The sequence below is a fragment of the Zingiber officinale genome, chromosome 1A, assembly GCF_018446385.1.
Source record: "Zingiber officinale cultivar Zhangliang chromosome 1A, Zo_v1.1, whole genome shotgun sequence".
Lineage (NCBI taxonomy): Eukaryota > Viridiplantae > Streptophyta > Magnoliopsida > Zingiberales > Zingiberaceae > Zingiber > Zingiber officinale.
In genome coordinates, this window is record NC_055987.1 from 1,243,194 (window position 1) to 1,315,282 (window position 72,089).

Consider the following 72,089-nt stretch of genomic DNA (forward strand, 5'->3'; position numbering starts at 1 on the left):
AAAATTTACTAGAATTCATAATAAAAATAATCTTTAAAATTTTACAGCTCAGTGATAAAAAAAAATAATTTCTTTGTTATTTCTAGTAGCATTTTGGCAAACAATGAAAGCATTATAATTAAATGTTTAATAGTTAGTTAATTAAATATTCATTCTAGTAATTACCTTTCAGGCTGTGATAAGACACTAAATCTTCTTGATTATTGGAATAATAATCACTTTCTAGACAAAGTCTCTTAAAGAAATTAAACATTTAATTTTCTTTCTGAAAGCCCTAATTTTAAATTTAATCCAAATATGATTTTAGCACGCAATATAGGTTCCTTCCTACTGGGTTAATTAAAATTTCTTAGATATATATTTCTTTGATAATTTTCTAATTTGACACTTGTGATATAAGTGTCAATTTAAACTATTATATCTTGTAATATGTGAGCAATGAGCATGCACGATTTTTTAAATTTTCTATTTCTATTTTTAATTTATCATTTTCCAATTTTATTTTATCAAAATCTTCTAATCGACAAGATTTAACTAAGTTTGATTTTAATTCCTTACTTTTTTTTAACTTACAACAACTTTTCATAATATTTTTATAAATTTAAATATTTTATCCGGAGGTAGATATTGTACTTGATTTATCTTGTAGATCCCGTCATCTGAAGTTTCTCCTGAAGTACTGCTTTCTTCTAATGTCGCTCACCCTTCATCGATGTTCTCGATGCTCATTTCGGACGAGCTTGCTTCGTCTTTATCTTCTTTGTGACTTGCCACTAGCGCAAGTCCGACGAGGGCTTCGATCTCCGATTCGGACGACGTTTTGTCCCACGTCACCTTTAGATTATACTTGGGCCGAGCTGGCTTATTGTTCTTTTCCTTGTTCTTTACTCTTTAATTTAGAGTAGTTATCTTTTACGTGCTCTTCTTCATCGCAGTTGTAGTATCTTATTTTTCTTTTTCTTCTTTTATCCTGCACTTTGATTAAATCTATTAGATTTAAATAATTTTTTTAAATTTTCTTAGCACGAGTGTCGTTTCGTCATCATCGAGAGAAAATTCAATGTCTCGTTCGTCCGTGTTTGCCTTTAAAGCAATGTTGTGGTTTGACTTCTTTTTCAGATCTACACATCTCATTTCATGGACTTTAAAAGTTAAAAATAATTCTTCTAAAGTAGTTAATTCTAGATCTGCACATCTCATTTCTGTGCATTAATGATAAATGGAGTGTTCTTCTTGGTCTTAGCTTCTTCGTATTTAATGATGATAGACGGAGTATTCTCTTTTGTTTTCTCATCTCTTCCTATGTAGTGTCTTTCTTGCACCGGACGGACGGTTCAAGCGGCTCGCTTTCCTGTCGGACGGAACAATCCGGCTACTGGTTTGTTCATTCATCCGACCTGCCCATGATGTCTTTTCGTCTGACCGGACCGATGATCCACTTTGCCTATATCTTTGCCGACCGAGTCCGAGTGATCCGCTCGACCTATGCCTTTGCCTTTGACATGATATCTTTTTTATCTCAGCCATGATGTCTTTGGCTTAGGTTCTTTTCGTAAATCCCTACATTAATCGTCTTGATTTTGACCGATATCGTATCAACTGACCCGTGATAAGACCCTTATCACAGCATCATGTGTGATTCTAATCCAATCTCTTGATATCTATGTATCTTTTTTTTATTAAAGTATCAGAATTAAATATAGTGTATATCATACCTTCCATACCGAGGCGAGGATGATTGGGCCACATTAATGCATGTTTTTTCGCCAATCTAATGCGCCTAAATCATTATAATCTATTAAAGTATTAGCATAATATATCTAGTAAGTATATTTACCTCATTATATAATTTCACTGATTAGAACTAGCACTAGCACAACTAAAGTTTGTATAGTTTTTCTTGTAAATTTTCATAATATATAGCTAGAATATTGCAATATATATATATATATATATTTAATCCTAATTTTTAAAATAATAACAATACAAATAGATCAGGATATTTTAAAAATTTTCTATTGTAACTTTAATAATATATATGTTTTTAAATCCTAAGTTTTAATGTGAAGTGTGGAGTTGATTATATACGTAATATTAGTAAATGGATTTGTATTCAAGAAACCAAAAGTTATGTGTATTTTAAACATATAATTAATTATTGTTTATAATTGGTTAGCTGAAAATTGTCTACAATAAACATTTCTAATTGATCTGAAAATGATACAGTTGCTTTAAGTACAAAGATATCTGTGTTATATTAACAGTACTAAGTTTTTATACTTTAAATATTGAAAATTATTGTATAAATTCCTGGTTCAAAAATAGTCTTCGCTGAAAGGTCAATATTAGTAGCTCATGTACTATTTTAGTGGATAGGGATTAATTATGTTGCGTTTACTTTTATTTTATAGAGAGAAAAAAAAAAAGAAAAAGAAACCAAAGTAAAAGAAAAGAGAGGAAATTCTTTTCTTGTGTAACTTTTTTTATTCAGCATGCAGGGGATGGTTAAATAAAGAGTAAATTAGACTGCTTTTCCACTGATAAAAAATTCATCGTCCAAAGTAAACACAACACAGAGTTAAGCCATAGGACATAGTTTTCCATAAATAAACACTTGAAAATATACCCGAAATTAAAAACTCCAACAAAACAAAGCCGTAAAATATTTTATAACTAAAAGAATTAATAGTTAATAAAGTATTTATGTAAATGTCAGAAGTTAGGCATCGATCCATTAATTCTTTTCGCTTGGGTTTATTTATATAATGTAATTTGAGCATCCAAGATATTATTTAATCAACAATTGTCAGAACTAGAGAACTTTTCACAAAAAATCAGACATTGCAATCCATTAGTAAATTAAGTAGAAGACCTGAACGAGCATCGCATACAATTGTCTTGATCCTCGAATACTATTATAAGATCATCAAAATAAGATATATATTACGTGAAAGTCATCTCTTCTAGACTACTGAAAATCTTGCATTTTTCTACAAAGAGAGGACGAATATGTCATCTTTTCTGGATATATATTTATATATCTTAATTATTGTTGATCACGAATATGTCATATCTTTCCATAAGTTTCTAGTTCCAATGATTCACCGCTCATAACAATGATTCACCATCATGAGACTCATAACTGATATCACTATCTCCATCATCATCTGAGCTAGACGAAGAAGTTACTGAGGTAAAATGGACATGTTCAGCTCCTGTTTTGTGATTGAAGCTGAAATACATTTTAAAAACTAAGCCAAAGAATGATTTCAGGAAAATTGTATTTAAACAAAATGAAAATTGCTATTTGCATATACAGACAAAAGCAATCAATTAAACATCTAGACACAAAGAAGGTTATTCACAGATCAGCTAAAGGCACCATTCCAAATCCGTAGCGACTATCAATTTGAAATGATCTTGATGAAACTGGAGTCTTGGCTGAAAAATATTGCTCAACACCAAACCTATCTGGATCAATATTTCAAGTGCCAGATAAAACTAAGGGCTCTATAACTTCTCTCCAATCCTCATACACAGACATCTCGTCTTCCTTTACTGTCTGCCTAGAAATTTACCAAAAGATAGCTAAACATTGGACGATCACTTATACGGTACATAATGATAGGGCCCGATAAAATCAGGTAGTCAAAAGTCAAGAGGACGTGATAGTCAGAAGTCAAGGGGACGTAGCGGTCAGTAGTCAGGAGAACGTGACAGTCAGTAATTAGGAAAAGAAGAAGTAGGATTGTCTGGCGTCATCAGCCGCATAATTCCCGGTTGGGTGCTTACAGATCAGGATCCCAAACCTAAGACATGATGTGCAACTGAGATAATGTCTGACCTGTTCTGACTGGTCGGGTTTTCTCATCTTGGTCTACATATCTAGGTCTGGTGCTCTCAGTAGATCAACTCTCGGTAAGCTCTTTAGCAATCCAAACGGGAAGATGGGGCTCTCACCACAGCTCGTCCTTCTCAACAAGACTCGAGCTGGTTGTTATACCTGAAAAATCATCCCGAGCTGTCCCTAGCCAAACCCGGGCGAGACAGAAGGCACTAGGCGACAACAAGATCAAAGAATCGTAACCGTTTGTCAGAGAATAACTACTGTATATTAAGAAATATTCCAATGGTCTGTGGTCATCTACGAATGGAATCTTCTTCCAGTCTATGGAAGGGTGCCACGCGTCCTCCATCACCCGACAGTTTATAACACCCAACATTCTCTGACATCGGTCAGGCTCCAGAGGTACGCACTGTCGTATAAAAAGGGAGGTCCTCTCCCTTGAGCAGGTACGCTCTCTCGCACATTCGCACTTATTTTTTATAGTTCTTTTTCCTTCGTACACTGTTCTTCTGGGGAAAGTACCTGACTTGAACGTCGGAGGGTCTGCGCCGAGTATTTTTTCCCTGGTGTCTAATCTCTAACGTTCTGGGTGCTTGTGTGAGTGCGCGCAGAGCTCAAGTACCGCCGGCTTAGTTACCACAGTCCATCAGCACCACGTGGAGGTCTGTTCTCTTGGGCACATACGATAAGGGTGTCCTAGTCGCCTCTCTGTCAACACCGACAACACCTCAGCCGACCTTTGTCTGACTCAGATTCCGGATATGATCAATTTGACACCGTCTGTGGGAACTTTCTTTGCATGTTCTAGAATGTGAAGATGGAGGATACTGGAAGAATCAACGTCACCATGACAGCAGGAGCATATGAACTGTTCAAGGAGGCCAAGAGGTGAGCAGCTTCCGAAAAATAGACTACCTCTTCACACCCACGCAAGATGCCCACAATTTCCAAGGACCAGACCCGTGTCTCAGACAGGGGATCTAAAAGAAAACAGCTTGAGGATTTCCCTCAAGCCTTCTACCAAGAGCCTTGCCCGGACTTTTACAACAAGGGTCCAGACTATTATAATAAAAAGGAACAACCACAGACCTCCATTGCCGAAAGCTCTCTGCATAGGGATTCAAAGAAGAGGAAAGTCATAGTCCTCCGGGAGGAGCCCAAGGAGGTACCTGTTGGAGTGTATACTAAAAGCCTAGCTTTTGTAAACATTTATTTTGAAATAAAAGAATCACATTGGTCAATATCTGTATTTATTTGTTAAATGTAATTATTCAATTAATTTATATAGTAGATAACATGGAGTGTGGTGTCACACTCAGAAGATCATGTTGTCGGTTCTCTATAAATTATAAACAGTTGCTCACGACTAAGATGGAAAGGAACAAACCATCAGAATAGTCGTAGTGTAATTAAGTATTAGTTTATCTTGACTAATAAATTACACTGATACACTTTAAGTGTATTGAGTAGGACCATTTAGGTAAGTTCTTTTTGTACTGACTTAGTAAAAGAACTAGACCTTAGTTATTATGGAAGTGTGTGCTCTTAATCCTAATATAATAACAAGCACATATATTTAATGTTTATTTCTTTGACTTATCAAAGGGTGAGGTTTAGCTCGATAAATCAATATGCCCGATAAGTTGGGAAATGATATTACTTATAGTGTGTATTGTTGATTATAGAAGGAATCTGTGTCCTAGTTATCTAGGTTGAGAATGTTCCCAAGAGGAGCTCATAAGGATTGTCATGTTAAACCCTGCAGGTGGACTTAGTCCGACATGACAATGAAGTTGAGTGGTACTACTCTTGGAGCTAGATATTAATTAAGTGAGTTATTAGTAACTTACTTAATTAGTGGACATTTGTTATCTTAAACACAGGGAGACTAACACACTCATGATAAGAAGGAGCCCATAATGTAATTTGGGATTGGTGCGGTAGTGCGGTAATAACTCTCTAGTGGAATGAGTTATTATCGATGATCTTGAGTTGTGTGTTCGGGGCGAGCACGGGATACTCAAGCTCATCGGAAGGCCAAAATTAATTTCTCCTCTAGGTCTCTGTCGTAGCCTCATTATTGCCTCAAGTCCATCCAAAAGTAAGACTCTTCTTGGTGTCCAAGAAGGGGGCCGGTCCATTGCTTGGTGACCAAGCAATGGCCGGCCACATCTCCTCTTAAAGGGCCGGCCCTATTGCTTGGTGACCAAGCTAGTAGGGGCAGACCACAATATTCAAACAAGGAGTGTTGTTTTTGAATTTTTAAAATCTTCTCTTTGTAGAAAACTATAAGTTTTAAAAGAGAGATTTTGATTTTAAAAACTTTCCTTATTTGAATTTAGCCACATGTTTTAATAGAGAGTTTTAAAAGTTTTAAAACTTTCCTTTTTTGACCATCCTCATGGTTTAAGAAAAAAAGGGAGAAAAGTTTTAAAATTAAAATTTTTTATCATCATGTTAAAAAGGAAATTTTATAAGAGAAGTTTTTAAATTTTAAAACATGATTTTAATTTTTTAAAACTTTCCTTTTTTAACTCTAGGAAAGAGAGCTTCTAAAATTTTATAAGAATTTTTTCTTGTAAAATTTTATAAGAATTTTTTCTTGTAAAATTTTATTAAATTTTTTTTTCTTCTTCTTTCTTAAATATGGTGGCCGACCACCTTGCTTGGTGCCCAAGCAAGGGGCCGGCCAAACACAATCCTAAATCAAATAGGATTGATCACAACCATTGATTTGGTGATTGATTAAATCAAGAGGAAAGAAAAGGAAAATAAAAAGGGAAAAGGAAAATTGTAAAAAGTTTTTTCTTATTTGCCTTGGGCAAGTAATATAAAAGAAGGGGTGAGGGAGCTTCATGAGACACAATTCTTATTCTCTTGCTTGGAGATCATCAAGTGGTCGGCCCTTCCTCTCTTCTCTCTTTTCCCTTTTGCTCTCTTCTCCTTGGTGGTGTTTGTGACCGGATTTTAGAAGAAGAGGAGGAAGCTTTTGGGTGGTGTTCATCTTGGAGGATCGTCGCCCACACGACGTCCAAGGCGAGGCGAGGAATACTGCAGAAGATCTCGAGGTCATTAGCTTACAAAGAGAAGGTATAACTAGTAATTTTCTTCCGCATCATACTATTTATTTTCTTTGTAAGAATTCTAAATACAAGAGGCAATTAGATTTAGTTTTTTGAATTTATTTTTCGAGTTTGTGTTTTCTTCTTTTTCGAATTTGTGATTCGATTGTTCTTTTTGGTTAACCTAGAGTTATTTAAGGAAATAAATATTAGCTTTCCTTAAAAGGCTTTGCCTAGGCGGTGGTGGTTGCTCCCATATCCAAGAAGGCCATGTGCCTCGCCATGCTGTCCTGGAAGTCAATTTTGGAAATTAATATTTATGGAATTAATAACTTAGGTAGATTTGAATCAATAGTGTTAAGTTCCACTTGCGATTCAAATCTAAATCATTAAGAACAGATAAGTTAAATTTGGAATCAATGATGTTAAGTTCCGTCTGCGATTCCTAATTTAACTTCTAAAGAACACAATAGGTTATTTAAGGAAAGGTTCGACACTTGTACAAAAATTTTTATATAGTGAAACCGATACGTTTTCCTAGGACTAACCAACAGTACCTGAAGAGCAAGTGCCCTTCTCTCTAAGGGTACTTGAGGAAAAGCTACCGAAGGGGTACAAGTCCCCAACTATTGAAGAATATGATGGTAGCAAGGACCCAGAGGACCATGTCCTAAAGTTTTAGAATGCCGCGCTTTTCACCAATATAGTGACGCCATCAAGTGTCGGGTGTTCTTAAACACTTTGTCCAGCTCGACGCAAAAATGGTTCAATAGACTGTCGAACGGGTCCATTACTTGGTTCCAAGACTTCAAGACTGTTTTCCTACGCCATTTTGCCAATAGTAGGAAGTATTAGAAGACAGACCACTATCTCTTTGCCCTCAAACAGGGGTCTGCTGAGCCCCTGAGAAGTTATATCAAATGTTTTAACTAGGTAGCCCAAGACGTCCCGTCCGCTACCTCAGAAATATTGATGAACGCCTACTCCCATGGTCTGGTGGAGGGAGAGTTCTTCCGAGCCCTTATTCGGGAGCTCGTAAAGAACTTTGATGAGATGCTGGGGAAGACCGCTAGCTACATTAACGTAGAATAAGCCCAAGCGGCTCGGCGGAAAGTAGACAAGGTACCTACCCCTACTAACAAGCAGGAGAAAAGGCTGCCCCAACCTCCAGCTCGCCCTTTTCCCCACTCCCAGGATGCTCAACCATGATTGTCGCTCGGTCAGGACTCCAGGACGGCTCAACGGGTAAAAACTGTCCAAGCCCCAAGACCCGGTCAGTGGGGGCCTCGCTATTGCACTTACCATAGGTCCCACACCCATGCCACGGGTGATTGCGTCCAGTTCGCTCGTGACTCTTGGTGCGCAGCTGAGCTAGGCTTGCTTCCACCGGAGATCGCGCCCAAGCTTCAAAGGTTGTTAGCTAGACAGCCTGCCGCAGCAGGTCAGTCAAGTAAATCCCTGTCCGAAAATATAGGTCAGGGAAGCCAACAGTCAGGTCGAGGCAAGGAGCCGGGAGAATCCCCGGAGGAGGAGAACAGGGGAAATGCGGCCATCCGAGAGATCGGCATGATCTCCGGGGGCCCATAGATAGAGATTCTGCTAGGGCTCAGAAATCTCATGAGTGTCGCCTAGAGATACACGTTGCAGGATGCAGTTAGGAACAAGCTGTTGGGCCCATAATCAGTTTCGGGCTGCAAGACCTGGATGGGTTGGAGCTCCCGCACGATGATGCCTTAATAATCAAAGACGTCATAACCAACAGCTGCGTGGCTAAGGTTTTCGTTGATACCGGAAGCTCTATCAACGTGCTATTTAAGAATGCGTTTGAGGGCATGCAAATCAACGTTAGTAAGCTCCAGCCCGTAGTCACTTCGTTGTACAGGTTCACCAGCAATGAGGTAAGACCAACGAGCCAAATCAAGCTAGCCATATCTTTGGGTAATGAGCCCCTAGTGAGGACGCAGAGAAGTACTTTCATAGTGGTGAATTTGTTGTCCTCGTACTGTAGGATCGAAAAGAATTTAGATATCTCCACAATAGCATGATATTGTCCACTTTGGGCCTAGACCCTCATGGTTTTCCTCTTGAGCTCTCCCCAAAAGGCCTCATGCCAATGGAGATATCTTTCTCTTTATAAACTCATGATCTTTCCCATGTGTTTTCAATATGGGACTATGTTTGCAACCTTGCAACACCAACATGTACAACGTTATCCTGGAGAGACCGGCACTGCACGAGTTCCGGGCGATAATCTCCACTTTTCATTAGAAGATTAAATTCCCTGTATGAGACTAGGTCGGGGAAATCAGAGGTGAGCAATTGGTCTCTCACAGGTGTTATATTGACATGGTGAGAGTAGAGGCCCGTAAGGCTCAAAGAACCTAGGATGGCGGAATCCATGTCATCCAAGAGGAGCCCTTACCTATACCTGAGGAACTCATTCCTCAGGAGGAGGTCCAGCTCTATCCAGAGCACTCGAAGAGCATCACCCACATATCAGGCGATCTACCCATCGAGATCAAGACAGATCTGATCAAATGCTTGACACACAATAGGGACGTCTTCGCCTGGTCCCTGAGGAGCTACCAGGAGTCAAGCCCGAGGTAGCTGAGCTCAAGCTATATCTTCTGCCTGATGCCCATCCAGTCAAGCAGAAGAAGCAGAACTTCTCAGCTGAATAAAATAAGATCATCCGAGCTGAAGTGGATCATCTCTTGAAAGCAGGGCACATTAAAGAGGTACAGTTCTCATCCTGACTCTCTAACGTGATCTTGGTGTCCAAACCTAATATAAATGGAGGGTCTGTATCGACTTCTGAGACCTCAACCGGGCCAACCCCAAAGACTGCTACTCGTTACCAAGAATTGACCAGATGGTGGATTCTACTTCGGGTTGTGAGAGGATCTGTATGCTCGATACTTATCAACGATACCATCAGATCCCTCTCGCTCGGGAAGATCAAGAGAAAGTTAGCTTCATCACAGCCGATGACACTTTCTGCTATACGATTATGTCATTCGGTCTACGCAACGCTGGAGCTACCTATCAGCGAATGATAGACAAGATCTTCCGGAAGTAGATCGGACAAAACATGAAAGTTTACGTAGATGACATCCTTATCAAATCCACCTCAACCACTAGCCTTATAGTCGACGTGGAAGAGACCTGCGGTACCCTGTAGCAGTATGGCTTAAAGTTAAATCCACTAAAGTGCTTGTTTGAGGCTCAAGGAGGAAAATTCCTAGGGTATCTCATTACTGAGTGAGGAATCGAAGCTAATCCGAAGAAGGTTCAGGCCCTCTGGGACATGCAGGTGCCTAGGAATCTGAAGGAAGCACAAAAGCTGGTTGGCAAGATTACAACGCTCTCTTAGTTCATATCCCGATCTGTAGACCGAACTCTCCCCTTCTTCAAGGTGCTTAGAAGGGCTGCCAAGTTTCAGTGGGATGATGAATGCAGCAGAGCTTTTGAGGAACTGAAGCAGCATCTGCAAACCTTACCCTCTCTATTTAAGCCTATTGCGAGAGAGCCGCTCTGGGTATATCTTTCAGCTACCCCTGATGTCGTAGGGGCGGTGTTGGTGAAAGAGCAAGATGATGTACAGCGGCCAGTGTACTTCTTTAGTAACTTATTGAAAGGGGTCGAGTTCCGATACACGACATTGGAAAAGTTGATTTATGGATTGGTCCTCATGTCTCGCCGCTTAAGACCTTACTTCTTAGCACCCCTCCACCCCATTATAGTCCTAACCAATAGTACAATGGGGAAGAGATGGATGTAGCTAGTCGCCTCATTAAATGGGAAACTGAGTTAGGAGAATACGATATATAATATCAGCCCTGAACTACGATTAAGGCGCAAGCCCCGGCAGATTTTTTGACGGAGGTCCATCAACCTGACTCTGAAGAAACCTGTAAGGTCTATGTAGATGGGTCGTCCACTCAGTAAGGAAGCAGAGCGGGGATAGTTCTGATATTCCCTCAAGAAGATATCATGCAACTAGTCGTTAGGTTAAATTTCAGAGCCACCAATAATGAGGCGAAGTATGAGATGTGATTGGTAGGATTGCAGGTGGCTCGGTACGTCGGAGCCGCCCAGGTGGTCATTTATTCAGATTCTCAGCTGGCAAGTAGTAGGAAACTTTGAGGTTAATAGTGAGAAGTTGTAGTTATACAAGGAAGAATATGAGAAAATGAAGGAGGGTTTCAAGGAAGTCACAATGATGAAGATTTCTCAGACAAATAACCAAGGGGCTGATGAACTAGCTAAAATGACCAGCTCTTTGACCACTTGGGTATTGAATAAGTCAATAGCTCAGAGCTGTTTGATAGCTCAAATTGACTTACAGAACAATATGGATGAGTTAATTGACTGGAGAGCGCCAATGATCATCTATCTTCAACGAGGTGTCTTACCTACTGAGGCGGAGGAAGCCAGATCCATCAGAAAAAGAGTGCATACGTATACACTGATAGGGGACCAATTGTATAAGAGGGCGTTCTTTCGGCCACTACTTAAATACTTGGGTCCGGATTGTTGGACCCCGTGATAGTTTTGATGTGATCAACCAAGTTAGTTAGGTCTTGCTGTGTTTGATCCCTGTGTCTGAGTGTGCAGGAGCTTAGGAGCACAGGAAGTCGAGCGGAAGACTCAGCTAGCGAGAAGGACGGCACGGGAAGGGAGCCGACGGGCTCGGTGCGTCCGAAGGACGAGAGAGCTGCGGAAGAGTACTCCGGTGGGCGTGAAGAGCGTGCACGGCGTTCGAGGGACGTTAAGCCGGGACAAAAGGCTGCTCGAGGAAAAGGACGAGAATTAGGTTCGGGTGAGCCCTATTCCGGTTGGTCGCAATCACCCAAAAAGAACGGAGCGTCGGAAGCTGGAAAAACCAAGCTGGAATCTGTGCTGCCAGCTTGGAGGCGCCTCCAGCAGGATTGGAGGTGCCCTGGAAGGCGCCCTTGAAGGCGCCTTCAACCCTGTTGAAGGCGCCCTCAACAGGTCAATTTTAACCGTTTGCGTGCGGATAAAGTTTTATCCGCTGACCGAGCTGGAGGCACCTTGAACCTTGTTGGAGGCGCCTTGGACCCTCGGGATAGACTTTTCAGGAGCTATAAAAAGGTCCGTGGAGCTAGGAATTCAACAACAACTCAAGCAATCAATCTGTAAGCAATTCCTAAGCAACTAGTGAGCTTCAAAAGTGTAAAAGGCTTCTCCGCCTTCAGAGAAGGAGATTTTTCTTACTGCGCTCTTTTCTACTGTCCTGGATTAACAACTTCCTTGGTTGTAACCAGGTTAAATCCCTGAGTCTTTTCTGTTCCTATTTCTTTTTCTGTTTCATTAATTTAGTTGCTGTTATTTTATTTCTGATTTAAATTCTGAGTTGAAATCCGAGGAGGGTATAGTTTGTTTTTGTTTTCAGCAATTCACCCCCCTCTTGCCGGTCTTCGCTGCACAAACAATTGGTATCAGAGCCTGATCACCTCAGAAGGACTAACCGCCAACTGAAGCACTACGATCAAGACAATGGCCGGCGCGAACATCCATCCCCCGAAGTTCGACGGAGATTTCGCTACATGGAAGCGAAAAATGGAGGTATTCTTCAAAACCGAGTTCGATATCTTACTAACAATGAAATACGGTTTTGCAGCTCCTAAAGACAAAGAAGAGTTCCAATGGATGAAGAAGGAGCAGGCAGATTTCGTGGCGAACGGAAAAGCTGAGTTTCACTTGCTCAGCGTTCTTCCGCCCCAAGAGGTAAGTCGGATCGGAAGCTACGACTCCGCAAAAGACCTCTGGGAGAAATTCCTAGAGCTCCACGAAGGCACCTCGGAAGCAAAGCTAGCGAGGCGCGACATTCTTCGAACACAACTAACGAATCTCCGAATGAACACCGGCGAGAAGGTAGCGCAACTCCAAGCACGGATCAAGGAGCTGATAACGCAATTGACGAATCTCGGTGAAACGGTAATGATCCGAGACTCCATCCAATACGCGCTCAACGCCTTCCCGAGGACTCCGGAATGGACGTCCTTAGTAGATGCTTACTACATCTCTAAGGACCTTGAGGTAAGTACCTTAGAAAGTTTATTTTCTACCTTTGAACTTCACGAGTCTCGGATTGCAGAGCCTAAAGAAGTAGTGAAGTCAAACCTCGACGTCGCCCTACAAGCAAGGAGAGACGATCCCGATTCCGAAGCTTCGATCGACGAATCCGAAGTGGCACTACTGGTAAGACGGTTTAATAAATTTGTAAATTCTAACAAATTTAGATTGCAGTAAAAAAAGCTCCAGCGAAAGAAAAGGGTGGTTCGTTATTACAATTGCAACGAAGAAGGACATATCAAAGATGACTGTCCAAAACTGAAGAGCAAAAGTAAGGAAAGGAGCAAGAAGCCTACTCGACCCAAACACAATCTAAAGGCCACGTGGGATGATTCGTCGTCCTCCGACTCCGAAGTCGAAGAATTCTCGGGACTAGCACTGATGGCCAACCATCAGCTAGAAGAAACGTCCAGCTCAGAAATGAGCATAGATGAAGGGGGAGAAACATCAGAAGGAGAAAGCAATGATGAAGGGGGAGCATCGCAAGATGAGGTAAGTAAGGTACGTGCCCTAAACTCTAAACAGTCTTTTGAGTTTATTAAAGCTTTGTCTAAAGAATTAGATCAATTAGAAAAAGAAAATGAAAATTTAAAATCTAAAAATAAAAATCTAAAATTAGAAATTGAGAAATTAAGAAATAATACATGTTTAAATAGATTTCCAAATTCAAAAATTAAAATTTATGGAAAATTGAACTGGTACATTAGAAACCATCAGGGTCAACTTAGAAGAATACCCAAAAATATGTACCCCCTAAGTATATAAATAACCCTGTAGGTAGGAACCTTTATTGGGTTTCAAAATCTGTGCTTAATTAATTTTTCAAAAATTAAAAGCTTACAGTGAGAAAATTAAACATTGAAATTCTTTATGGAAGCTTTGTCTAAGGAAGTGATTGTTGCTCTAATAACCAAGAAGGCCTAGTGCCTCGCCACGACCTGGAAGCTAAAATATTGAAAGAGAATGTTTAATTAACTTTCTGAAAAAGCATTAAACAAGAATTAAATAATGCTTTGAAAGTTTATCAAATGTTTGTTAAAATAAACAAAAATTCCTTAGAAATTTTTTTTAAAAAAATTCTAACTTAATTTTTTGAGTTAGAAATTTTCTTCTGGAAAATTCTAAAAAATCATTCACTTGACTTAGAATTTTTTTTTGGAACATTTGAACATTTACTTAGGATTTTTTTTTACTTAGATTTTTTTGGAAAATTGATTTTAACTTAGCAATTTTTTCAAAAATTCATTTTTAACTTAGAAAAATTTTCAAAAACTTCAATCGTACTTGAAAATTCTTAAGACCCCATTTTTACTGTGATCAAAGGGGTAGAGAAATGTACAAGTTTAGGGGGAGTTAGAGAAAACTTAATTTTTTTATAAAAGTGTTGCAATATTTTTTTAAAAAAATGTTGCAATTTTACTAATTGCAAAAATTATGTTTAACTTGTTAGTTTAGTAATTTTTTCTTTAAAATTACTCTTTATGTCTATTTTAACCCTAACTTGAACATGGGTTGATGCACATCAAAAAGGGGGAGATTGTTGGACCCTGTGATAGTTTTGATGTATCAACCAAGTTAGTTAGGTGCTGCTGTGTTTGATCCCTGTGTCTGAGTGTGCAGGAGCTTAGGAGCACAGGAAGTCGAGCGGAAGACACAGCTAGCGAGAAGGACGGCACGGGAAGGGAGCCGATGGGCTTGGTGCGTCATAAGGACGAGAGAGCTGCGGAAGAGTACTCCGGTGGGCGTGAAGAGCGTGCGCGGTGTTCGAGGGACGTTAAGCCGGAACGGAAGGCTGCTCGAGGAAAAAGCCAGGAATTGGGTTCGGGTGAGCCCTATTCCGGTTGGCCGTAATCACTCAAAAGAACGGAGCGTCGGAAGCTGAAAAAACCAAGCTGGAATCTGTGCTGCCAGCTTGGAGGCGCCTCCAGCAGGATTGGAGGCGCCCTTGAAGGCGCCCTTGAAGGCACCTTCAACCCTATTGAAGGCGCCCTCAACAGGTCAGTTTTGACCGTTTGCGTGTGGATAAAGTTTTATCTGCTGACCGAGTTGGAGGCGCCTTGAACCTTGTTGGAGGCGCCTTGGACCCTCGGGATAGACTTTCCAGGAGCTATAAAAAGGCCTCTGGAGCTAGGAATTCAACAACAACTCAAGCAATCAATCTATAAGCAATTCCTAAGCAACTAGTGAGCTTCAAAAGTGTAAAAGGCTTCTCCGCCTTCAGAGAAGGAGATTTTTCTTACTGCGCTCTTTTCTACTGTCCTGAATTAACAACCTCCTTGGTTGTAACTAGGTTAAATCCCTGAGTCTTTTCTGTTCCTATTTCTTTTTCTGTTTCATTAATTTAGTTGCTGTTATTTTATTTCTGATTTAAATTCTGAGTTGAAATCCGAGGAGGGTATAGTTTGTTTTTGTTTTCAGCAATTCACCCCCTCTTGCCGGTCTTCGCTGCACCAACACGGATGAAGCAGAATATGCCTTGCAAGAGGTTCATCAAGGATGCTGCGGTAACCACTCAGGAGGAAGAACGTTGGCTCGTAAGATAATCCTGGCCAGGTATTTTTATCCCACCTTGCAAAGAGATACCCAGTAGCTAGTAATCATCTGCCTCTCCTGCTAAAAACATCAAAACCTTACTCATAGGCCGACCGAGATTGAGAACCTCAACAATCTCTTGCCCCTTCAACCAATGGGACATGGACATAGTGGGGTCATTCCCTATGGCTCCCAGGCAGAAGTGATTTCTACTTATGACGGTGTATTACTTCTCCAAGTGGGTGGAGGCAGAAGCCCTGGATAGGATAACAGAAGGAGTTGTCATCCAATTCCTATGGAATAACATCTTGTGCCGATTCAAAATCCTTCACAAGTTGGTCTCAAACAATGGGTGACAGTTCCAAGGACGCAAGATTCAGGAATGGTGTCGAGGATTTGGCATCACTCAGGCTTTCACTTTTGTGGCCTACCCGCAAAGCAATGGGAAAACCAAGCTCACCAACAAAGAGATAGTTGGTAGGCTGAAGGTCAAACTGGATCATGTAGGAGACGAATGGGTCGAAGAGCTCCCCAGCATTCTTTGGGCGTATTGCACGACTCCACGAGAGAGTACGAGACTTACTCCTTTCCATCTCACCTACGGCAATGAAGCGATCGTGCCGGTCGAGGTAGGTGTTTCGTCGGATCAGCGGTTACTATATGACCCTGAGAATGTTGAGTGGCAACTTCTAGAGTTAGATTTAATCAGTGAAACCTAGGAAAGGATGGCTTCCCGGTTAATCGCGTACCGACAGAGGATGAGGCAAACTTATGACAAGAAGGTGATCCCCCGCTTCTTCGAAGAAAGGGATTTAGTATGGAAGAGGATCAGACTGGTCGAGGAGGTAACTAAGTTAGCACCTCAATGGGACGACCCTTATGAGGTCATTAAGAAGCTTGCGCCTGGTGTTTATTGTTGGATCGTGAATTTCGATAGAGGAGGGGGGGGTGAATATCGATTTAAAAGCTTTCGTCGAAAAGAGTTAAGCGCAGCAGAAAATATAAGCGAAAAGAAACAAGGCTAACACAAGTTCTTTTTACTTGGTTCGGAGCCTGTGTCGACTCCTACTCCAAGGCCCGCACTTGTTGAGTGCTTTCGTTGGGAAATTCACTAGAAATTCGAATAATTGTTTTACAATTGAAAATATAGTTGCTAATGAAAAATAAGGCAGTACTGACAAGGAAGAAATCAAAAGAAAAGAGTGTGTTGTCGGAGTTTCGCAGCGTCGCAGGAGCACAAGTGAGCAGATCGTTTGTTTTGAGTTGTGTCTTGAGGCTCCACCCCTGACCCTTCTTTTATAGGATGCCCGGGGCGCCCGCATCCCTTCGGGGCGCCCTGGTGTGACATAACAGGCCTAACCAGCGAGCTCCACGTGTCGACGTCGCGTCAGGGGATAAAACTTACCTCCGGGCGCCCGGACCACCTTTCTCCAGAAACTCCTTCTCCTGCAAGACAAGGTTAGTCCGAGACAAATATATAATGTATAGCCTGCAAAACAAAGTATTAGCACAGTTTATAATATTAACATAAAGAGTATAACTTAGATTCCGTATTTCCGAGACCGGAATCTAGTCACGATCTCAACTTAGATTTTCAAAATGGATCTAAGTTGGATCGACGCCTAAGTTCCCTTACCAGGAACGCGTCCTCACAGTCACTCCCCTTCAGTGACTTACCTTTACTTACTTGCCAGACGTCCGGTCAGCCCTTCGACCCGTCTAGACTTCGTGCCAACTATCCGGTCAACCCGTCGACCTAGCTGGACTTCGTGCCAAATGTCCGGTCAGCCCTTCAACCCATTTGGACTTCATGCCAGCTATCCGGTCAGCCCGTCGACCTAGCTGGACTTCGTGCCAAACGTCCGGTTAGCCCGTCGACCCGTTTGGACTTCGTGCCAGCTATCCGGTTGGATCGTTGACCTAGCTGGGCTTCGTGCCAGACATCCAGTCAGCTCGTCGACCTGTCTGGACTTCGCCTGCACACTCGATCAGAGTATTAGATTAACAACAAAACTAACTTAACCTATTTTGTCATTCATCAAAACCTGGGTTAGACCGTTAGTGCTAACCGCACCAACAATTATTACCTAGAAGATGCTCAAGGTAGAAGGTTGGAGTGCCCCTGGAGTGCTAATTACCTCCAACCCTATCGTATCTAAGAGTAGGATTCTTTTTAGCAGTGGTTGTTTGATAGAAAGTACTCAGACTCAGAGATAAGAGTTAGAGGCACACGAGGAAAACCCTGGCCGGTTAAACCTGGCCCGAGTCAAGCTTTTGGTCAGGCGCTTCGGAAGGCCTCATTGGAAGTCTTCGAGTCACAAACGTAGGACTTAGATAGATCCTACTACCAACTTCAGATCAAGCTCTTCAGCCCGGGCTGGTCACCTCAGGTGGGGTGAGCCGAGATGAGCAAAGATCCAAAAAGATCTATCACATATAGTTCGGGAGCTGGTGACCTAACGCACTATACCTCACTTACACATGTAAATCTAGCCCAAGGAAAATAGGAAAACCCATAAGAAAAGTACTAGGGAGCCATAAAAGAAGCTTTCATAATTAAAACAATAAGACAATACATGTGCTAGAAGTCATTGAAATTCTGAAAAAAAAACATCATCCGACATTTTTCTAATAATCCGAGGGTGGTCCAAGAAATCATCCGGAGGATCAAATGACAGGTACCCTCCCTCTTAGAGTTGTTGGAATGCTCCTACCGCTTCATAGGCTAGAGATTGGACAAAATGATCTCTCACTTGAAAGCCAAACTCTAGAGAGTGCAGGTATTTTGCCCGATCAACCAAACGACGCTCGTTCTCCCCCGCCCTCTAAGTTTCCAAGGCCTGGGTTGACTGAGACAGTGCTGATCAGGCTTGAGACAGCTCTACCCGCAGCGAGTCCAGCTCTGTAGTATGAGATTCTAGATCCTTTCTATGATCTGTGAGGAGCAGGTCCTTAGAGTTAAGTTCCTTGGTCAAACGGCTCATCTCTTGTTTATACAGGAGCTGGAGGTCCTCAAGGGTTGCAATTTGTTGAGCCAACTCCAACTGTGCCTTCTCCTTGAGGGTTAGTTCCTCTTGACACTTAGCCTCAGATGACTGTAGAAGAACTTCAAGTCTCTTTTTATCATCCCTTAGCTGGTTAGTCTCCAGTAAAGCTTTGCCTAGGGCATGTTCCTGTGAGGCATTCATCTTTCTTAGGGTCTCCACCTCTGCCTTTAGTTGGAACACAACCGAAGAAGGGTCAGAAAGTTGAGACTCTATGTTATCAACTCGATCCTTTAAGATCTTATTCAACCGATGTATATGCAAGAACGTCTGATTTAAGCGTAGTGACTGGGCAAACATCCATTCATAAGAATAGATAGTCAAAATAGGAGGAGGGGAGCCGTAAGAGAAAGCAGAAGCTTACCATGGTGGCAGTTTTAGAGGGCATGTCCACCTGAGCAGGCAGTGAGAAGGTATTCATCTCTTTCATAGTCTGCTCCCACTAAGTCGCTAGTTGTCCCCATAGTAGGATGTCGCGAGCAGGGGCGGCCGGGTAGCGACGTAACCCCCACTCTGAAGGTAGAGTAGCACGGAGGCGGGAATAGCGAGACCAGGATGAGCCGGGAGCGGTCCCGCTAGGGTCAAGTTGAGAGGAATTAGGCCCAAATTAAGTAGAGGGGTCAGGTTGGGAGGACGTAGGCCTAGGTTGAGTAGCGGGGCTAGGTGGAGAGGAGGTAGGCCTAGGGGGAATGGAAGGGCCATATTGAGAAGAAGTGGTCGGTCGAGGAGGAGAAGGTCCGACCGAGGCGTTGGGTATAGATTGTCGTTTCAGATCGATCTCTTCTTTAACAACCGGGGCCTTCCCTCGATCATCTCCTATTCGGACTTCTGGCAGAATAATAGGGTCGCTCAGGAGTTGTGGATCGGGAACGGAAGCTGACGTTGGTCAGGACTATGGAGTAGCAGTATGAGCCTCAAATAACAGGTTGGGTCCAACTTAGATCCATTTGGGAAATCTAAGTCGAGATCTTGACTAAATTCTGATCTCGAGGAGACAGAATCTAATTAATACTCTATTTGTTATACTATACTAACTTTGTTTTGCAGGATAATATAATTTTTATTGCCTCAGACTAACCTTTTCTTGCAGGAAAAAGAGTTGCTGGAAAAGAGGGGTTCGAGTGCCCGGAAGGGATCCGGGCGCCCGGAACTGGTCAGGGCGTCCGAAATGCAAAAGTTTATCTCGTCGCAAACGTGGAGCTCGCTGATTGGCTGGGCCGACATCACAGTCCAGGCGCCTGGAGCTACCTATATAAGAAGCCTTCTGCCAGAGCATGAAACACAACTTTCTACCATTATTTCTCTATTGCGCACTGCTCCAAAGACACTCCTACGACGTTGCGAAGCACCTCCGACAACCTGCAACTCAGTTTTAATTTCCTTGTTGTCAGTAATTTACTTTTATAGTTCTTGTACTAATCTTGTAACTCTTTTCACGAACTATTAGTGTATTACCCAACGAAAGCACTCGACGAGTACGAGTCTTGGAGTAGGAGTCGACAAAGGCTCCGAACCAAGTAAAAACTTGGTGTGTTAGCATTATTTTCGTTATTACTTTCTATTGTGTACTTTGAATCGATAACGATTTTCGATGATCACTATTCACCTCTCCACTCTTTCCATTCTGCCCCCGAAGGAGGTAAGAGTGCAAAGAGGTTGGTCTGAGTACAAGCCTGGAAGTGGAAAATACCTTCACTGTAGCACCAAGGGGTGCAGAAGCAGTGAAATAGGCAAGGAGTCTATTGAATATCGCATAGATCACTTATCAGAACAAACCTGCACAGGATTCAAATGGAGTTGGGGGTGAGTTGACAAAGCGGAATGTGAAAGGAGCGACTCACATTGGAAAAGAATGGGTGGATAGGAAAACGAAGGCCCACCACCACTTGTTCTTTGAAAAAGGTCATATAGCCCTGAGGTAGTCTAAAAAGTTGATGGACCTTAGAGGGTATGATGATATATATGGCAGTGGACACTTCATCCACAAAGCGGAGATTGTCCAGATCCACACCACTGAAAGTGGAGACTCGGAGTATACCTAGGTGGGGGAGAATCCATGGAAAGTCTAAGGCCATGAACAGAAGATCGGAAAGTAAAGGTGCGAATAGAAGAAGAGAAGAGAAGGGGACTTCAGCTATTAACGAGAAGTCCCAATGAGAGAAGCAACCCATTTATAGTAGGTAGGGGGAATACAATGCCTCGTCATCAGCGTCAATCATGTGATCCATACACAAGGTAGCTGGCGCCAGCCATAGGGTTAAAAGCAACGCTGGCCGTAGGATCGTCTTAGAAAATCGTGCCTGTCACGCCCCAGAGGAGTCCTTGTCCGAAGAAATTTCGACAGCATCTCCCTTGTACGGGTGACAATCTGAAACATTTCTACATACAAAATATACATCAGCCACATTCGGCTGGAATATATACACAACCACGCAGTTTATACCATCAGCTCACTCGGCTGGAACAAAATAAACACAACCACGCAGTTTAATGAGCATACACGGCTGAAAGTAAACATACAACAATGTAAACGCAGCGGAAAACACAAAACAATACGAACATAAGACCAACAACGACATTAACCAAAAATACTCCAAAAATCCACAATGACTTGTTCAAAAGCAAAATACGCAAAATTAACATATCACCCAAACAGTAACAAAATCCAAAAAGAAACCATCCTTGAGTGTGACGTGGGACTGACAGCCGGGACTCTCCAAGCATCCATGACTCATCTACCTGTTACCTGGCGAAAGAAAACCAAATTGCGAGGTGGTGAGTATTGGAACTCAACGGGTAAAGATAAGATAGTGCATGAACAAAATAAACCAATAGAGAATGCCAAAAGGAATACAGTCTCATAAGAGGAATAGCAGATACTAAAATAGAATCATAATAAATGCTCATACCTGAAGTCATATCCTAGGCTAGGTATAGTAGATCAGAACTGGTACTAATCTGCTACAATACTGCTCATAACTACAGAGGTAATAAGTAAAGTATATACAAATTTCCAATAACTAAACATCTACGATGAGAATATATCTCAAGACAAGTAAGCATATCAGCATATGTGAACAACAACAGTAAGTAAGCAATAACAACATATATAGATAGCAGCAGCTAAAACAAATATAATAACAACAGCGTATGCACGGATGGTCACTCCCTCCCACCTCTCTGCACCATAACCCCTGTATGGTCGAGAGGCCGGGTCAGTGACAGACTGTACACCACTCCAGCTACCACTCACACGAGTGACCGATGGGACAGTTGCATAGTAGCTAACTAGCTACATCTGCGATGGGGTCCCTACTGCTCGTACTCAGCTACCATTACCCATGAGTGGCCGTATACGACACAACAGGACAAGCGACATCAACTCTAACTACCACTCTCTCGAGTGACCGAGGATGCGGCCCTGGTCAACGACTCTCTCGATCGCAAGGGAGAATTGGTCGTTGATATGCATGCCATGATATGATGCGCCAAATGCAACAATCATCATACAAATAAAAGTAGAAATTAGGTATGCTACATGAAGCCAGCATGCTCATTATAGTATGTAATAAACAACAGTCAAAGCATACAAACATGGTATCTAGTATCTGCGACTAATCATGGACAACAACAAGAGACTGTATCGATATGGAAACGAATATCTCAAAGATCGAGTGGAAGTATCAAGCACAGGAAAAATAAGAGTGGAGTCAAGGTAACAGTCCTTATCCAAAAATAGCTCATGCATTAAGTTCAAAGAACTAAAGAGACAAAGTAAGAAGTACCCGCCTTAAATGTAGATCGAGCTAAACAATACCCGCATCGAGGCGCTCGTCTCAAATCAACGTCCTGCATAATCATATAATATATAGTTTAGCTAGTTAAATAAGCGACAACTAGCTAAACCCAAAGATCCAAACCCATAGATAAAACCCTAATCACAATAATTAACCTAAATCCTTAATCTAATTAGGTTTAATTCAACCCACAATTCCTTCACTTCAATCTCACTCTCGTCCCACCATATGAAAATCAACATTTTTAGTTAACACACCTCATCTACCATCCATTCATTTTCAACAATCCCTTCCACATATCCATATGTGATCTAAGCTGAACATGATTTAACAATTCATTAGCAATCCTAATAGAACAGATCAACAATAGGGAATCCAAAAGACAACCACTGATGAAAACTCACCCTGATAATGCAGGAAACGACCAAATGCCTAAACCTCAACAAAATATTGCTCTGTTGATACCAAAACCAACAGTAAATCATCCACTTCAATTATCAATCCAAATCCTATTCCTAGAGCAATTAGGTCTATAATAAAAATCCTGGAAAATAGAAACAAAACTCACCTTAATCGATCACCTTCCCAAACTTAACACAATCCAGCTTTGTAACTGCTCGATGAAAGATCAGGGCTGCCCTGATGAACGAATCTACAACTGACAGCTCAATAGCACAAGAGCACAGAGCTAATCTACTCTCGGTGGTAGCTGGCTTGAACACACTCAACGTCGACTGCTTGTGTGGTAAAAAGGCAACACCGGCGGTCGACACATGGTGATATCAACGCGAGTAGGACAGTGGAGCTGGTAAGGGTTGTTACTGGCTCAGGTGCTCAGCACAATCGAAGGGTACCAACAACTGTGAGATGGCACGGCAGCATTGGCGATGCATCGGAGCTAGGGTACGGCGCGGACGGCAGAAGATCGACTGAGAGGGCAGCAACGTCGGTGCGGCTTCGATTGGCGCGACTCCAACGAAGAACCACGGTGAAGCTAGGGCACGAGGATGGCGGCCTGTGGTGCCTGCGTTAGGAGTAGAGTCAACGGTGTGGCTCGAGGGAGAAGAGGAGAGCCGGCGGGTGCTGGGGTGCGCGCGCGCGAGGAAGAGAGGGAAGGAGGAGTTCGGCATCGTGAGTTAGGGCACGGGGAGGTGGTGGAGTTCGGCGACGAGGAGGAAGAATAGGGATTAATAACCGGAATCGATTAATCAGTTTCGAAAACTTAGGTTTCCTTTTATAACTTAGGGTTAGTTTAATTAAAGCTAAGTTAATTCCTTAATCAATTCCTACTTAAATTGGGTTCCTTAAACAGGCTTTCCCCTGGCCCGATACTTATCCCCTTAACCTATGTCATACGAGCTCTGAAAATTCCTAGAAAATTCCTAAAAATTCCGTTAAGGCTATTAGCCTATTAAACCTTATTATTTAATGATTATCGGGTTCGGTATTTTACAATGCCAGAAGGTTGTGTCAAAAAAAGCTAGGTCGAGGGACATGTGGTAAAAAGGGGATAAGGAGCTGTTGTGGCTTCAGTAATAGGCGATGCTACAGTACCTCCCCCTCGGACCAACAATGGGACCCTAGAGTATCATGACTCATGACTAATCGAGTAACTAGATTGCGAAACTTGGTCGGGGGCCCTAGAGTATGGTAACTCGTGACTAATCAAATAGCTAGATCACTACACACAGTCGAGGGATTGAAGCGGCCAGTCAGGATAGACGCTTGGTCAAGTAAAGTGATCTTTTCAGACGCCTGCCTTGACACCTGCATAGGTCTTAAGCTGACCAGGCAAAGACTCTGGCCTAAAACTTACTTGGATATTAAGCTGGCAGGCCGCTAATACCTAATCGGGCCTTAAGTCGACCAAGCACCCGTAAAAGGGATAAACACTTAACAAACCACTCAGACATATATGGTGAAAGGCACAGAGGCCCTATTGGCGCTGCTTCTATATTGTGATCGTTCAGTGTGATCGAAGCCCCGACCTTCTATATTGTTGAGCATTGCAAGAGAAATCTTTAGATATTTTAAATGTAATGGACTATATTTCAACTACTAAAACTTTGCTTCATACTTTGAGAGAAGAAGGATTTGGTATTCTAGTTAGTTATGTGAAAGAAGTTTGTGCCAAGTATGACATTGAGATATCTCACATGGAAGCTTGTTATAAATTTGCTACAAGCTGTTCTTGTCAACAAAATGATTTAATCACAGTTGAGCACCACTATCAATTTGATGTATTTACTGTTGCAATAGATTTTCAAATTGAAGAGCTTAATAGTAGATTCAAGGATGAGATAGTCGACCTTTTTAAGCTTAGTTGTGCTTTGGAACCTAAAGAAAACTTTAAGTTTCTAAATGTTGATCACAAAAATTCTATCCTCTTGATTTTGATACACAAGATTTACACCACTTGAGAATGCAATTGGATCACTATAAGATTGATGTTGTTGGCCATGAAAGATTTTAGAATTTATCAACTATTTCTGAATTAGGTCAAAGATTAATTGAAACAAACAAATCAGGAAGCTACAATTTGATTGACAGGTAATTTTTTCTCATTTGTTAGTTTATATATTATAACTATATCATTTACTTATATATTGAATCTAATATATTATTTAATTGACAGGTTGATTCGCCTTGTTTTAACTCTTCTTGACTTTACAGCAACAACGGAACAAGCATTTTCAACTATGAAACTTGTTAAAAACAGCTCTTCGTAACAAGATGGAAGACGAGTTTTTAACAGATTTTATGGTCATCTAGATTGAACGGGAGTTGATGGAAAATATTGATAACGATGTAATAATTAATAAATTTGATTCTAAGAAGAATCGAAGAGTACAATTTCAATAATACTTTTATTCTATATTTTTGAATGTATTGAATATTAAATATTTTATGTCATAAATTAATATTCACATCCAATTTTTTTATTTTATTTATATTTTTGAATTAATTAAACATGATAACAATAAAATTATGGCAAACCAACCGGTTTGACTTAAGAGACTGACAGGTACCATAGGCCACAATGTAAAGGAGATCGAACCGATTTGGTATTTCCATGAAATTGAAGAGAAGTTTTAATCTCCATGAGACTCATAAGTCAAGAAATAAATGACTAGAGAAATAAAACTAGATAAGTTGGACTAACAAATCTAATGTCAATCAACTAACGAATCTTATATCAAGTGAGTATTGAAGACGGCAACTAGATTAATTACTAGCTGATCGAGCTACTCTGGCTTTCTCAATCGTTCTTTGGTTATCCTTTTTATCCGATACAAATTGATACACAAATTCTTGCTCAGTAGGTGCATTTTGACTTACTAACATTCAACATTCTGAACGAGTTCTCTCTCAATCTCAGGCTTCCCACTTCCGAAGAATAATTGTTAGAGGAGAAAACAAATTATAGAGTTCTCACGCACAATAAATAATATATATCATAATCATCCATAGCTTCATTTGACAAATTGCATCGAGGAAGTGATTCTTTTACCTTGTGGAGTTCCGTTCCTGAAAGAAAGGTGTCGACTTCCTGCAAGCTCCATACAAGAGGCACGCATTCTCAATCCAGCAAAAGTTGAAGGTACCCATGCCACGGAGATGCGGGTCCTAAGCTCTTCTCGTACATTACGGCCACCGCCAAGCCAAGACATCCCGCCAAGCCGGCGCTTTTGATCATTTCCTGCGCACCCGATGTTTGAATAATGACGCAAGCGCTCTTGGGAATAATAGCCACAAGGTTCCCCTTCTTTCAGGTCGCAAACAGCTCGGACTGATATGCCTCCGCCGACACATCCGTCGTCCAAGATCTCCACGGCATCGCTGCAGTCGAGGCCGTGGGGTTTCATCCACCGCTTGAAAGCTCTAATCCGCCTGCCACGGAAAAGATTAAGACAACTCTACCGGTGTACGGAGTGGTGGTTGGTGACGTAGGAGAAGAGCCCGCGCCTCCTCCGACTGTCACGCGACGGGAGAACTTGGCTGAGACCAGATCTCACTACAAGAAAACTGACGAAAAAAATATTCCGTCGATAATCACCGATGAAAACTAAATTCCGTCAGTATAATTATAAATTACCGACGGAATTTAGATTCCGTCGGTAAACACCGGCGGAAACTAAATTCCATCGTAAAACCCGGATTTTAGGGCACCCGACCCCTTTCCCTTTCACGCACGCTCGCTGCTCTCCTCCCATCCGATCCAGATCTCTAGTGATTCGGTACATCCCCTCTATCTCTCTCTCTCTTTCCTGCTCCTCCTAACGCCGATAGTGACTGGCAACTGACACAACACTCGCATGGTAGCTGTGCTGGCCGCCAACACCCACTGGTGGCTGTCCCGGCCACGAGCCCGCAGCTGGCGGCCTCGCCTACCACCAGCTCGTGGCTGCGGCCGCTGCCAACACACAACTGCGACTGTGGGAGCCGCCAGCACACAGCTTATTCCTTTTGAATTTATATTAGCATGTCATATTTTTTTTTATCAATTTTCTCTAAATTTTATTTCTTTTGCAGTATATTACATTTGTCACTCTTTTCTGGTTGGACTACACATATTTAGGTATAATTTATATGGTTGAATTTAGATGTAGGTTTAGTTAGTATTTTGATATATAACATGATACAGTCATATACGGTGATTTTAGTGTTGGTAGATACTACATGTTTAATATATGGAAAAACAATCTAGGTTTGTTTTGGTTCACTAAGTTCAATGTTCAATAGAAAGTGAACGTTATGTGTGATCTAACCTATTATGTTGTTAAATGGAAACTACTCACACTAAATTATGTTTGATTACTTTATTTAATGTTAAATTAAATTGTACAAGTTTAATAGTGTTTTAAATTGTATTGTCATTAGGTGACAATATCTATGAACAAAGCATGAATGTATAATCGATTAGAATAAGGATTTATTAGAGATAATTTTATTGCTAAAGTAGAACAATTTATGAACTTTGCTAAGAGTCATCCAGAATGAATGAATAGTGTCGAGTTACGGTGTACGTGTAATCATAAAAAATGTCAAAATAGAGCTTTCCATGATGAGGATATCGTGAAAGTATATATATGTAGAAATGATTTTGTGTCAAATTACTATAATTGGCACTGTCACAGAAAGCCTTAATTGTATGAACCAATTGGACCTTCTGGTGGTTCTTCATCTGGTACAACTTTTACTGCGCCTGAATCATCAACTTATGATATTGGAATGCAATCAATGGTTCACGATGCAATGAATGCTGCAGTTGATTATTCCAATATCAATGAAATACTAAGACCTGAATATCAATAACTATATGAAATGTTAAAGGCAAGTGAAAGAAAAGTGTGGGAAGACATTCTCTCTGGTCATTCGCAATTATCAGTTACTACAAAGTTATTGAATATGAAATCAGAATATCATTTTTCAGAAAGATGTTATGATGACATATGTCAATTAATGTCAGGATTGCTCCCTGCTGACAACATAATGACAGATAATTTTTACAGTACGAAGAAATTGGTTAGAGGTTTATGTTTGCCTGTAGAAAAGATTGATTGTTGTATAAACAATTACATGATCTTTTGGAATGAAGACAGTGAACTGGGTGAATGTAAAATCTGTATTTACCCTCGTTATAAGTATCATACTCGCATACCAGGGAAGAAGAAGACAAATATTGCTTGGAAAGTGATGTATTACTTTCCTTTAACTGCTAGACTTCAACGCTTATATGCATCTGGCGCTACAGCTTGTCACATGACGTGGCATCATGAACATGAGCATGAAGGAGGAATTATGTGTCATCCTTGTGATTCCCCTGCATAGAAACATCTTGATACTGTATTTCCCTCCTTTGCAATGAAATCACGTAATGTGAGATTGAGACTTTCTGCAAATGGATTTAAGTCATTTGGTCAGTCAGGACAGCAATATTCATCTTGGCTAGTTATATTAACACCATACAATTTATCACCATCGATGTGCAAAGATGAATTTATGTTTCTTACTATGCTTATTCCTGATCCAACCAATTCCAAAGAGATCACCTTATCTATATTTTTGTGGATCAAGGGATCGACCATATAGAATTACAATTAGATCATAGTGATGATCTGATCGCAATTGATTGTGATCCCCTCCCTGGGTTCATTGTCCCTTGGGTTATAGTTTGGGTCGGGACGGGTGACCGGAGGCCGCTGGTGGTGGGCAAGTGACTAGGTTGTTGATCGCCAAGCGGCGGGTGGCCTCCGGCCATCCACCCCACCCAAACTATAATATGAGGGGGCAGTGAATTCGAGGGATCACAATCAATTTTGACCGAATCACCGTCACAATCCGACTGTAATTCCATGTGGTCCATCCCTGGTCCACAAAAATGTGGACTAGAAGATCTCCCCCCGAACTAGGACCAGATCTCCTAGTCCATATTTTTGTGGGTCAGAGGATGGACCACATGGAATTACGGCTGGATCGTAGAGGCGATTCGACCGCAATTGATTGTGATCTCTCTCTGGGTTCATGATGTGAGCTCGAGTGTCGTGCTACGAGAGCTTATCAAATTACAATTAAAGTTACCGAACCCCTCTACACTAAAGTAGTATAGAGCTGACTCGGGTCGTCCCCCAAAGAATATAACGATAGGATGATAACTTCAGGATTGGTTATGACTTTTGGATTTTTTTGATATGAAACTGGGGGTTTGGGTTTTGAATTTTGAACTATGATATGAAATAACAAAACAAGTATGAAATTAAACCTAAGAAACAAAAGAGCAAAGCAAGTATGAAATCTAATCCTAATTAATGAAAGACATCCTATTTATCCATTAGTAGTGATCTCATAGCGCATTGTCACTCTACGCTACGATTTCACCATTAACGGAATTAATCTAAGGAATGAAATAACAAAACATTAAATGAACCTAACCTAGTAAATGAAAGACGATACAAGTAAGAAAACCTAGTCTAACTTAAACTATAATTGCAAGGAAATTAAAGACAACATAAAGTAAGCATTGAATGAAATCTAGAGCATTAAAGAAATCTAATCCTAATTGCATCCAAACGAATAACAAAACTTATAGCAGTTGTAAGAGACAAGACAAGCAAACATTAAGTAAAATAAAGTGCACGAATTTAAATCTACTGTTGTAAGAAACATTTTGTCGAACACCTTACGAGCATGAATCAAAATGACATGAGTACGCGCACTAAAACATGGGAGAACAATTTAGTACAAGCATCAAACAATCAACCACACAAAATTAACATATCTATACGAATCAGGTGAAGAAATGCAACAATCCAAAACTGTCCAGATGTGTGTGAAGAACTGCTGATGAAATCTGATGAAGGAAGAAGTTCTGCTCGGATTGATGTGGAATGGGTACAAACTTCTCCTCTTCTAACCCTCCCTGTAGTCACACAAAACACCCAGCTCCAGAACCCCCAGAACTGATGAACAACAGACAAGATACCGGCTATGAGAAGGCGCTGTGAATGGGAATGAACCGCCACCGCTCCTCTGCCTCTGCTGCCTGAACCCTAGTAGGAAGAAGTGAACGGTGCGCCGATGGATGTCTTGCCAGAGAAACCCTCTCCGGCGAGGTGAAGATGGTTGATGTCGAACCTTGTTGCCGCCTCTGCCGAGTGTGCTTTTGCTGTGGCGATTGGAAGCTGAGAAGGAGAAGTGGTGGGCTGTGGATGGTCGGCCGGCGGTGATGGATGAGCAGAGATGGCCGCCGACCGTCGGTGAAGGAGAAGAAGTGGAGAAGGCGTCCGTGCCCTAGCGCTGAAGAGGAAGGGGATGTCGTGCGATGAAAAAATGGTACTGTCCCGTGCGAAGAATAAAGGAAAGGGAATGGTTTTCTCCTCCTTTAATCTAGGCCATCCGATTTGATGAAGATGGATCCATTTGATCTAGCTGATTAAGAGATGAGTGGTGCGGATCTAGTTGCCTTCTTGCTTGGATCCAATGGTCCATATAGCTTCAAATCTGGATGGAGGGCTGGATGACTTAGATCTGAATGAAGGAGGAAGATCTTTCTTGATCTGGATCAACAACTCATATTAATTCTGCTTGATCTCCCTCATTTGACTTCCAAATCAAGTCAAATCTGATCTGATTCGACCCTAATTGATGAATCTTTTGATTTCCTATAAATCCATAATAAAAACATGAGATTAAATAGCACAATTTGCAGAAAATTTATAATTAAGTTCAAAATATATCCTACTCACAAAACATAATATAAATTCAAAATTAAGCATGCAAGAAGGTAAAAACTCCAAGAATAAGAGTCAAAATAATACACAAAATGCTAGTTATCAACTCCCCCACACTTATTCTTGCACGTCTCGGGCAAATAAAATAAAACTAAGAAGTAACTAAAAACTTATCTCCCTATCAATTCCCTAACAATACTATGAAATTAGTAAAAGAAAGTTACTTAAGTGCATCAAGTTTTAAGAATCAAAGTATTCATGGTTCCAATTCTTACATAAGTCAACAAGCATGGCAATTTCAATCAACTTGAATAGATTAAGCATGATAAAGCCTCACAAGGTAGGTATATGCACTCATGCTCACATAAATAATAGACATGAAAGTGGAGTTCTCTCTAAAGCAACTCATGACATTGCACTATCATATGCTTGCTTATTTTCTACTTCTCCACTAATGTAAACATAAGTGCATACAAATCAAGAGGATTTGTCATGAATAATAATGAAACCACAAATGTAAACAATAGAACAAGAAGGATAGACAACAAAGGAATTCCAAGAGAATATGAGAACATTGGCGTAATCAACATGAAGAATACAATCAAATAATATACTCAAAACTCATTCAAACATCCAACACTCAACTCTCTTTGCACATTCTCATTTGATATACATCAACCACTATAACATCTCCAAAATACATGTATGTATTAACAACTTAACTCAAGAGAATTTCTCAATAACAATGTTAAATAGATATACATCAATCTTTCCATGGAGACGTTCCTTCTTGTTCATCACTAACAAAACAACAAATGTTTGAGAAATTTTTTTTCTTCTCTTTTATTTTTTTTCAACTTTTTTTTTTGACGTTTTTTTATGTTTTCTTTTTTTTTCAACAAGCATAGAGAGATTTTTTTTCAACAAGCATTCGTCCAAACATATTTGCATCCCCCACACTTAAACTTGTCCGTCTCGGACAATATAACAAATAATGATATCCTCTAAAACTCAACAATAGGGGGCTAAAACAAACAATAAAGATATGCCAAAGAAAATGTAACTCATCATGCAATCACCCAATGCTCTCATCAAAGGACTAGGGAATAAATGAATCGATAAAGATATGATAGTGAAAATATAACAACAATAAGAAGATATGATAAGGGAAGTACAATGAAACATGAAAGCAATAGGTGAAATGATTAATGGTAAGAACAACAACGTAGAGGAACAACTAAGAGATGAATAAGAAAATTTGCCTCTATCATATTTATGCAAGCTTATGTTACCATAATTTCAAAAAGAATCAAAACAAGTTCTAGAGTGTCAAGTATCACAAGTGCTATCCCACACAAGAGGATTAAGGATAAACATGGAAACAACTTCACTAGGTGAATAATCAAATATCATGCATAATATAATAAGATAGAGTCCATCACCACAACAAATGACTAATGCAATTAATGTACCCAACCATACCAAGGAAACCAAAACTTGATAGTCAAACTTAACCGTCTTTTTCAATTCTCAAAGCATTATAAAGGGACATCTAGAGAGATATGACTCAAAATCAAGCAAGGTATAAAAAAAACCAAACAAAATGCAAAACAAGAAAACAAAGTATGGAAGCAAACAAACATGCAAGTATAAAGATAAAGGAAAGCAAGAAAAAGAAAGGAAAGGAACGAACTCCCCTTTATTCCTAGCGGCTGAAGACGGTTCAAAAGTAGAATCCATGCCGGTAGTGGAATGATCCTTCTCGGTGGTTGCAAACGATTAAGGTGCAAAATCCAAGTTGGGAGTGGAATGTTTGCATTTGAAGTAAAGACCTCTCCCTTCACCCTATTCTTTTTGAAAGTTCTTCCCGGAGGTTGAAGGTGATTCAACTTAAGCATCCACTTCAAGGGCCTGTAAAAACCTGCAAGGCCAAGGACAGAATGCACCTTCCACACGCATGTGGGGTAAGGAAGAGATGAAACACTATCAAACTTAGACAAGCATGAATCCAAATATAAGTCACATCCAATAAAATCAATATTAGGAACTTTCATGGAATTCTGTAAAAGATCACAAGAAATATTTACCTTGCTGTACTGAAATGTACCTGGAGATTCTAGAATAATGGATGTGACTTTCTCTTCATCAAATAATAACTCAGACTCTGGTGGTGCATCAAAAAGAAGTGATTCTTGGGGCTCTGCCTCTACAGCACAAGTCCCTACACTCTCATCATCCACATCTGATTCAAGTGATGGTCCAATCAAAATAGGTGATTCTTGGGGTATTGCTTTCAATTTGTAATCCCCTACACTTTCCTTATCAACGAATGTATAATCAGGCTCAGCTAGCTCCTCAACATCACCAACAACACCTGCATCAACAATATCTACAGCAACAATATTATCATCAGAGTTAGGATCAACTACAACTATATCATCACAACACACAAAATTAGAGGAGTCCTGTAGAGCTTTAGGATTAGAATCAAGGTTATCACAAGCTCTATGCTCCATCTCCTCACTAGATAGTTGTGCTTGTCGTTGGCTGATGGATGCTGCAATTTGATCTAGATACATCTGACAATTTTGTAGTGATGCTTCATTTCTTTGTTGAGACTGGATATAGGTCTCTTGTTGTTGCTGCATCTGTTGCATTACATCCTTCAAATCTTGAAATATTGATTGACTAGGGACATGAATTTCTTCAGTGCTTTCTTGAAATGCCCCCCAAGGAGCTGGTTCGGTCTGCTGGACTGAATGTGACCATGTGGGCATAAGATCATCCTGAAATCCTTGTGGCATCTGATATACTGAAAAATATTGATTCAATTGTTGTTGCTCATTCTCATACATGAAATTTTTATGGTCCATCCAATCTAAATTGTAACACTGAGGATGCTCAATAGCCTGTTGCTGTGTATTTCCATACTACTCAGGAATTTGTTGGGGTTGATAACATTGGGATTGGAAGTATCCATGCTGCTCTAGAATCTGGAGTTGAAAGTACTGAGTCGAATAATTGCCCCAGTCATGACTATAGGTACTAGGAGTTGGATCATATGCATGTTGATATTGATGTTGGAAATACTGGGGTTCCATAGGAAATTTAGCAGTCTTTTGAATGAGATGACATATAACAACTGGATGAGAAGGACTGCCACAATTAGTGCATATGTGTCTCACTTGCCTAGTATCCAAATTGTGATATTCATTGAAGCTTCCAAATTACTGAGAATAAAGATCCATGTTGAACTGAAAGAATTGTCCTGGTCTTACACTGAAACACTAACAGACAAGATTAGAAGACATAGGAGTATATGATATCAACACATGAATCTATGAACATGAAAGCATTTAACAATTTTTTTTAAATAAAATTTTGTAGAAAAATAGAAAGCAATCCTAAAATTATCAAACACCATTACAAGATTCCGGGCAACAACGCCAAAATTTGGCGTTAGCCTTTTTGCATGTCACGAGGCACCCCAAATTGATAAAGATTGGAAACTCACATTAACTAAAATAACACGTGTAGTAAGGAGTCCCAAGTCGTATTTTTCCAAGGATAACTAGTAGATGTATGTGCATTCTAGAATTGATTTAAATTGAATTTCCTTCAAGTGAATATCAACTAAATTCTATTTCTTATGCAACATTGAATAAAATTATTCAACTACTGTATCTTCCATTCTCAATCAAGTAACCATTAAATTCAATTATCAAACAAACTCATACAACCCGAACAACATCCATTTCATATCCATAACCAACTCCAACAATCAAGCTCAAACAAATTAATATTGAATAGAAGTAACAATCAAAAACTTAAGGCAAGTATTCAACACTTAAACAAGATTTCAGTAACCTCAAGTCCAATTCAGAGAACAAAGATAAGCTAGTAAATAACCAAAACCTAACTAAACAAACTTGTGTCAATCCTAACTTCTGATTCAAAACAGAACAGAATTACAAACTAATCTAACAATTTAAATCAAGGATCTGATGGTAGAAGTTAGCTAAGCTTAGTAATCGAAACAAAATTGCAAACATCTAAAGAAGCTGAACGTTGGATTGGATTGCATAAACTCAACAAAGTAAGAATTGCATACAAGAAAGCAAAATTGGCATTGCAAAAGAGATTCAAACAAATCGAAATAGCAAAGAAATAAATCAGATCCGAGGATCTGAGCTAGTTTGAGAACAAACCAAGAGAAAGAATAAAGAAAACTAAAACCCTAACGTTCCACAAACAACAGATCCTTGCTGCAAACCTTCTTCTCCCTGCTGTCACTATAGAATTGCCGTTGAGAATGCCCTTCGGCAAATGACTTTGAATCTTGAGCTTCCAACTAATCCAGTCGGATGTTCATAGCCTCAGAGAACGCCCTTCTAGCTCACACCCGAGTGGAATCCACAACGCACGAAGAAACAGAGGTTGAATCTGGAAGTTGCTTCACTCAACCGATTGATCAGATCTGTTGGAGATGCTGATGGAGTGGCAATCGGAAATGCGATTGGAAGCTTCTGGGAATGCCCTCGAGCTCCAATGCTGATGAAGATCACAGATCTGGGAACGCCTCTCGCCTGTGATCCGAATGTGAATCAAAAATCAACTCGCGGACTGGGAATGCCTCTACCACTCTCTGTACCCTCGGACGATGAACGTCGGAGCTCAGGAATCTCCGCAGGTGAAGAACGCTAACATCTGGATGTGAAGTGGGGAACGGGAGCTTCGGATCGCGCGAAGAAGACGAAGACACTGTAGAAGAAAATCACGACTGAGCCCAAACAACACTGTAGCTTCTCGCGGGATTTAAACCTCTCCTCAGATCTGATCGGACGATCCAGATTGTTTCTGGGCCTGATCAACGGCTGGATGAACTCAGATCTGGATCAAAACCCTTGGATCTTCATCTACGGCTGTGATGTGCTTCCTCGTAGCTTAGATGGACTAGATCCTAGACGGATGGCTCAGATCTCTCTGATCTTCAATGGATGATCCAAAACACTCCAAGGCTTGATCGACTTGATTAACCCTTGATTTGAACCCAAATGTGACCTGATCTGATCGGGTCCATGACCCTTTTGATGCCTACAAAATAATAAATAAATATTAGCATCAAATACCATGATAATAGGCTAATTTACAATTAAGTGCAAGATAGAATGAAATTATGAAATGTAGAATAATATGACTTTAAGCTATGAAAATATCATTAAAAACATGTATTATGAATCAAGATAATATAGCAAAATCATGGTTATCAGTTCACCGTCCCCAGGTTATAGTTTGGATCAGGGCGGGTGGTCGGAAGCTGCCCGAAGGTTGCCGGTGGTGAGCAAATGACTAGGTTGCTAGTCGTCGAGCGGTGGGTAGCCTTCGGGCGGCCTCCGACCATCCGCCCCGATTCAAACTATAATATGAGAGGACGGTGAATCACTACAAAAAAATTCAGCATTAGAGACGGAATATTCCCTCGCTATTCCGTCGCTAAACTAGTTTAGCGACTGATTCGCGACGGAATCATTGCGTCGATACAAATTGTGTCGCTGGCTGTATTTAGAGACGGAATATAAATTCCGTCGCTAATTAGAGACGGAATATATATTCCATCTCTAAATTATTAGAGACGGGAATTTAATCATCGGTCTCTAAAAATAAAATCCTCTTTCTGGTTTGATCAAAATAATGTCTCTAATTAGAGACGGAATTTAAATGTTCCGTCTCTAATTAGAGACGGAACGTAAATATTCCGTCTCTAATTGGAGACGGAACGTAAATATTCCGTCTCTAATTGGAGACGAAACGGAATATATATTCCGTCTCTAAATTATTAGAGACGGGAATTTAATCATCAGTCTCTAAAAATAAAATCCTCTTTCTGGTTTGATCAAAATAATGTCTCTAATTAGAGACGGAATTTAAATGTTCCGTCTCTAATTAGAGACGGAACGTAAATATTCCGTCTCTAATTGGAGACGGAACTTAAATATTCCGTCGCAAGACATCGACATTTCAAACAATTTCAGGGCAATCAGCGACGGAAAATTAAAGTTCCGTCGCTAGATATCGTTATAACAATATTTTCCATGGTGAAATTAGAGACAGAATTTTAAAATTCCGTCTCTAATTAGAGACGGAATTTTAAAATTCCGTCTCTAATACCTGGAGATTTCAGCAGCACATTTCTGTTCCTGCAGTCATCCTTGTTTACATTTTATAATAATCTAAACCATCACATACAAACAACACAAAACTCACCAAATAATAATACATTCATACAAAAAACTTTATCCAAGCACAAAACAATAATCCAAGCACAAAATTTAAACTAAACATCCAATCACAAAACATAGATAAATATCCAAACATCTCCAACCATAAACATCTGATTGTATAGTACTACAACATCTGAAATTTAAAATCACAATACAACACCATCTAGCAAAGAAAATCCAATCCTAAGCTAGCAAGTAGTAATCAATCCTGCAAAAATATTAATACGATAGATTACTAATAAAACAAAGAATAAACTAATTCACAATTATGAGTAACATATTAAATTTAATATTATGAATTTATTTTACATACCTGAAAGCTAGTTTGGTTATATGATGATGGTGTTGTATAAGCATCAACGTTCCTGAAAAGATATAATACAATGTTAGACATAGTTTCATTAGTGAAAAAAAAACTTAAAAAGTTAAACATCAGATACCTATCACAATCTATGGATCAGGAGGATTATTAGGGTCTTGAGTCTCCTGAGAGGCAAAACGATGCGGCGTTGCACTCATTTGATCCAAGAAGGCCTGCATATCCCGCCCAATTTTCTCAAGATCCAATCGGGATTGCCGCTCTACTCGAAATTCAGCCTCCAAGGTCGAGAGTCGAGTCTTCAAATCTGCGTTTTCCTGTTCTAAGACGTCTACTCTAGCAGATGATTCGGATGCACTCGATGATGTGCTGGGACGACCCCTGGCCCTAGGAGCCATCGCTTGATCATATACAACTCTCGCCTGAGCCCCAAGACCATATAGGGTGGAGGTCTTTTTCCTTCCACCAACCACATCATAATAAATTTCATTTATCTGGTCAGTGGATAGACTCTGCTCCTCACCTCCCTCTAAACTAGGCTGAGACGCCTGTGTAACCCTAGCAGCAATTTCTTCCTATTTACATTAAAAAAAAGTATTGTCAGATATTTACTAAAATGATAGGTAATTATTGTTAATAGTTATATATATTCAAGTGTAGAATCTTACGTCTAATGCCGATGATCGACGATCTATAAAGTTGCCATCTTTTGACTTGTGTGTCTTGGTAAATATCTCCCAACAAGTAGGAGGTCGCTGTAGATCATGTTCCTAAATATTAAAGAATGTAAATAATTCCATTGATATAGTCTAGGTACAAAACTCTTATAGAATTTTAAAATTGGAAACTAACCAAGTCTAAGGCATGCTCGACGATCGATCGGGATCCAGCGGTATGTTTTGTTGCTCCAGTACTAGGGCCAGCCAGCTCACTCTTTCTATTGGCTCGAGCTTTCATTGCATTTTCCTGCCATCTGTCTGCAGCCCAAATGGCTCGCCATGCATCCCAAATGTTCTCAGGTACATAGGATGGTTTTATTCCCTTTTGTCTTGCTTTATATAGCATGTCTTTGTATAGTTTGGCACAAGCTGCGTTCCAGGTAGCATAAAATTCTGCCTCGTGCTCTGTCTCCCAAGTATATCTTTTCTGCAATAATACATTCACAAATTATTATAAAAAACATAACAAAATCATGATAATTAAATTGGCTTACCAAAAACTCATCGTAATAAAATTGCTTCATATCTGGGTCTACCCGCTTCCATGTAGTACCAGCGGGACTAAATCGCTCTTTAAATTTCGAGGTAATGTATGCAGCTACTCTATGACCATCTGGGGTAAAACTGCATTTAACAAATAAAATAAACCAAATATGTTAAAAAAATAGATGTAGCGAATAAGACTAATAACACCAATACTTACCAACCCCCGATAATCCATAGAACAATCTGGCCACCAGCATCAGACATGTCTATATCTGCAGAATTACATTATAACACATATGCATGCACACTATGTTTAATCAAACAAATAATAATGACTAATAGAGTAAGACAAGTGATATAACTATGAATATTTAGATCTAAAATTTAACTGAACAATGCTTAATCTGGATATATAACAATTTTAATCATTAACATTTTGGAGATCCTCCTCACTAGACTCTGTATGTTCAATAAGCTCCTCACTGCTGGATATTTCTCCATCATCTATCTCCTCATAAGGTGCATTAACATCTACAAGTAATTGAGATGTTGATTGAATCTGAGAATCTACTGAATATATCTCTACTGTATCATTTTGAAATGCATCGTGGTTTTGGTACACGATAGAGTTGGACATTTCTATGGTAGAGCGTGGCTTTGTTCGGCAAACTGCTAACCATTCACTAGCTCTTCTCCTCTTTGTGGGATATTCAAGATAGAAAACCTGCCCCGCTTGTATCGCAAAAATGAAAGGTTCATACTTGTTGAAGCTTTTGTTTGCATTTACCTCAACTAAATTGTAATTTGGATGTATTCTGGTACCTGTTCTTGGAGTCGGATCATACCAAGAACATTTAAATAACACACATCTTTTGATGGGTAAAGCAGGATATTCAACTTCTATGATTTCTTCAAGTCTCCCATAATAATCAAACTCAGAATTATTGTTGTTGATAGATCCTTTCACACAAACACCCGAATTGAAAGTTAGTCTGCGTGAATCCCGTTGTGTTACGTGAAATTTAAAACCATTAACATAGTAGCTAGAGTAGACTACTATCTTACGGAGAGGTCCTAATGCAAGATTGATTATCCTGGAATCTTGCACATTTGATATTCTTCGATCAGACACCTATAACAATAGTAGAATATAAAATAAGCCTCTGATAATTTAATATGGATGTAAGAAATTAAAACTATCCTCTAACTTACATAGATTTGAAACCATAATGCAAATTCCGTCTCTAACTTTTCAGCTATCTCACTTGCACAAATTGATGGATTTTGTACTTGTAGTTGTTGTTCATACAAGCTGGAAAATAAGCTAATTTTTAGAAAATGACAGTATCGGGAAACAACTATTTTTTTGGATAAATGTTTGATTCCAGAAGTCAACTTACTTTATATAGGGTTTGACTTCATCACAGTTTAAGAGTATGTATGTCCTCGCAGCATGATATTCTTGTGGAGTTAACCATCTAGAAATAGATGCTCCCATTGGCTTGCCAGGAAACTTGAAAATAGAAAGCATAGATGGATCTATAGGTTGTGCATCATCTGAATTTCTAGGACACTTGCGATGTCTGATTTTTACATTATCAGCAAAATAATAGGAGCTGAATGAGGATGCTTCTTCAACCAGATAAGCATTACAAATTGACCCCTCAACTCTAGCTTTGTTACGAACATTATTATTTAATTTTCTTAAAAACCGTTCAAATGGATACATCCATCTGTACTGGACAGGACCAGCTATTCGTGCCTCGTATGCTAAATGTACTGGTAGATGTTCTATTGAATCAAAAAAACTGGGTGAAAAAATACGTTCAAGCTTACATAGTATGAGAGGAATGTCTGTTTCTAGTCGAAGCATATCATCCATCATAATACACCTTGCAGTCAAATCTCTAAAATATAGACTCAATTCTGTGAGTGCTTGTCAAACATTTTGAGGAAGTAAGTCATGAAAAGCTACTGGAATAAGTCTTTGCATGAATACATGACAGTTATGACTCTTCATTCCAAACATCTTTAACCTGTTCATATCCACACATCGAGCCATATTCGAGGCATAGCCATCTGGGAATTTGATTTCTTTCAACCAATTACATAAAACTTGTTTACCGTCTTTGTCCAATGTATAACAAGCCTTTGGGAATTTATTAGTTGTTTCATCCTGATGCAACTCTGGTTTGCTAACTAGTTCTTTTAATTCCTCGCGTGATTTTGCAGTGTCTTTAGTTTTTCCATGCACATTCATCACAGTGTTAAAAATATTATCAAAGAAATTTTTCTCAACGTGCATTACATCTAAATTATGTCGAATAAGTAGATACTTCCAATATGGTAGCTCCCAAAAAATACTCCTTTTCTTCCAACCACACTTGCACTGCCTAACGATGTATTTATTTATCTCATCAGAATTAGTCTCAGCTACTGGTAGAAAACCATAACTGTCTATTTGGTCAAGGATTTCTTCACCTGACTTGATTGTTGGAGGAAGTTTTCTAACTACAACATTCCTAATGAAATTTTTCTTATTTCGCCTGAAAGGGTGGTCAACTGGTAAAAATTTATGATGATTATCAAACCAAGATACCTTCCCACTGCAGGGTAATGAAAATACATCAGACTTTGTCATGCAATGTGGGCATGCTAATTTACCAGACGTGCTCCATCCTGACAACATTGAGTATGCTGGAAAATCACTGATCGTCCATAATAATGCAGCATGCAATCTAAAATTAGTTTTACTTGCAACATCATAAGTTACTGACCCTATATTCCATAAATCATTCAACTCGGCAATCAGAGGTTGCAAAAAAATATCAATCTTCTCTTTTGGATTAGTTGGCCCTGGAATAAGTACAGTAAGGAACATGACTTCATCTTTCATACACATCCATGGTGGTAAGTTATAAGGTGTTATTATAACGGGCCAAGATGAATATTGCTGTCCAGACTGACCAAAAGGTTGAAATCCATCTGTAGAAAGTCCGAGTCTCACATTACGTGGCTCCATTGCAAATGAGGGAAATATTGTATTAAGATGTTTCCATGCAGGCGAGTCACAAGGATGACACATTATACCTTCTTCGTGTACATGCTCATGATGCCACCTCATGTAGCTTGCTGTTGCAGTAGATGCGTATAAGCGTTGGAGTCTAGCAGTTAACGGGAAATAATACATAACTTTCCATGAAACCTTTTTATTTTTCTTCCCTGGAATTCAACTACTATGCTTATAACGAGGGTGAGTACAGATTCTACATTCAATCAGTTCACTGTCTTCTTTCCAAAATATCATGCAGTTATTAATGCAGCAATGAATCCTCTCTACCGGCAAATCTAAACCTCTCACCAATTTTTTTGTATTGTAGAAGCTATCAGGCATTATGTTATCCGCAGGAAGTAACTCAGACATCAATTGACAGATGTCATCGTAACATCTTTCTGAAAAATGATGCTCTGCCTTTATGTTCAATAATCTTGCAGTAGCTGATAATTGAGAATGACCAGACGGAATCCCTTCCCACACTTCTCTTTCACTAGCCTTTAACATGTCATACATTTGTTGAACTTCACGTGTTGGTACATCATCTATATTTGAATGATCAACAGCATTAATAGCGTCATAAACCATTGATTGCATTGCATTCTCATTAGATGATGATTCCCCTAAAGGAGTTGTGCCTGATGATGAAGCATCCGAGGTTCCAATACGGTGAGACAAATAAGGCTCTCCATGACAGTACCAGTTGTAGTAATTTGGAACAAATCCTTTTTTACATAGATGTACTTTGACAGTATCCTCGTCATGAAAAGCTTTATTTCTACATTTGGAATGATTACACGGACAACGTAACATGACACCATCCATACATTCTGGATGACTCTTCGCAAAGTTCACAAACTCTTCAACTCCAGCATAATAGTCATCTCAGATAAATCCATTTTCTAATCTATTGTACATCCAATCTTTGTTCAAGTACATTGAAACTTGTAGGTAAAAGAAGGAACCCCCGAATGGGAAAAGATTACAAATGAGGCTGCAAGGACAATTCCTGGAAGGGAAAATGGAGGGAATTGTGACATCAAAAATCTAAGTACAAGCTCAAAAGTGTATCTTCCAGTATTAGTGGAAGGAGCAAATACAAGTACAGGTGATATGCACTTTTCGCAAGGAGATGGTGAAATCACATTTTGTGGAGCAATACAAATGAGTGGATTCCTATAACTCAAGTAACTATTCAAACTCTCAGTTGCATTCTTGTTTATATGATTCTACATATACATGATTTCAATAAGCATCAAATATGAAATCATAAAAGAAAATTTAACCAAAAGCAAGAAATATGGTAGAAATGAGTACAATTGTATAACCATTGAGCAAAACTGGCATGTGATGAATTCCAAAAAAGCTTGAAGAATAAATTTCCCATTGGCACAATGGCACATTAAGAATACTCAAAGGCAAGCATGTAAGGAGATAATCATTAGTATCTTCATAGCTTAGTCAACTTAGAGTGTTAAGAGTGTTTACTCTTATCAGTAAACAAATATTTTCATATCGATGAGTGCTGGCCGTAATGCTTTTGTGATATGCATTTGTAAGTATTTCAATACATTTGAAAACAACCATGGTGAAAAAAAACAATTAATGTGTGAAGAATATGAATTAGTAACTACTTCAAATTTATACTAAGACTAAAACATTGTTAGTATCTTTAAAGGCGGACATTGTTTTTACTGACTTGTAATATGTAGGTGTGAGACCATAAGAGATGGCACAACAAAAAAAAGTAAAAGAAGGAATTGTGGTACTAGATTAATAACTTAGTAAGTATGCAATTAATAGAATAGAGGTACTAAGTATGCAATTAATAGAATAGAGGACCAACCAAAATCATACCATGAATACAAAATATTAAGTATATAATTAAGAAGTTGTCCTTAACTACTAAGTCCATGCTAAGAGTCCATTTGGCAAGAAATCAAAATTCTTAAAGAAACTGGCTTTAAGAACCTAGTAAGAGGCATGTTTCACAAGTAAGAACCATGCCACCGTTTCACAAGCAAGAAATCAAAATTCTTAAAGTCCATGCTAAGAGTAGGTATGTTTCACAAGAAATCAATTATTCTAACCTAAAACTACAAGTAAGAACCTAGTAAGAGGCATAAAAGTTCTCCAAATCTCCATTTGGCAATCAACATACAAAGAAAGCAATTCTCCAAATCAAAATTCTCTAAACATGCTTAAAGAGAGACATTCAAATTAAATGAGTAGGTATGTTTCACAAGAAATCAATTATTCTAACCTAAAACTACAAGTAAGAACCTAGTAAGAGGCATAAAAGTTCTCCAAATCTCCATTTGGCAATCAACATACAAAGAAAGCAATTCTCCAAATCAAAATTCTCTAAACATGCTTAAAGAGAGACATTCAAATTAAATGAGTAGGTATGTTTCACAAGAAATCAATTATTCTAACCTAAAACTACAAGTAAGAACCTAGTAAGAGGCATAAAAGTTCTCCAAATCTCCATTTGGCAATCAACATACAAAGAAAGTAATTCTCCAAATCAAAATTCTCTAAACATGCTTAAAGAGAGACATTCAAATTAAATGAGATATAAAAATTACCAGAGGAGTAAACTAGCTTAAAGAAACTGACTTAAAACTAAACCTAGCAAAATCAAATGAGGAGATTACCGATCACACTTCTGGCAAGGTGGCACCGATGAGAAGAGAGGAGATGCGTTCTGTGGAGAGGAGCTGCTGCGGAGAGGAGATGCGTTCTGTGGAGAGGAGAAGGAGACGAGTGAGAAGAGAAACCAAGGTGGCACCGATGAGAAGAGAAGAAGCGCAGAGGAGAGGAGAAGGAGGCGAGGGCGTAGCTTGCTGCGAACTAACCGAGAGGGAATTGAGAAGGAGACGACCCGCTGCGGAGAGGAGATGAAAGTCGCGAGGGATCGCCAACGAGAACACAACGCGCGCAGAGAGGAACGCGAGGGTTCTGTTCTGTGCCCTAAATCGCGACATTAGCGACGGAACTTTATATTCCGTCGCTAGTTAGCGACGGAACTATAAGTTCCGTCGCTAATTCTTCGCTGTCTAATGTAATTCCATCCCTGATTAGAGACGGAATCAAAATATCGGTCTCTATTTAGAGACGGATACTTTATTTCCGTCGCTAATATTTACAGATTCATTTTTTTTCAAATTTAAAATGGCCAAAATTCTCTAATTAGAGACGAAATTATACTTCCGTCTCTAATTAGAGACGGAATTATACTTCCGTCTCTAATTAGAGACGGAACTATACTTCCGTCTCTAATTCCGTCGCTAAATGCTTTTTTTTTGTTGTGAATCCAAGGAGGGATCTCAATTAATTGTGTCTGGATCACCGTCACGATCCGACCGTAATTCCATGTGGTCCACAAAAATGTGGACCATAAGATCTCCCCCCGAACTGGCACCAGATCTCCTGGTCCATATTTTTGTGGACCAGGGGATGAACCACATGAAATTGTGATGCAATTGATTGTGATCCCTCCTTGGGTTCACCATCCCCAAGTTATAGTTTGGGTCAGAGTGGGTGGCCGGAGGCCACCCGAAGGCCGCTGGTGGTGTGAAAGTAACTAGGTTGCTAGTCGCCAAACGACGGGTGGCCTTCATGCGGCCTCTGACCATCCCCCTCGACCCAAACTATAATATGGGGGAAGATGAATCCAAGGAGGGATCGCAATCAACTGTGGTCGGATCACTACCATGATCCGACCGTAATTCCATACAGTCCATCTCCTGGTCTACAAAAATATGGACCAGGAGATCTCCCCCCGAACTGGGACTAGATCTCCTGGTCCATATTTTTATCGACCAGGGGATGGAACACATGGAATTGTGGCTGGATCGTAGTGGCGATGCGACTGCAATTAATTGTGATCCCTCCCTAGGTTTACCATCTCCCATGTTATAGTTTGGGTCAGGGTGGGTGATCGGAAGCTACCCGAAAGTAGCCAATGGTGGGCAAGTGACTAAGTTGTTGGTCGCCGAGCGGCGGGTGACCTTCGGGTGGCCTCCGATCATCCACCTCGACCCAAACTATAATACGGGGGACGATGAATCCATGGAGGGATCACAATCAATTATGACAGGATTGATGTCATGATCTGCCCATAATTCCATATGATCTATCCTCTTATTCATAAAAATATGGACCAAAAGATCTCTCCCCCCTTCTCGATATCTATGCAAATGTAGCCATCGCAAATTTCTCTTATTTTCCACAAACCTATTTTCCTTCCACACTGACTTTGAATTTTCTATTTCACATTTAATTATGCATTTGAATTGTTCGACCATCCATGCAAATATTTTTTACTCAAGGCTTGTAATCCGTTACGTAATCTGTTACATGGTGCAAGATCAATTTAACTTACCATCAAAGGTGTACAATCTCATCAACAATTGTTAGAATTAGAGGGCTTTCAACTAAAAATCAACACTGCAATTAATTCGATGATAAATTAAGTCAAAGTCATGAACGAGCGTTGCATAGGATTGTCTCCTTAATTAACAAATCTTGTAAGGTTAGAAGAAGATATGAATATACGTGGAAATAGGACCACTTATCTGTGGTAGTCTACGATCCAATAATAAACTAAAACAGAAGTCATGGACGTGCATCGAAATTTATATCTATCTATCCAAACGTGGCCATCACAATTATCTCTTATTTTTCCAAAATCTATTTTATCTTCCATACAGCCTGGCCTTTGAAATTTCTATTCACAATTACAAGTCTTTCTTGAGTCAATGCTTCGTATTTAATTTTTATATCAATTTCTTTAAATTTTATCCATTTCTCGATTAATTAATTAATATATTTATTGCCACTACCATCTCTATAAATTCCTTGCTTCCCCCAGTGAATTCTCACAAGCTTGAACATTAGAGTACGTAGGTAGTCCATTATGGCTACATCAATCACCGCCGTGCTCTGTTTCTTCCTCTTCCTCCTTCCTCTCTCCATTAACGCCGCCACCTTCCAGATCGTCAACAGCTGCTCCTTCACCGTCTGGGCCGCATGGGCCACCACCGGCCCCCGAGCAGGCGGCGGTAGCCAGCTCAACCCGGGTCAGTCCTGGACCATCAACATTAACGCCGGCGCCACTGGCGGCCGCATATGGCCCCGCACTGGGTGCTCCTCCGACGGCAGAAACTGCCAGACCGGCGACTGCGGGATGCTGCAGTGCCAGGGCTACGGCCGGGCGCCCAACACCTTAGCCGAGTTCTCCCTCAACCAGTTCAACAACCTCGACTTCTTCGACATCTCCAACGTGGACGGGTACAACGTGGGTATAGACTTCAGCCCCACCAGTGGCGGGTGCCGCGGGATCCGGTGCTCCGCCAACATCGTGGGGGAGTGCCCGGCGCAGCTGAGGGCGCCGGGGGGCTGCAACAACCCCTGCACCGTGTTCGGGACGCCGGAGTACTGCTGCACCAATGGACCGTGTGGGCCCACGGATTTTTCAAGGTTCTTTAAGACGCGGTGCCCGGACGCCTACAGCTACCCGCAGGACGACGCGACCAGCACGTTCACCTGCCCCGGCGGCACCAACTACAGAGTCACATTCTGCCCTTGATCGACTTGAAGCATGAGATCGTACGTATATAATTACTACCATAAGACAATAAGATTTACAAGGATCTAGCCAATTTGACACGTTTCTATATATAATCATGGAGAATAAAACATGTGTGCTGAATTACTAGCGTGAGGTATGATGCTCACGCCTGTACCTGCTAGCCATCAATAAATATAATATTATTATATCGCCATCAGTATGATAATAGCTTTTTATCTTTATTTTCCTTTTCCTTTTCTTTCTTTTGTCTACTTCTGTTCATTTCATACTGTTTGTTTGCTGGGTTGAGTCATGATATCAGATTGATACTTCTGTTCTTGAAAGCTACGTACTGCCATCCTAGTTCAAATTTAATTTTTTGTGAAAGGTAGAATTGTAGTTCATGTATTTTTTTTAGTGTTTAAGGATTATGCATGTTGTGTTTGAATTTTTTAGTTGAGAGAACAAAAAAGAAAATAAGAAAACAAAATATACTATTAGAGTAAAAATGATATCTCTCAATCCTCCGAAAACGAAAACTTAAAAAAAGTAGTAAAGAGATAGAGAGGGGAAATTAATTAATTAATTTCTTATGCAGGTTTCAAGTCATCAGTTAGACTTGACAATTTGCCTTTTCAACTTGGAATAAGACTTTTCCACTAATTTAAAATTCATTCCCGAAAGTAAACACGACCTCAGTTAAAGCCATTAGTTTTTCCTCATCTCTAGTATATATGCTAGACTTGAATATTGTGCATTCTCACTTCGAATAAGACTTTTCAATAATTTAAAATTTAATTTTTCAAATCAGCTATCCAGCTAACAGATTAATCTCAAAGATAATTGATCCTGTCCCAACAAAACAACACCGTAAAATATTTGACAACTAAAATAATTACTTTCATAAGGTTTATTTATTTATATATATATATGAATGGTCCAAGAAGCTAGGCATCCATTCACCTACACGTCCTCATCATTCGGGAAACTGTTAATCTCACTCTCAAAATAACTTTTGGAATAATCTTAGTTATGGATACTGATGCGGGCAGATGGAGAGGAAGCCACGCGGTCAAGAGGGGCATTTTAGATATTTACTGATTTGGGGCATCGTTCATGGAAGGGAGGGGGCTGTGTTTTTTCCGCCGCCACTGCCTTCACTCTTCAGCGAGGGGTCGCCTCCTCTCGCCCATTCATGCACGCCACCAGCGGCCGCCGCCTCTACGCTGACCACCTAGACGCCACCTCTAGCGGTTGCTGTCGTCCTCCGACGCTACCTCAAGCGGCCAACGTCTACCTTTAGCGACTGAAGCTGCCCAACACACATTGTTGCCCTTTGATCCGCGCTGTCGCACTCTTTTAGTGTCGATCCAACCCCGATCCGCGTTGGCATGAACTTTTAATGCGATCCAACCTCCTCGAGTCACAGTGATTGTGCACCTTGTTATTGTGTTCTAACCTTTGAACCGAGGCTATGTTCTGATCTTCGCATCATTTGACCTGTGTGTCGTGTTTTTGGCTTGTGCATCGTTGTCATATCTCGATCTGCTTGCTGTTATTATATTTTGGCATGTGTGTCGCCTTCCGAATTCATACTGCGTCTAACTTCGTGCCGTCAAATCTAGCTCTTCATCCGACTCACATTCATCTATTCTTCTGGGTCACGACGACTCGATCAACATCACGGCCAACTCACAAGTCTATTAAAGGACGCCCCCTGAACCAGGATACGCTTTCCATACTTATTCTCCATGTACTTCATTATTCTAAACTTCTTATATATTTTAAGGACCTACCTTGATCATCGAGTATCAGAGACCGAGATAATCCAATCACTATATGCAAGTATATGTAGGTAATGTTAACCAAAAACTTTCTAATAACTTGGTCAATCTAAATGATAGCTCACCTCCTTTTCTTCCTTCATATCATAACAATTCAATCAACATTTCAACCCTATTATTTGATGGTCCATCTGACCCAACATGATCAGATGGTATACATAAAAATATACAACTTCATAAACAATTCTTAGTGATCCGGTGGTAAGGTAGGGTCGTCCGACAGATGGTCAAAGTAGTCAACGTTAGGCGGACATTCGATCGGGACTCCATATAGGGACATAATAAAATGCCGACCGGGACTCCAGGAGTGGTTCCACCAACGCCCATTCCATTTCACCGGGCGTTATTTCAGACACCCTCAGAGATTGCTCAGACCAACCAAGACAGGGGCTCTTCTTCAGACGAGGCCCCCGTGTGGGACGCAAGAAAAGGCAAAGCACCCCGAGCGGATCAACCGACAGTTCTCCGAAGCCATTTTGTAAGATCCACTTCCGAGGCACTACGCTCCCTTGGCGATCGGGGAGTATAACGGGTCGACTGACCCAGATGACCACCTCGGTAAGTTTGATAACGCCGCCACTCTTCATCAGTATACAGATGGAGTCAAGTGCCGAGTGTTTCTCACCACTCTCTCTTGCTCAGCCCAACGGTAGTTTCGGAGGTTGCCGGATGGGTTAATCAGAAGCTTCAAGGACTTCCGAAGGGCTTTCCTTCACCACTTCGCGAGCAGCAGACGCTACCAGAAAACAAGCGTCAGTCTGTTCTCCATGAAGCAGGGCCGGAGGGAGACCCTCCGAGCCTACATCCAGCGCTTCAACCAGGTGGCAATGGATATCCCCTCAGTCTCGTCCGAGACCATGATGAACGCGTTCACGCAAGGACTCGTGGATGGAGACTTCTTCCGATCACTCGTCCGGAAGTCGCCCCACGACTACGACCACATGTTGAAGAAAGCCAATGAGTACATAAACGTGGAGAAAACCCAGGCGGCCAGAAGGAAGGAGACTCTATCTGAACCATCGGCGCCAACCGAGAGACGGTCGCCGTCCAGCCATCAGCCGCCAAGAGGGCCACAGGCCGAAGAAGTCCGACCACACCAGGAAGTAAGGCCACACACCATCCAGCATGTTGCCGTAGAGTGGCCGAGACCCAAGGGGAAGGTATGAACCCCTTTGTTCTGCTCGTTCCAGCTCGTTCCATCAGTCTGCAACTCATAACACCCGCGACTGCCACGGGTTCAATCTGGTCGCCCAACCGGTGCCTAGGAGTTATCATCGTCGATCCCCCTCTTCCGACCAGCGACACGAGTATCAACGTTCCGAGCGGTGAAAAGAAGCAAGGCGATCCCCGAGGCCACCTCATCGAAGGAACGCAGAGCCGGCGAGAGCCGGGCGGGAGTGAAACAGGCCATCTGCTCAGGAAGAGGAGAACAGGAGCAATGATGCCGAGGGGAGATCAACATCATAGCTGGCGGACCGACCAGTAGAGATTCCAACCGAGCTAGGAAGTCACACGCTCGGCGGTTAGAAATCCATGCGGTGGGCTGCAGTCGGGAGTAGGCCAGCGGACCCAAGATCAGCTTTGGTCCCCGTGATCTTGAGGGAGTTGAAGTGTCGCACGACGATGCACTCATTATTTGAGCGGTAATCGCCAATTATATTATTCATCGTATATTCGTTGACACAGGCAGCTCGGTCAACATCATTTTCAAGAAGGTGTTCGACCAGCTCCAAATTGACAGAGGCGAACTGTTGCCAATGACGACCCCTCAATACGGGTTAACTGGCAATGAAGTCTTGTCGATCGGCCAGATCAAGATGGCCATCTCGCTCGGGGAGGAACCACTCCGGAGGACAAGGGCCACCAACTTCATCGTAGTAGATGCCCCCCAGCCTACAATGTCATTTTGGGTCGTCCGACCCTCAATGAATTCCGAGCAGTCATTTCAACCTTCTGCTAGAAGATTAAGTTTCCGGTAGAAGATCGAGTTGGAGAAGTAAAGGGGGATCAGCTGGCTGCTCGAAGATGCTATGTCGAGATGGTCAAGACCGAGGCCAAGACCGCTCGGAAGACACCCCGGATGGAGGTAAACACCATAACCGAGAAGCCCCCTACTTTAATTTATGAAGAAAAGGAGGAAGTACAGATACATCCGAGCCGAGCAGAGGCGATGACTTTCATAGCGTCTGACTTAGATGCCGAACAGAAGGCCGAGCTGATCAGATGCCTTCAACAGAATCATGATGTCTTTGCGTGGTCCACGCATGAGCTTTCCGGTATTTCCCCGAGCGTCGCATAGCATGAGCTTCACGTCCGACCAGACGCTCGGCCGGTGAAGCAGAGGTAAAGAGACTTCAGCACTGAACAGAACCTGATCATCCAGGCGGAGATTAAGAAGCTACTGGAGGCCGACTATATACACAAGGTTCAGTTTCTGAGCTGGCTCGCCAATGTGGTCTGGTCTCCAAGCCGGGCAACAAGTGGAGGGTCTGCATCGACTTTCGGGATCTTAAGAAGGCATGCCCGAAGGACTTCTATCCCTTACCCAGGATCGATCAGATGGTAGACTCCACGGTCGAGTGCGAGCTGATATGCATCCTGGACATATATCAGGGGTATCATCAAGTGTCGCTCGCCCGTGAAGATCAAGAGAAAGTCAGCATCATCACCGTCGACGATACGTACTGCTATAACATAATGTCGTTCGGCTTGAAGAATGCAGGAGCCACCTACCAGCGGTTGATGAACAAAGTCTTCCGGCGGTAGATCGGTCGCAACATAGAGGTATATGTCGATGACATATTAATTAAATCCCTCCGAGACGTCGATCTTTGTGCAGACATCAAGGAGACCTGCTAGACCCTTCGGACATACGGAATAAAGCTAAATCCTCATAAGTGTTTGTTCGATGCTAAAAGCGGGCGCTTCCTGGGGTATATTGTCACCGAGCGAGGCATTGAGGCAAACCCCAGCAAGGTAAAAGCACTCCAAGATATGCCACCAACAAAAAACTTGAAGGAAGCGCAACGCCTTACCGGGCGGATAACAACATTGTCACGATTCATGTCCAAGTCGTCCGACCGGAGTCTTCCCTTCTTCAAAATTCTGCACCGAGCCACCAAGTTTCAGTGGGACGAGGAGTGTGACCGGGCCTTCGAGGAACTCAAAGTATATTTGAACTCACTACCTGTACTAGCTAAGCCTACTATCGGTGAACCGCTTAGGATCTATCTATCTTCGACCGAGTATGTTGTCGGCTCGGCGTTGGTTCGGCAAAACGACGAAGAACAACCAGTGTACTTCTTAAGTCATGTATTAAAGGATGCTGAATCTCGCTACACTGGTCTTGAGAAGCTCGCATTTGCCTTGGTACTTGCCGCTCGGAGGCTTCACCCTTGTTTCCTCACTCACACTATCGTGGTGATGACCAACAACCCTCTGGGAAGAGTCCTGCTTAACCCAGAGGCATCCACCCGGCTGATCAAATGGACAACGGAACTCAGCGAATTGGATATCCAATATCATCCCTGAACAGCCATCAAATCACAGGCCTTAGTTAATTTTGTCACAGAGGTGCAAAACCTTGAGCCCGACTCAGTATGGAAAATATATGTGGATGGGTCGTCCACTCGGCAGGGTAGTGGGATCGGCATACTGCTTATCTCCCCACAAGAAGAGCGGGTGCAGTTGTCTGTTCGGCTGGAGTACCGGGCAACTAACAACGAATCCGAGGACGAGGCCTTTATAGATGGCTTACAAGCAGCTCGGCACGTTGGCGCGGGCAGAGTTCTTATCCACTCTGATTCTCAATTAGGCACTCAGCAGCTGGTTGGAGCATTCGAATCGGTAACACGCGGCCCAAGTTATACACTGAAGCCTTTGAAAAGCTGAAGGCAAACTTTCAGGAGGTAATCATCTAGAAGATCCCCCAAGCGGAGAACTAAGCGGCGGACGAGCTGGCCAAATTGGGAAGCTCACTCTCGCCGATCATCATTACTCAACCGATCGAGCAAGTATCCTTGGTGGCGCACGTCGATCGGATGGAGGGGCTCACTTTCCCCAGCGATTGGAGAACGACCATAATAGAGTTTCTGCGATCGGGAGCTTCGCCTTCCGATCGGGAGGAAGCTCGCTTATTGAGAAGAAGGGTCGGTCGCCTCACCTTAGTCGGGGACCAGCTCTACAAGAAGGCCTCCTCCAGGCCATTGCTTAAATGTGTCGGATCAGAGGATGCCGACTATATACTGCAAGAAGTACACCAAGGCTCCAATGGAGGGCATCCGGGTGGTCGGTCGCTAGCAAGAAAGATGCTGCTGGCCGGGTACTTCTAGCCGACTCTACAGGAAGATGCCGCTCGGAAAGTAGTCAACTGTCTATCATGCAAGAAGTATCACCACCTTTCCCACCGGTCGACCGAAGAGATGAAGGTCTCCACTGTGTCGTGTCGTTCGATCAATGGGGCATGGATATTGTGGGACCCTCCCCATGGCGACCGGGCAGCGAAAGTTCTTGCTCGTCGTGGTGGACTATTTCTCCAAGTGGGTCGAAGCTGAGCCGCTGGCCAAAATAATCAAGCAGATGGTCCAAAAGTTCATTTGGCAGCATATCATCTGTCAGTTCGACATTCCGTGTCGACTCGTCTCAGACAATGGTAGGCAGTTCGTCGGACGGAAACTCAAAGAGTAGTGTGAGGAGTATGGCATCCAGCAGGCCTTCACCTCCATAGCGTACCCTCAAAGCAACGGACAAACTGAAGTCGCCAATCGGGAGATCTTACGAATTTTGCGAGTTCGGCTTGACCACATCGGAGGGAGCTGGGTGGACGAGCTCCCCGGCGTGTTATGGGCAATCCGAATGACCCCTAAGGAAGGCATGGGTGTAACCCCGTTCCACCTCGTATACGGCTGTGAGGCGGTCATCTCGGTCGAGGTGGGAGTCGAGTCCAATCGAATACAGCACTATGGCGAAGACAACGCCGAGCAGAGGCTTATGGAGCTGGACTTCGTGGATGAGACGCATGACAAAGCAGTCGTTCGGCTGACGGCTTATAGGCAAAGGATGAGGCAGAGCTACAATCGACGAGTGATCCCGAGGTCGTTCCAGGTCGGCGACCTCGTGTGGAAAAAGGTGAAGCTGGTCGACAATGTCACTAAACTAGAAGCTCTGTGGGTCGGACCATTAAAAGTCGTGAGAAGCTTCGCTCGTGCGCCTATTACCTAGAAGATGAAGACGTACAACAACTAGAACGTCCTTGGAGCGCGAGCCACCTCCAGCCATACCGAGTTGGATGAAAGGTGCACCAATGTAATTGAAGTGTACCTTCCATTTTTCCTATGCCCTCTGATTGCAGGATTGAAATGTAAAATAAAAGGTTACCCAAATCGTCGAGCGACGACGTTAAACCCATGTCTCCATCGACGGTCGAGCGGCGACCTTAAACTCCGGTCTTCACCAAATCGTCGAGCGGCGACGTTAAACACATGTCTCCATCGACGGTCGAGCGGCGGCCCTGGTCTTCACCAAATCTTCGAGCGGCAACGTTAAACTCATGTCTCCATCGACGGTCGAGCGGCGACGTTAAACACATGTCTCCATCGACGGTCGAGCGGCGGCCCTGGTCTTCACCAAATCTTCGAGCGGCAACGTTAAACTCATGTCTCCATCGACGGTCGAGCGGCGACCTTAAACCCCGGTCTTCACCAAATCGTCGAGCGGCGACGTTAAATCCATGTCTCCATCGACGGTCGAGCGGCGGCCTTAAACCTCGGTCTACACCAAATTGTTGAGTGATGGCATTAAACCCATGTCTCCATCGGTGGTCGAATGGCTACCTTAAACTCCTGCCTTAAAAGATCGTCTAGAGGAGACGTTAAAACCTAGAGTCGAGCGACGACTATAAACCTTGGAGGTACGGTCCTAGCGAATCTTTCAATAGTAAAAGTATGGTCGTAATAGCCGATTGGAACTATACAGCCAAGTACTAGCAAAAAAGATAGCATGTGAGGAAAAAGCACAAAAAGATTTCATTGATGATAGGTTAAACACTACCGAACGACAGGAGTACATTCAAAGCTTACAAAAAATATGCTTTCTACAAGCTCCTCGCTCACTAAATATAATCAAATGCTTCGTTGGGAATGGACTCGAGGAGCTGGACGCGGTCGACATCCTTGTCGAACAGAGCTGCAGAAATATGGTCGTTCGCCTTAAGCTGGATGAGCGTAGCGTCAATGGCCAGCTCGAACGAGTGGACAATCCGGTTGGTCGCCTTCTCCAAGAATTCGTCCGAGCGGAGGTATTGTTGCTTCAGGGCTGCGAAGCGACCTGGCTCGGCCTCCTGATAGGCGGTCAGAGCAGCATGGGAGGCCTCCAGCTCCTCTTCGAGGCGCTTCACTTGGTCTTTAAGTTCAGCCTCTTTAGCCGAGCGGCTCTCTCGCTCGGTAGTCAGCAGGCCCTCCGTGTTCTTCAGCTTCTCGGCCAACTGCTGAGCATCCTGGTTTTTCTGCTCCAAGTCGGCGATGGCTCGTTATTTCCTTTTGGAAGCCAGCTCGAGTTTATGATCATAGGTCTTTAATTGCGCCTCGATCTGGCCCATCCTACTGGCATGTTTGGCCAACTTCTGCTGCTCCTCCGCAAGAAGTTGTTGGGCTTTTTTATTTTTTGATGAAAAAATAAATATATATCATCAAAATGCACAATCATACAAGGTGATCCTGGAACCCCTTATGTCATGCCTTATTTTTTGATGAAAAGGTGGGCCTTTTTTAGGTCGGCCTGCAGGTGGGTGGTTGGTGTCCCTTGGGAGGAGGAAGCTCCGGAAATCTTGAGCTTCTTCAGCTCGTCCTCCACCTGAGCCAATCGCTGGCACATGACGATATTCTCCACCCAGAACTGCAAGCAAACATTAGTGCCGATCGGAGGTAAATCAGGAGTTGATAGTTGAAAATACTAACCCCGATGGACATCTTCAGGTGACTATCGACCAGCGCGCCAGGGGGCTTCACCACTACTCGTGCCCTTACTTCCTCCCAAACACGGGCGAGCTGACCATGAATGTAGACTTGATGCTGGGGAGAGCTGGGTTGGTCGCCCGACACCAGAAGGTCCTCTGTCGGCAGGCAGAGCATAGCAGTGATTGATTGTCGCCCGCTCAGCGCCGATTGAGCGGAGGCTGACGGGCCAGAAGCTTGAGCAGGAGGGACGGACAGAATAGCGGACCGTGTCACCTTCCGCCTAGCTGGCGGTAAGGAAGTGATCGGCTAAACGGCGAGCGGCTACGATAGCTCAGCCAAAGATGGAGTCCGCTCGGAGGAAGTGGCCTCCCCTGTTACAGGAGCAGCTGGAGACGGGGTGCCCCCCCTGCAGAGGCTTGAACGACCGAGGTGGCGAAATGGGAAGGCACATTCGTTCGACGCATCTTGCGGGAGAGCAGTACTTCATCGCCCGAGGACCCCGAACCCTCAACAGGGATGACGGGTGGCGCTTCTCGGACCAATCCTGGGTTGGTCACCCCTCCTGCACTGGGCGCCCGCTCAGCGGTCTCGTCGCCCGCAGTTGTTGTTTCCCCAGCTGTGCCCTCCTGTGAGTCGACAGGGGTCAGGCTGAGCCGTTCCATCTCCTTGGTCTCGGCTGCTTCAATCTCGGCCTGCTTGGCCTTCATTATCCCGACTGTCCGAGCGTGCATCATGATGTCGACTGCAAAAGAAGAAAGGAATCAGTTAGACTTAAGGGAAGAGGATTGAGAAATTTCATACCTAGGCTGCTCAGGAGCTTCACTCGGATCAGACTTAGCCGAACGCGTACATCACACCCTCCGACAATAGCTTGTGAATGTCAAACTTCATGCCAGCTAGCATATTAGCAGCGTGGAGGTAATCCGGTCAGGTCTTGTATTTCTTCAGATCAGGTTGAGTAGGGAGCCCGACTTGCCACTTGGTCCGGAAGCAGGGCCGCTCGGGAAGTCTCAAATAGAAGAAGTACTCCTTCTAGTGTTTGTTGGAGGAGGGCATCTTGTCGAAGAAGACCAGGCCGATACGAGATTGGAACAGGTAAGTGCCTAGCTCGGATTGTTTGGGGTAATAAAAGTAATGGAAGACCTAAAGAGTCAGTGGAATGTTGTGCACTCGGAACAACACTACCATGTCACACAGCAGGCAGAAGGAGTTAGGGACGAGCTGGGTGAGCGGGACGCGGAAGTAGTTGCAGACCTCGGTTATGAAGGGGTGGATGGGAAACTGAAGACTGGCCACGAACTGATCTCGAAAGAAACAAACTATGTTGATCGGCGGGTCATTGGGCCGATCGGACGGGGAGGCTAAAATTATTTCGTGATCAGAGGGGATGTCGTAGACGTTTATGAGACATTCCGCGTCGCCCGCGTCAAACCGAGTCTCCATGGTAGTGTACCAGAGACCGGGAGCGAGGTCGGATGGCTGCGAGGAGCTCGCCATTGCCAGGAAATGAAAAGGCAAAAGGTTCGACGGAGAAGATGATCGAGAAAAACCAGGCAGACACGGGAAATAGGAAAGCTATGGAAACTACGCACAGACGGAGAGATTGGGAAAGGTCGAAAGGCTTACAAAGAGAAAGGCCGTTGAAGAAGGAAGCCGAGAGTCGCCGGAACGCTAGAAGCAAGCAAAATCGTCAGAGCAAACTGTCGAAGAGCAGAAAGAGAACGCAGAGGAAGAAATGGAGACGCTAAGGCTTTATAAAGATGGGTGCGACTGATCGGAGCCATCTAATCTAGGGCACGGGACTCGGAGCACACATCCGGTCGTTGAATTCGAACAACCAAACGTCACATCAGCAGCTGTCACCTCGAACGTGTGGCGCCTGTGCCGGTGACACGTGGCTCCCTCCCACAGGGCAGCATTTAATGGGCGTGGGCACGTGCTCAGCCTTAATGGAGGTGATTTACGCGTATTCCGAGGAGATTTGGGCAGCATCAGCATTGACCTCCCGGCTCGCGCCCCTCCAGGGGCGATGAGGAAAAATCCAAGTGCAAAGGCTCAAAGCGTCGATTGGCCGAGAAAGACCAGTCCTACACGGGTCGATCAGGATCCACCCGGCTCATTGGCCGATCAGCCAATTGGTCACCAGACTACTTGTCTAGTCAGTTAGACTTACAGTCTCCTTCGACTAGACTTGATGGGGAAGCACGTGATCCGGTGGTAAGGTAGGGCCCGTCCGGCAGGTAGTCAAAGTGGTCAACGTTAGGCGGGCGTCCGATCGGGCGAACTACCTTCTCAGTCAACAGATAGAGTAGCCGATCCAACACTTCGACAGCTCGGTTAGACACCGAGCTTCCGACTCTCATGAAGCTCAACCAGGGAGGCATGAAGGCCGAGCGGCAATCCCGTTCGGTCTAATAGTGAATGCAGCCTCGACCCGGCAGACAAGACTCCCTCGCCCGCCGGGGGAAGCCAACCAGTAGAGCATTGGCCGAGCGGACGCTCGGCCCGGCCGTTGCATCGCCCGGACGGCAGACTGGCCGAGTGGTTCTCCCGCTCAGTCCAATAACAAACAAAGGAAGTAGTTGGCAATATCTTCCTAGGGATCAGTGTCATCAATAGACGGCATGGTCGACGGCATGGTCAGGCAGAGAATCGTATGATGGAAGATTCCACTATCACGTCAGGGATATGCTCGGGTTGTTAAGGTATGACGTCAGACACGCTTTTCTGACACGACCTTTCCATGTATGCTTTGGGAAGCATGCACTTCTGGGGTAGTGTGCGCGCGCCTCTTGAGAGCTCTATATAAGAAGCCCCAAAGTTTCATTGGAGGTATGTTTTGATCACTATAGCTACAGTTACACTACTCCTTTCTTTTCTAGTTTATTCTTCATTCTCTTACTATCGGTGATTTTTTTTTTTTGATGATAGGTATATAGATCATCGAAAAAACATATACAGGCCAAAGGTACGAACGACCCCAAATACGTCACTTCCAGACAATGCTGGATCGGTTGTGGGGACTCGAGTACCATATAGGGCTGGTGTATATGCAAATACACCAACCCACATCATAGTCAACCTCATCACAAACCCAACTTGATCATACATACATCACTACCATACATCTCTCACATCGACCTCTCATGTCCATGTACTCAGCAATGTCCGTACTATCCGTCAGTCGGGGCGTCTCACATCCACAGTTCACTATCCGTGCATCCTCCTGCATCTTTAGCCATCCGCAGCAAATCCAGTATCAATCTTCGACACCAAATCAATATGGGGATCCAATATGTGCTCGGTTCCTCCTCCGATACGACTCAGTTCAGCAGCCACTCAGTCTGCCAAATCTGAATTTGCTTGTTGCTCGGTGATTCCACGGGACTCCGGCAGCCCATCCACGCCCCAACCCTTCATGCAACTCCTTCGATCACAAGTGGATCTCCGACGATCGTCCATTAAGTCGTTGATTGACTTGAGCGTCGGATGGTCATTACCGGAGAACCCCTCCCTGGCTCGGCACTAATGACTTATGGTTGCAGGCTTAGCTCATCGGAAGTTCACGTCATCTTCAATCGACATCCAATCAACATGAGCATCATCTATCCAGCGTCTGTCTACTCGCTTTCGGACAGGATCACTTAGAATTAGAGGGAGTTTCAGATATTACAATATATATATATATATATATATATATATATATATATATATATATATATATATATATACTAGAAATCTTAGCTTCGGTTACTGAAAATTCTAGGACTTTTCTACAGTAAGAGGCCGGTCAAATATGTCCTCTCTTCTAGATCTTCAACAACTGTCCCTCTCTGTTTCTTCCTCTTCCTCTTCCTCATCCCTCTCTCCATTAATTAACGCCGCCACCTTCCAGATCTTCAACAACTGTCCCTTCATCGTCTGGGCCGCGTGGGCTTCCACCGGCCCTCGGACAGGCGGCGGTAACCAGCTCAGTCGGGGCCAGTCCTGGACAATCAACGTCGACGCCGGCACCACCGGCGACCGCATCTGGGCTCGCACCGGCTGCTCATTCGACAGCAGCGGCCGCGGCAGCTTCCAGACCGGCGACTGTGGTGGGATGCTGCAGTGCCAGGACTTCGGCCAGCTGCACAAACCCTCTCCGAGTTCGCCCTCAACCAGTTCAACAACTTGGACTTCTTCGGCATCTCCCTCGCGGACGGCTACAACGTGGGAATGGACTTCAGCCCCACCACAGGCGGGTGCCGAGGGCTCCGTTGCTCCGCCAACATATATAGTGGGGGAATGCCCGAAGCAGCTGAAGGTGCCGGGGGGCTGCAACCATCCCTGCACTGTGTTCAGGACGCTGCAGTACGCCGCAGTACTCCGTTGCTCCGCCAACCTATAGCTTCCCGCAGGACGGCCAGACCAGCACATCCACCTGCCCCGGCGGCACCAACTAGTGTCACCTTCTGCCCCTTGATGTAATTCAATTCGACACGTTCCTATAATCATGGATAATAAAACACAGTGTGCTTCATGAGGTCTGATTAAAAGAGATATAACAGAATTATCCAAATTGACCGGATTAAATTACCAAATCAAATCATATTAGTATTTGGATTATTCTAATAATTCTGTTATAATTATTCTCAGAATTATTCTAATAATTCTGTTATAATTATTCTCAGAATTATTCTTAGAATAATTCTGTTATTTATTAATTAGTTATTTGACCAAGTACTTTTGAACATTATATATTGTATTGATCTTAGAGCAAATATCAATGAACAATAGATTTTATTATTCTCATTTTATTCCTTCCTCTCTCTCTATTCTTCTTCTTACATGGTATCAGAGTCATCTCTCTTTTTTATCTTCCCTCAACTTCTTGAGGCGGAGATCGTATAAACGGCGAATTTTTAAATTTTTCCCTCAAGCCTCTTATTTTCTTCTATGTGTTTTAATTTTCTTATTCTTCTCTATTTTTCAGAACAAACGAAAAATACGTATTTTCTTCCGCTGCCAACCCCTTTGCTTCTCTTTCCTCTTCCTTAATCTCTTTTTTTTTTCCACTACCATCGGACAAGTTATTTTTTACTTTAGATGTCAAATACTCGACGACATCAAAGAGGACAAAAGCAAAGTCCAGGCCGATGTCAAATTTGTCACATCGTTGGTTATACTAGAAATATATGCCCTAAAAGACTTGATTGGTCTAGGATAAAATGTCAAATTTGTCTTGGAATTGGACATTTTGGTATTCAATGTCCTAGTCCATTTGATTCAAATTTCATTGGTGGTCCTACAGCCTCAAGACAACCATCTATTTCACAAGTATATCCTAAAGTTCTTTCGTCTGTGCCTACTTGTGGTAAAAATCCAGAGTTCTCATCTACTGATTGGTATATTGACACTGGAGCAACTCATCATGTCACATCAGATTATAATATCCTTACAGACGTAATGCCATATTATGGCTCAGATACGGTGCAAGTAGGCGATGGTTCAGGTTTGCAAATTGCTAATCTTGGAAACACATATGTTCATTTATCTAATCGAACTTTTCACATGCGCAATGTCTTTCATGTTCCACCTATCACTAAAAATTTACTTTCTACACGCCAGTTTTATCTTGATAACAATGTCATTTTTGAATTTCATCATAATCATTATCTTATAAAGGATAGAGGAACAAATGCTATTGTGTTTTATGGGAGAATCAAAAATGGCCTCTATTGTCTTCAGAGTTCTTCAATCAAAGCTTTTGTTGGTGAACGCACAAATAAACCAGCTTGGCATGCTCGACTTGGTCATCCTTCCCTTCGTATTGTTCAGTCAATCATCAATAGGTATGGTTTACCTACTTCTATTACCTCATCTCCATCTTATTCATGTAGGGCCTGCATGGAATCTAAAAGTCATAAGCTACCTTTCTCTTTATCTGATCATGTTTCTAATTTTCCACTTGAAATAATCCATTCTGATGTTTGGGGCCCTGCACCTATTTTGTCTAATCAAGGTTTCCAATATTATGTTACATTCATTGATCATTTTAGTAAATATACTTGGCTTTATCCTATGAGAAGGAAATCTGATTTATTTGATATATTTTGTAATTTTCAAATTCAAGTTGAACGATCTTTTAATCGTAAAATACTCTCTTTTCATTCTGATTGGGGAGGCGAATATCAAGCTCTCCATCGTCATTTTGTCTCTTGTGGAATTGTTCATCGAGTTTCTTATCCTCACACTCCAGAACAAAATGGCTCTGCTGAGAGAAAACATAGACATATAATTGAAACTGCCTTAGCTCTTCTTCATCATGCATCAGTTCCGCGTAAATTTTGGGATGAAGCTGTTAGCACTGTAGTATATCTCATAAATCGACTTCCTACACCATTGCTCAATCATAAATGTCCTTTTGAAAAACTTTATAATCAAACCCCTGATTACACTTTCCTTCGAATTTTTGGTTGCGCATGTTATCCATGGTTACGCCCCTATTCTAAACACAAACTTGACTCTCGTTCACTACAATGTGTTTTTCTTGGTTATAGCAATTTGCACCATGGTTATCGTTGCTTGCATATACCAACAGGACGAATTTATATTTCACGACATGTTACTTTTGATGAGTCTTTATTCCCTTTTTCGGTAGCTTCTTCAATCTCTCCTCCAGATACAAGTGGCACCTTCTTAATGCCACCTAATATTATCAGAAGTGATGGAATTCTAGGTCCTGCTCCAGAGCTCTCTAATAACTCTCCTATACCATCAGAATCACCTCCGGTTGCTGCTCCAATCTTAGAAGTCTCGCCGATCGAAGATAATATGCTCTCTGGTTCCTCGGATAATGCAAGTCCGTCATCTACATCACTATGTCAACCTACTTCCTCGTCGTCATCAACAAGTGATTCAGATGATAATGCTCCTCGTCGCATGCTTCCCATTAGTGATATTTATGCATGTTGCCCACCAATCGCAACTCGATATCCTCTTCCACGAGCTCTAGTGGTTTCTTCCAAATCTATTGAACCAACTTGTTTTTCACAAGCAAACAAGGATTCGAATTGGCATAGTACAATGTCTATATAATTTGATGCACTTCTTCTCAATGGAACATAGAGTCTAGTTTCGTGCCCTCCCTCTATGAATATTATGGGTTCTAAATAGGTATTTTGTCTTAAGCATCGAGCTGATAGTTCTCTTAAATGATACAAATATCAATTTATAACCAAAGGTTTTAATCAACAATCAGATATTGACTTCAATAACACCTTTAGCTAATAATCAAACTAACATCTATCAGATTATTATTATTGATATCTATTAGTTCTGATTACATTATACAACTAGATATTTCTAATGCATTCCTTCATGGTCATCTCGAGGAAACTATATTTATAGACCAATCACCTGGGTATATTCATTCATAATTTTCAACTCATGTTTGTCTTCGAGAAGTTCCTCGTATATGGTCATCGACAAGCTCCTCGTGCATGGTTTCATCGACTATCTAAATGGTTACAAGCTCAAGGATTTTCTGGATCAAAGACTGACTCGTCTCTATTTCACAAATATAATGATGAAAATATGATATTTTTTCTTATTTATGTGGATGACATTCTGATAACCGCAATGATCACAAGGGTATCACGACTTTATTAAGTCTTCTCAATCAAGAATTTCCTACTAGAGATTTGGGTATTGCTCATTTTTTTCTTGGTATTGAGCTTATTCCACATGAGGATGGCTATCTTCTCTCTCAGAGCAAATACATTACTGGACTTCTTCAAAAAGCCAAAATGGATGGAGCACGTCCGGTCTCTACACCAATTGCTATAAACAACTCTCCAACTTCATCCTCTTCTGCTCTATCTGATTCACAAATTTATCGAAGTATTGTTGGGGCCTTACAATATGTCACTATCACACGCCCTGATATTACTTTTGCGGTAAATCGTGCTTGTCAATTCATGCATGCTCCAACTGAACAAAATTGGGATAATGTAAAAAGAATATTTCGCTATCTCAAAGGTACTATTCTACATGGTCTTCTTTTATATCGCCAATCGTCTCGAGATTTACATGCATATAGTGATGCGGATTGGACAAGTTCTCCCGAAGATAGATCCTCTACTAGTGGATATGCAATTTTTTAGGTCGAAACCTCATTTCATTGCATTCTAAAAAGTAACATCCTATTTCCTGCTCAAACACTGAGGTCGAATATAAATTTATAGTCAATGCAACATCTGAAATCATTTAGCTTCAATCCATTATTTCTGAACTTCATCTTCTTGCCAATATTGCTCCTAAAATATGGTGTGATAAAATTAGAACAACATACCTTACCACAAATTCAATTTTTCATGCTCGTATCAAGTATGTGGATATTGATTTTTATTTTATCCGTGAATATGTGATAACTCATCAACTTTCAGTTTCTTATATCTTTAAAGAAGATCAAATCGCTGATATATTTACCAAGCCACTATCCAGACAACGCTTCAACAAGTTAGCAAGCAAACTCAACGTCAGAGATCTCCCGTTGAGTTTGTCGGGGGGTAAAAGAGATATAACAGAATTATCCAAATTGACCGGATCAAATTACCAAATCCAATCATATTAGTATTTGGATTATTCTAATAATTCTGTTATAATTATTCTCAGAATTATTCTAATAATTCTGTTATAATTATTCTCAGAATTATTCTTAGAATAATTCTGTTATTTATTAATTAGTTATTTGACCAAGTACTTTTGAACATTATATATTGTATTGATCTTAGAGCAAATATCAATGAACAATAGATTTTATTATTCTCATTTTATTCCTTCCTCTCTCTCTATTCTTCTTCTTACACTGATCACGGTGGTAAAAAGGTGAATATTCTCGCCCCATCATTTCCGTCAATTCATCCCAAGATCAAGACGGAAGATATAAATCATGAGCGACTACTAACCTTTGGAATAGTGACTAGTATATAAGGGAGACATTTACCTCGGCTTTGTCGAGATTCGAACCTCAAACCTCATAGTGACAACACCTCATGCGTTAGCCACTAGACCCATCCGAGGGGACTTCATGAGGTATGATCACGCCTGTACCTAATATCTATAATGAAATTGATACGGCGAGGGATGCAGAGCATCCGAGTCGAGTCAAAGTTAAGAATATTAGTTGACGTGACAATTAAAGTTGAACGTCACGACCAAAAGTTCATTCGACCAGATAGATGTACTGGTCGGATATCAATCCACTTAATACCGATGAGTTAGCACTTATCAAAGTCAAGACTTCTTTATCATTCAAAGACAACACGATTAACTAGCTCAGTCAGACAATCCAGCCGACTGGGACTACAATCCAATTAGAAAACTGAACGTCTGATCTGATTGAGCTCTTTGGCCAAACAAATAAACCGAGTGAGGGACGAGTCCCTGGCAACACTCCATGAATCCGATCGGCCTGTCATTGTAAGCGATGGTCGATCGGGTCACAAGAGGAACTCGGTTGGCTGGCTAGGTAAGCATGTGTAGGCCTCCCAACCCAACGACATCATATTCATTTTTGACATTTTATGCCACGAAGGACCGAGAATATTCTATATGCAAGGTGTACATTAAAAGCTTTCACTTTGTTAATCGCAGGGATTGTAGGTCCATTTTGAGAAATGTGTCAGAACATCTGTATGGTTTGTCCTTTTTTGGAAACGCTTTAAGATTCATGCATGAATAGTAAAACTATAAAAGGGGTCTCCATCTACAAGTGTAAGTACGCGATGCCACTCAATTACACATGCCTAAAACCACTACTGTTGATTGTATTATTCCTTACCTTCAATCCTATTATTGAATTGAGAGTCGGAGTGTCTGCCTCATGGACCTCTTCTCTGGCCTGGTTGCTAAAGCTTTTTTTTTGACACGCGGGAGCACCTCATATTCATTTTTTGACAGTGAGGAGTCTTCATTCAGTTAATATCAGAGCCACTTTTCCCAGCCTACCATCTTCTTAGCTTTCGGGTAGGATCATATTTGGTGTCGTCTATGGGAACTTTACCTGAATTTGAAAATTAAAGATGGATGAGACTGGACGACTCGCCCCAATAGCTCGGTCGTAAGAAGATTTAGAACTCTTAATAGCTACCTAAGCAGCTAGATTGGCACAACATCAACAAGCAGCAACTGAGTGCCCTTTGTTGAACGACCCAGCTATAATTACGATCGACTAGCAGGCTGAACGTGGAACTTGAATGGTGCAATCAACTTCCAGGATTTTGATGTTTGACAATGTACCTAAGTCTGGTCAATTTGACCCCGGCTTATTCAAATAGGACTAGATGTTTGGAAGACAGAAGCCTAATCAAGACTAGATGACTAGTGATACGATGCATGATCGTGGGGTCAGTAAGATGATGTGGTTAGGAGTCAAAACCCCAAGACGGTCGGGAGTCAAGCTTACATGGAGGTCAGAAGTCTAGCCCCCGTGGAGGTAAGAAGTCAAGCTTACGTGGAGGTCAGAAGTCTGGCCCCCATGGAAGTCAGAAGTCAAGCTTGCGTGGCCATGGTCAAAGTCTCAGTTAACGGGGCAGTCAAAGGAGAGGATTGCAAGTTGGACAAGATCCAGCCTCGATAGCAATCAAGAACTGGGTTCACAGGCCAAGTATAGCGGAGAACGGGGCTCACAGGCCAGGTACAACCAAGGACTGAGCTCACAGGCCAGGTAAAGGCTAGGAAAGGAAGGCCTCTGGCGCAGAACAGACCTGGCATGCAGGTCGGGATATACAGGCCATGGATAACAGCAGACAGAAGCAAGTTAGAATACAGACCTGGCGTACAGGTCGAGACGTACCAGCCATGGATAGCAGCAGACAGAAGCAGGTCGATATACAGACCTGGCGTACATGTCAGGACGTACAGGCCATGGATAACAGCAGACAGAAGCAAGTCGAAGTACAGACCAGGTGTGCAGGTCGGGACATACAAGCCATGGATAACAGCAGACAGAAGTAGGTCGAAATACAGACCTGGCGTGCAGGTCGAGACGTACAAGCCCTGGATAATAGCAGGCAAAAGCAGGTCGAAATACAGACCTGGCGTGTAGGTTGGGACGTACAAGCCATGGATAACAGCAGATAGAAGTAGGTCGAAATACAAACCTGGCGTGTAGGTTGGGAGGTACAAACCCTGGATTATGAAGGACAGAAGCAGGTCGGTTTACAGACCTGGCTTACAGGTTTGGACTTATATCCTCACAGCCTGGGATAAAGGGATCAAAGAGTACAGGTCGGAATTCAAGATTAGTGGAAGCAGACCGATGCACACAGGTCAGGATTTCTAGTCGTATGGCTCAGGATACGTAGATCGATAAAACGTACAGGTCTAGATGTACTAGCCAAGGATACAGGTCAGGATTTATATCCTCACAGTCCTAGATAAGCAAAGTTGGAGGCAGGCATACAGGTCGGGACTGTTAGGATCGACGATCGAGGCTAGAGAAGGGGGTGTGAATAGCCGACCCCAAATTCGCGTTTCTTCCTACAATTTTAGTTAGCGCAGCGGAAATACAATGTAGAAACGAAAGTGGAGAAGATCAAACCTCAAACACGATGATGTAACGAGGTTCGGAGATGATACTCCTACTCCTCGGCGTGTCCGTAAGGTGGACGAAGCCTATCAATCCGTCGGTGGATGAGACCCCGGATAACCGGGTAATATGAACTCCTTCTGGGTGGAGAAACCTCGCCACAATCTCTCTTGCAACAGCAAGAATGGAGTACAACAAATAGAGAAAGAAAACAAGAATAATATAAATGTAAAAACACTTTGCTTGCCTTCTCGTCGACTGGAGTTCGATGAAGCAGCAACTTCACGATGTCAACAGCAGCTGATCACCCAGTCGAGGGAAGCTCACACGAAGCTTCAGGAATAGGGAGCTCAGCAAAGCTCAGATTGCAAGAGTGAGGAAGAAGAACAAGTACTGTAGAGCCCCGGAGCCAACCCTTGAAAACCCCCTTATATGAACCTGCGAAGAAGACAAAGAAGACACAGAGAGAAATCTTGTCGTTGTGTCTCAACGGCTAGACCTGGACCGATCAGGCTCCATCCTGATCGATCCAGACCTATGCTGATCGGTCCCCAGACCGATCAGCACGCTTCACAGAGAGTTGCCGAACTCTCTGATCGGTCAGTGGACCGATCATGATTCAGATGGATCGGTCCATAGACCGATCCCCCTCTTTCTTCTCGCGATCTTCTTCGCTTCTGTATGATTACTGATCGGTCACCAGACCGATCAGGTAATTCATAGAAACACACTGTTTGGTTACTGATCGGTCACCAGACCGATCAGTCAACCAGCGTATCACTGGATCGGTGACCGATCCAGATTTAGAGCTCCCAGCCCTAAACCCTACCTGGTCCTGAGAACGAGCTACCGAGCCCTCTCAGACCTAGTCCGGAGAACGAGCTACCGAGCCCTCTCCCATGTCCGGTCCAGAGAACGAGCTACCGAGCCCTCTCCAACTTCATCCGGTCCAGAGAACGAGCTACCGTGCCCTCTCTGACCTAGTCCGAAGAACGAGCTACCGAGCCCCCTCCGACTTCGTCCGGTCCAGAGAACGAGCTACCGAGCCCTCTCCGACTTCATCCGGTCCAGAGAACGAGCTACCGAGCCCTCTCTGACCTAGTCCGAAGAACGAGCTACCGAGCCCTCTCCGACTTCGTCCGGTCCAGAGAACGAGCTACCGAGCCCTCTCCGACTTCGTCCGGTCCAGAGAACGAGCTACCGAGCCCTCTCTGACCTAGTCCGGAGAACGAGCTACCGAGCCCTCTCCGACTTCCTCATCTGGTCCAGCTTCCATACTTTGGACTTTTCCCGTGCCAAGCTCCCTGCTTGGATTTTTCCTGTGCCAAGCTCCCTGCTTGGACTTTTCCGTGCCAAGTCTCCATGCTTGGACTTTTCCGAATCAAGTCAACTCAAGTCGGGTCAACCAGGTCAACCTTGACCGAAGGTTGTACCCACAATCTCCCAAGTTTGTATTCTTGTCAAACATCAAGATACAACTTTTCTATTTTCGTCAAACATCAAAATACAACTCGAGTCAGGTCAACTCGAATCGGGTCAACCAGGTCAACCTTGACCTAAGGTTGCACCAACAATCTCCCTGATGTTTGACAAAAACCATAATCAAGTTAGGTTAACCCGATAACCTAACTTAGGTTTTCCAATAGTTCTCCAATGTTCTTTCTTGAACATTCTCCCTAAACTCCAATGTTCTTCCTTGAACATTTTCTAAACATTCTCCCCCTTTGTGACACACATCAAAAAGAGTGAATCAAGGTCAAGAGTTTCTTCCTAATGAAAGTCTCATACCTTTCATTGAAACCCTTAATTCCCCCCTTGATACTAAACACAACAATCAATATAGTGATAATCCCATATCACTCATCCTCAGAAATTGAGTAAAAACTCCCCCTAAAAGTCAACTCCCGCTTGACCAATAGGTAAAACTCCCCCTAAAGGTCAACTTCCCCTTGACCATTGCACCAAACAATGTCTTGGAGAGTTTCAATCCTTTAGAAATCTAAAATACAACTTCCACAGCTGAAATTTCAGACAATCAGTCGAAAATCAGCATTTTGGCACGCGCTGATCGGTCACCAGACCGATCAGAACTCCTCTGGATCGGTCACCAGACCGATCAGAACTCCTCTGGATCGGTCACCAGACCGATCAGACTTCCCTGGATCGGTCCAGTGACCGATCCACACTATTCTGGACCGATCAGGCTCTTCTCTGATCGGTCCACCACTCTCTGATAAGAGTTCTGAATTTTTTTTTCTCTCGAAATTCAGAAACCCCTAAAAAATTACAGAAAATTCCAAAAATTGTAAAATTTTGAGGATACATTCCTCATAACATATACTATCATGGAAAAATAGTTTTCTATGAAAATAACTTCCATTTTCAAATCTTGATACAAAGTTTAAAAACTTTGAAATAGTTCAAGTTTACCTCAACTTTGTATCAACTTGCTCAATGATGAATGCTATCACTAGAAAAGCTTCATCAAGGTTTTTCAAATCAATTTTGAAATGATTTTAAACCATTTAATTTAGGACCACAATCTTAGGGCTAAATGTACATGACTTGTACACAAGCTTTCCCTATGATCCTCCATTTTGAATTAGGCTCATCTAGGTACAAGAACTATGCACCTTGATCCTAACTCATGATCCTAATATCTCACACACATCTAAGGTGTATCAAACACATCCAAGTCAATTTTGATGTGAGATATGGGTTTAGGTCATCTTAAGCTAAGTTCTCATGCATTTTCTAAACAACAATTTGATTTCCATATCAAATTGTGTTTTTGTCCTTAAATCAAATTAATTGATTATAAATGCAAAAGATGATGACATGACATATAATGATATCATAAGTAAAAACATGTGCCAATGTCATGATGTCATGACATAAAGTATGAAACTTAAATAAGGCATGACATATAGCTAACCTAAGTATTATCATGGCATTTCAAATGATAATAAATTAAATATGATGTCATGACATGACATATGACAAACAATATATGGCAAATAATATATAAAGTTATAGAAAATACCTAATTCTAGCCTTAGTTGCCATTTTTGATAATTTTGATCATTTTGCCATAAATTCCATATTCCTAAGTGTAATAGACCTAAAATCATATACTAAAGATTTTTAGATCACTATGTGCCAATTAGATTGACCCTAGAGAATTCCTCGAATATGGTTGGCACATGCTAATCACCTTAGGAATAATTTCTTAATCTCATTTTCAAGGCTTGATTACACCTTGAACATTCCTAAAGTGCCACCTTTTGCCATGATTAGGTTAACTACCTATCCAATTAAGGTTGGCACACCCTAACCCATCTAGCGTGATGGAATCACGCTCCTAGGAACCCAAAACCTATTTGAGCTCATTGGGTTCACTAAATATTCACTAGGGATGACTTCCCTAGCAACCCTCCTAATGACCCTCCTAGGCTTTAAAGCCTTGGTCATTTGGGACTCATCAAGATCAACTCTAGGGTGACTCCTTGTGACCTTGGTGATGGTCTTCCTAGCCCTAGGTTTTGTTCCATAATCGAATGGAACATTATGATAAGTGGGCTTGACCACTTGAGACTTAGGTTTGTGACTCAAACCTCTCATGTCCTTGGGCTTTTGTTTTTGACCCTTAGACCCTAGAGTTGACTTCTCCAAATTCTTAAGAGTCTTTTCTAAGGTGTCAAGTCTTGACCTCAAGACTTGATTTTCCTTTTCTAATACCTCAAGTTTTAATTTGTCATTTATCTTTGAGGTATTCCTAGGCATATGTCTAGTTGTTTTGGGATTTCTACCTAGGTTCTCCTTAGCCTTAGATGAGTTAATTCTAGGGTTAGCATTTCTAGAATTGTCCTTACCTAGGCTAACATGTTTGGCACCTAAGCACATGTATTGATTTATATTGTTATCATGCCTATCTTTATTGACAATTGCAACAAAACTACTATTAACATGTGTCTTATTCAAATTGCAAGAATGTGCCTTAAAGGTTACCTTAGGGTTTGCCTTAGCTCCCCCTATCGATGTGCTTGGTCTCTTGTCCTTGTGAGGTTGCCTCCCCCTCGGACATTGGCTCCTATAATGTCCCCTTTGCTTGCATTGGAAGCACACCACGTGCTCCTTGCCCTTGCATATCGGGACTCCGGCTTCCTTGACCTTTGGCGCCGGTGGGGTCTTCCTAATCCTCTTTGGACATTTACTCTTGTAATGCCCAAATTCCCTACACTCAAAGCACATTATATGTAATTTACTTGAAAGTAAATTGCTTGAGTTACCTAGGGTTGAGGATGGTTGTATGCTCTCTTCTTCATCCCTTCCGGAAGTAGAGGCTTCTTCTTCTTGCTCCAATCTTGAAGAAGAACTCTCCTCCTCCTCTTCCTTAGATGTTGAGTAGCCCTCAACTTCTAATTCCTTTCCTCCATGATGTGAGCTACTTGGCTCACTTGACTCCTCTTCATGACTTGAAGTGGAGCTCTCCTCATGGAACTTAGCCAAGTTATTCCATAATTCCTTGGCATTGTTGTATCCACCTATCTTGCACAACATATCATTAGGTAATGAAAATTCAAGGATTTTCATAACCTCGTCGTTGATTGTAGATTGGTGGATTTGTCCCTTCGTCCATTGCTTCTTCTCGAGAGGTTCTCCTTCTCTATCCA

The 72,089-nt window shown here is 42.1% G+C and overlaps 1 protein-coding gene, 3 long non-coding RNA genes and 1 pseudogene across 4 annotated transcripts; 2 read left to right on the forward strand and 3 right to left on the reverse strand.

Moving 5' to 3' along the window:
* Positions 1 to 36,927: 36,927 nt before the first annotated feature.
* On the reverse strand, positions 36,928 to 37,245 carry LOC121998468. Its single transcript, XR_006116512.1, has 2 exons — positions 37,207 to 37,245; positions 36,928 to 37,101 (listed from the first exon to the last, which is right to left on the reverse strand). It is a non-coding gene; the product is annotated as an uncharacterized LOC121998468 (long non-coding RNA).
* A 485-nt stretch (positions 37,246 to 37,730) lies between these two features.
* LOC121998475 lies at positions 37,731 to 38,191 on the reverse strand. Its single transcript, XR_006116520.1, has 3 exons — positions 38,065 to 38,191; positions 37,881 to 37,982; positions 37,731 to 37,787 (listed from the first exon to the last, which is right to left on the reverse strand). It is a non-coding gene; the product is annotated as an uncharacterized LOC121998475 (long non-coding RNA).
* A 74-nt stretch (positions 38,192 to 38,265) lies between these two features.
* LOC121998481 lies at positions 38,266 to 38,517 on the reverse strand. Its single transcript, XR_006116521.1, has 2 exons — positions 38,426 to 38,517; positions 38,266 to 38,358 (listed from the first exon to the last, which is right to left on the reverse strand). It is a non-coding gene; the product is annotated as an uncharacterized LOC121998481 (long non-coding RNA).
* A 7,836-nt stretch (positions 38,518 to 46,353) lies between these two features.
* On the forward strand, positions 46,354 to 47,264 carry LOC121998487 (protein P21-like). Its single transcript, XM_042553432.1, has one exon. It carries the CDS (start codon positions 46,394 to 46,396, stop codon positions 47,063 to 47,065), a length of 672 nt encoding a protein of 223 aa, XP_042409366.1. The 5' UTR covers positions 46,354 to 46,393; the 3' UTR covers positions 47,066 to 47,264.
* Positions 47,265 to 59,008: 11,744 nt separating this feature from the next.
* LOC122039046 lies at positions 59,009 to 60,311 on the forward strand (annotated as a pseudogene).
* The last annotated feature ends 11,778 nt before the right edge of the window (positions 60,312 to 72,089 follow it).

What these genes read in the sequence shown, in the direction of transcription:
- LOC121998487 (XM_042553432.1), top strand. Translation starts at nt 46,394, where the DNA reads ATGGCTACATCAATCACCGCCGTGCTCTGTTTCTTCCTCTTCCTCCTT.